General features: G+C 31.9%; 4 protein-coding genes across 5 annotated transcripts; 3 read left to right on the top strand and 1 right to left on the bottom strand.

The window, feature by feature from the left end:
• Positions 1-36,212: 36,212 nt before the first annotated feature.
• On the top strand, positions 36,213-39,247 carry LOC122593470 (pre-rRNA-processing protein esf2). The gene is made up of 8 exons (XM_043765884.1): positions 36,213-36,397; positions 37,220-37,464; positions 37,598-37,661; positions 37,788-37,855; positions 37,952-38,041; positions 38,218-38,348; positions 38,788-38,940; positions 39,033-39,247. Exons 2-8 carry the CDS (start codon positions 37,221-37,223, stop codon positions 39,051-39,053), a joined length of 771 nt encoding a protein of 256 aa, XP_043621819.1. The 5' UTR covers positions 36,213-36,397; position 37,220; the 3' UTR covers positions 39,054-39,247.
• A 1,126-nt stretch (positions 39,248-40,373) lies between these two features.
• Positions 40,374-44,674, bottom strand: LOC122593441 (ycf20-like protein). Its single transcript, XM_043765853.1, has 3 exons — positions 44,567-44,674; positions 43,367-43,574; positions 40,374-41,425 (listed from the first exon to the last, which is right to left on the bottom strand). Exons 2-3 carry the CDS (start codon positions 43,558-43,560, stop codon positions 41,032-41,034), a joined length of 588 nt encoding a protein of 195 aa, XP_043621788.1. The 5' UTR covers positions 43,561-43,574; positions 44,567-44,674; the 3' UTR covers positions 40,374-41,031.
• Positions 44,675-45,723: 1,049 nt separating this feature from the next.
• On the top strand, positions 45,724-50,487 carry LOC122593802 (DNA repair protein RAD51 homolog 3). 2 transcript variants are annotated; one of them, XM_043766252.1, is made up of 9 exons: positions 45,724-45,898; positions 47,344-47,442; positions 47,592-47,714; positions 47,792-47,825; positions 47,899-47,969; positions 48,070-48,296; positions 48,376-48,507; positions 48,696-48,762; positions 50,136-50,487. In XM_043766252.1, the coding sequence occupies exons 1-9, from the start codon at positions 45,787-45,789 to the stop codon at positions 50,309-50,311; spliced, it is 1,041 nt and encodes a 346-aa protein (XP_043622187.1). In that variant the 5' UTR covers positions 45,724-45,786; the 3' UTR covers positions 50,312-50,487. The 2 variants fall into 2 exon arrangements, with proteins under 2 accessions (XP_043622187.1, XP_043622188.1); XM_043766253.1 differs by having other exon boundaries at positions 47,359-47,442.
• A 5,731-nt stretch (positions 50,488-56,218) lies between these two features.
• Positions 56,219-60,361, top strand: LOC122593721 (transketolase, chloroplastic). Its single transcript, XM_043766168.1, has 7 exons — positions 56,219-56,803; positions 57,630-57,720; positions 57,805-57,910; positions 57,993-58,275; positions 58,359-58,507; positions 58,823-58,976; positions 59,067-60,361. Exons 1-7 carry the CDS (start codon positions 56,291-56,293, stop codon positions 60,024-60,026), a joined length of 2,256 nt encoding a protein of 751 aa, XP_043622103.1. The 5' UTR covers positions 56,219-56,290; the 3' UTR covers positions 60,027-60,361.
• The last annotated feature ends 587 nt before the right edge of the window (positions 60,362-60,948 follow it).

Consider the following 60,948-nt stretch of genomic DNA (forward strand, 5'->3'; position numbering starts at 1 on the left):
TTAATCCTGCAGCTCATCCAGCATATCCTCAAAGTTATGATTCTGAATGGTTTCCCCGACATTCTTGTGTCGGTCGGGTTGAGGATATTTCGGATGCACCACTAGCAGCTTCGAATCCATTTGAAGCCCAATCTCTCTATCGGGGTTTGATGGAATCGATTTTTGGATCACGAGGTCCACGACAGTAATTGGTACCTTCTGTTCATTTTTATTTTTGTTATTTCTTGTGTGATTATGTGACTATTTATTTGTTTTTGTGTTTTTGCATTTTCAATTCATAGGTAGATTTCAAATTTCTTGTTAATTTCTTGTTAATTTACTTTCTTGTATTATGGAATTGAATCAAAGAGACAAAATGTTCGAGTTATATTAGTTATACATATTTGTAAAATGAGATTTTCTTGTGATTGGATGAGTACATGTAAGTGGAGCTAGGTAGTGTAGGCTAGATTGCATGACATGATTGATTTATAAGCCGCTTGATAGAGTTGCTAGCAAGTAAAAATATAGAAATGTACAATTGAAGATAATATGCCAATTGTGAGTCATAATGCATGTATCACACTTATTTATCCGTTATATCCTTCAATTTCATGAGAGAAAAACGCCTCGTCGACGATTGATTTAGATTGTTAGCGTAGCATTATTTCTCGTGATCATCATATTGTGTGAATCATTATTGTACATTAGGTTAGAACTAGTATACTTACCGTGTCGAGACCTCTAGCTTGAATTATGTGCTTAAAATCATAAAACGATCATACAAATCACTCCATAGTTCACTTCACCTCGTCATGAAATCCGTTAATAGTTCAAAGTTGTGTTGTTTATGATGATGAATCGAAAGAAAGAACAAATTGAAGTCAAATTGAAATATCCGGTTGAAAAATCAAAGTATATGGTTAAAAGTCAAATTCAAGTTAATTATCCATGTAAGTTGATCCAAAAGAACCAAAAGTGAATTGTTCCAAAATCATTCTAGTAAATCGCCAATTGAGAATCATTACCGTGTTTCATTCCATCAATCTTGTATGAATACCGAAGTAATAGTTTGAGTTATGAGGTCTTGATTCGATTTGTGTACTAGCCTATGACTTTTAGTGTGCAATAATGAGTTGAGAGCTTCATATATATATATATATTGGCACATCTTTTGCTAATTCACTCAAATATGAACCGAGGGGAGTGCACATTGTGAGAGTGTGATGCATGTATTGTGACGAATTTGAGGTTTATTAGGTTTAATTGCACATTTATATATTTTTATTTGCTAGTTGTAAATCTTTTGATAGTTGTAAGTCTCATGAGTTGGTTGTGTTATGTAGTTTGGTTTGCATTGCTTAGTTTTGCCCAAGTGTACTTTGAAGGTTGCTTGAAAATTGAGTTTTACAAGTATGTATAGTTGATATAATTCTTATATGGTGTTTCTTTGATGATAGAAAGTATTATAGGATTGTAAATTAGCTTTGACACATGATGAATGTCTTTTCGGGACGAAAAGAGTTAAGTTGGGGAATGTGATAAACGCCTAGAATGCATGATTTTAAGATGTAAAATCAAGTTGTTTTGTGAAGCTTAATAGACGATTAGGGGTACCTTTATGTTTGTTAAGTGTTTCAGGCACTAGGTGATGAAATGGAGCTAATTGAATCAAGAAACGAGTCAAGGAACCAAGAAGCAAAAATCTGGAATTCTGAAATTACAAAGGGCGTAACTTACGCCAGACTTGGCAGTAGGTTACGCCAGTTGCAGACCAGAAACCCGATTTTTATGGTTTTAATTAACTTTCAGTTATATACCATTCAATTGACGACTTGGGAAGTTACCATTCATAATTTTCACTCACAATATCAGTTCCTAACATAGAGAAGGCCCCAAAATCATCATCAAATCACCAATTCATGAAGATGACAATTCAAATTGAAGATTCAATGATGAAGATGATAGGCTAGGTTTTCTTTTGATCATTCTCATGTGAACAATTATGTAAGCCATTCATGTTCAATCTTTCTCATACTCATATTGGATTAGATGTTTAATTCTCATTAGTCTTTTACATCTAATGTTGTTTGGATTGTTTGAATGATTACTTGTTTATGACTTTGAATGAAATTCATCTATCTTTTGATTTCAAATTATTGTTTATCATGGATTATTGAAAGAATCTCTCATGAACTTGTAATTTTACTTTAATGAATTAGAAGTCTAGTTGTGTCAATTCCCCGATTTCCATTATCGTGAATCATCATAACCAACTAATCTAGTTCTTGAATGCATTCAATCCAAACTTTATAACAAATCATGTCTATGTGATTTCCAATGAGTATAAGTTAGATTACATATTTGAAAACATAATTGGGAGCATAAGAATGGTCTATCTTGTTTAATTGAATTATTGTGTTAAGTTAATAATCATTTTCAGTTTTAACTAAATCAATCAACCAATCAATTTTAAGTTTATGACTAGTTTAATTAAATCTTGTAATTTGTTTAACACTTTCCCTTGATTCCCTGTTGATACGATACTCTACTTACCCGTACTAGTTATTGGTAATTAGTTCTTATTTTGATCAATTTAACGACATTGATCAAGTACGTGCAGAGTTTCACCATTATACGGTGAGGTATTCCCTGATGTCGAATACCGACTAACTGTTCTAATAAAGAATGATTATGCCGCATGTTATTTGAATTTAATCAACTGTTAAGCATTTAGGGATGAGTACGGTTATCGATTAACGTCTCTGTCGTACACTCACAGTCTTATACTCTTTACTATATCTAAAATTCTAAATAGTCAGCCTCAGGTAGCCCGTTATGTTATTTTTAGATGGATCAAATATAGAAAGCCCAACAAAGCCCAGCCTAAAACTTTTGGGATAGTTGGGCTGGAGGAAGCATCAATATTGAGATATTGAACTGAAATGTTAAGAAATCCAAAAAAATATATGTTAATTTATATACGGAGTATTGTCTTATATTATATCTCTAAGCTTTTTTTTACGTGTAATCTACCAAAAAAAATAAAACATGATTGATATGTTCTTGAAACGACATATGATGTAATCCTTGATCGACATGTGTCATTTTAATTTTTTTTATTTTATTAAATTAGTTTTTTTAATTGTATATAGATTTAATTTCCTTACTATACTTAGAGTTAAGCTCTAACTCTTGACTTATAGATACAAAACACATTATAACTTTATTTGATCAATCATTTCTCATTAATAAAATTGTCTCTTTTTCTTTCTCAATTCTTCAATTCCAATTACTTATACTACTAATAATAAGTTAACATGAAGACTTCAAATTTTTGATTTTACGATCCGAAATCACAAGGCTATTTGTCATCATCCACTATGCTTATAAGTTCCGATTATGACGTGATTGTAAAAATTAAAGGTAAGTCCAAAACTCTAACTAAATTCTTTATGATACAATATATATAGCTACTGTACATCATAAAATTTTTAGAATTAGTACAATATATATATATATAGTTGGCCGTTAAAAAAACAATATATATATATATATATATATATATATAACTCCATTTGTAAAATATATTTACTATTTTGTAAAACAAATGATTTTTCTTTTTTTCAATTTTTTATTTTTAAAAAACCTAAATTTCAACAAATTCTCAACCCACAAACTATATCTATCCAAAATATCCTTAAACTATTTTTTAACTTTATCTATTCAAATTACCTCTCTCATTTATTTACTAATTTCAATATTTTCACCTAATATACTTATAATGCTCTTAATAAAATTATATACAAAATACAGTTCTTAACCCTTAAAATAACTGCAATATTCGTGTTACATTAATTATTTGTACATTAATAATCACACTGTCACCACCACCCGTCCCTATTACCGTCGTCACGTTATGCGGGTACCCATCTTATATTAATACAAATATGTAAAGTGGTAGGAAAGATTAGCTATAGAAGTAAATAACCAGATGGTTAAATGTATATTGAGTTAAGGTGGTGTGCGTTTGGATTATTTCTTCTAGTCCTAGTTAGTTCGACTCTAGCCTAGAAGGTTTGTTAGGGAATGTATAATTTCGATTGGAGATAGATACAAACAACTGAAGAGGGTTTTGCTGTGAGAGTACGTACTGTCAAGTTCGACTCAGGGTTCAAGTAAAGAAAAATGTGGGTTAATTACCTTCATTCCATCTTTGGTTTGGGTTAGAATCATATCATTAGAAAGGTACGTTGCTTGAATTAGAGGTAATCTTACAATTATACAATTTCTACCAGTAATTGTACGTACGTACGTACGTAAGGGTTGTTATTGAATTGGTGCTAATTAAAAATCTCACAACTACGGTTATTTAATGTAAGTCTTAATTATTTATCGATGCATTATTGTATCGAAGTTTGGATTATTATGATTTAAGTCCTTGTCGATGTTGTAAATTAATAGCATTTCAATTCACCAAGAAATTAAGTTAAGATAATTGATTAAATCAGTGATCATGATTCTTTAATATACTATTATAATTAATTGATGATTGCAGATACACTATAAAGGCAAATGATACAAAAATATAATCTAGAATTATAACAAAAAAGAAAAGCCATCTAGCAAAACACTATAAAGGCAAATGATACAAAAATACAATCTAGAATTATAACAAAATACGTAAAAACTCGACCTAGATTCTTCCTGCAAGGATCGTAAAATAGATAAATCCATGCCAATTACGAATCAAGACATGAGAAAACCCACACTGACGGAGACTATACTCTCTGCAGTGTTTTTGATACAATCCTAATTAACCTGACCAAAAGGGAAATTAACTAATACAAAATTGGCTGATCCGAGATGTTCCACAAATTAAAGCCCACTGATACAAAGAAGAAAATCCCCAAGTTTAATTAAAGTAATGGCTTTCTTATCCACTAGTCTCACCCAATGTTATCACCGAAAGTTTATATACTAGTACTATCTAACTTCTAATTTTGTCTAGTTTTTACTGAAAACCAACACTACAAATGCATTTTTATTTTAAATATATAGGTACGATCCATCTAATAAAGGAGTAATAAATAGTAACTATATATGACGAACTACGACAAGAATAATGTGTATCTAACTATCTATATTGGATACCTTTATCCATGTAGAATGCATCATTAGAGGAATCACTCTTGATCTTTTTTTATTTATTTATTGACATTAATTAATTAATTAACATGCATCTTCCCTTCATTTTTGAGAGCTTTTCAATGCAGTACTCCTTGGCAACAACAAATCTTCGGTAAGACCATATGGCCATCAATCTAAGCGTATTATGACATTCTATGACGCCAACAACGGTACATATGACCGCAAAACCCACACGCGTGAACCATTTTGGCTCAAGAATAGAGAATGCTACATAAGGTGATAGGATCCCTGTGAATATGAAGATGATTTTGAAAATGACAACTTTCCAATAACTGTGTTGGGTATCAGAGAATACCCACAATGCTACAACAATATTTACCACTAGAGCTACTAAGGAAATTAACAAACACCTCTTAGTTTCTTGGGTAAATTCGGTGATCATTTGAGAAATCGTTTGCACTAGTACTCCGTCGACTGCTGCAAAGATGCCATATAGTACCAACCTAGAATGAACACGATCAATCATTTATTAGTCGCGTTTATAAATTGGATTTAAAAGCAAAGCAACTAATTGTATAACATAGTAACAAATTTTTTTAATTGAATGAAGAATGCAAAATTGATTGAAAGGTTATAATTAAGAAACAATATGAAGAGAAATAATATATATATATATATATATATATATATGATCATAGTTCCGAATTGAAGTTAACCTCTGATTGATGTTGGCATTAGTATTAGCATCCATGGATATTAAATTTGATTACAACAATCAATCCTAGTAATCTCGAATTTGTGCTTCATCTAATATATATATATATATATATATATATATATATATATATATATATATATATATATATATATATATAAGGCCAATAAAGGTCAGCTCAGCCGGTGCACTACCGGTTTTACTCAATATCTTGAGTTTAATCTTTAGGGATGACAAAACCTTGGGGTCTTTCCCTCTGAATACTTGTAATGGCTCATGGTCAACATTCTTGTTGTCTAGAGTACGTGCAAGGTTTCACCATTATACGGTGAGGTTTCTCCGATATCTTATATCGATTGAATATTCAATATATATATATGACAATAAAATAATACGTATGTCTTTTTCCTGGTTAGTTTTTATATAATGCAAACAGTAGCCTCCTTTCAATAAGACAACAACGTAGTCACTTTGTGAGAAGTACTAGGTGGTGCCCCATCCAAAATTTCTTTCCTTTTCGATTAATATATGAGCGTTTATATTTACACGTCCACGGATGGAGTGCATTATGCATGGCATGGATTTGGCAATTATCTTTTGATTGAAGTACTCCATAAAATTGATAATTATATATTATCTATATATATCACGGGGAAAAATTAAATTAGGGACTCCTTATTTTAGGGACTTTTAGGGACTCCTTCTACTTTCTTCTCCGGCCACCACCACCATCATCTCTGACCACCACCACCACCACCATGATCCTCCGGCGAGACTTACACATGTGTAAGTAACTTACACATGTTTTAAGTACAATTTTTTTGGTAGATCACCCATCACCGGTCACCCCCTATGACCTATCACCCTCTATGACCTATCACATTATGAGCTATCACCCTCAATGACCTATCACCCCCACCAACTTTGGTTTATGAATATCCTTAAGGACGAAGCCCGCTCCGAATAATAATTTTTATTCAGCCGGAGATGATCAGTGATGATTAGATCTGATGAAAATGGAAGGTCTAGATCGAGTTCCTAACAATCCCTAAAATAAGGAGTTCCTAATCTAACACACCCCTATCATACTATACAATTATTATAACATACTGAATAAATATGTGATGCATTGTTATGATAGATTACAGTCGAAGCTATAGGGTGACTGGTGTCCGGTTATGACATAATGTTTATAAAACTTTATATGTCTGGTATTATTTTTATGTATTTATTTAATTTTAACATAATTGTCAATCTCATATACTTTGTGTAATCTTATATTTTTATTTTATTTGTATGTTTGCTAGTATATCATGAAAACTATTCACACCCAAAAATAAAAATCTTTATCCCGCTATTGATAGATTGATTCATCTTATGGTACCAATTTTTTATAGGTCCCTCTTTTCATTTCTTACTTTTTAAAAGAGCTTATCAAATTAAGCATTTATCCGACTTTTTAACATCGTTCAAGTGAAGTTAAAGGCAAGTAACTTAGGTTACGGGTTCACTTAATGCATGTAGTGTAAAACGTGTTAAAATGCGTTGTATTCTTTAGTAATGGTATTGATAAAAATAAATATTTGATATCGGTTAATATCTATAACACTATATTTTTGAAAGATTTTTTTAAGCAATAAAACTTAAAGAGATGTATTTGTACAACTTAATGAAGAATATGAAAACTATCAAAAAATGTTAAAACTCCTAAAAGCTGTTTATAAAAAGAGAAAAAAAATTCAAAATTACTGAAAATCGTAACAATTTAGTTGTGTACTTTTACACAGATAATAAAAGCCTAATTTTACAAAATATTTATGCTACGGGGTCGTCACATGAATCATTATGGTTATCTTAGATTGTTTTTAGGAATTTACTTTGCCGACTATGACCTTAATAGTATGGTTAAGCATGCCATATATAAATTAATTTTAATGTTTATACAATTTAATAAGACAAACCATTTTTTTTTTTCCTTAAACTTTCTACTTTTGAAAAATCAAAAATACCATTTTATTTTATTTACTAATTTAAACCTCTCCGTCTAATATACTTATAATTAGATTATTAACCCGCGTAACACGTGGGAGAACATATTAAAAAAAACATATACATTAAAAGTGATAATAATGGATGCTAAGACATTGTTAATTTACAATTGATTTTTGTTATAAAAAGTGGTTTTGTTTGTTAAAATTATTTATTTGATGATTGAATATAAAGATAAACTTAGCTAATAAGATCGTTTCAACTAATAAAAGTCACAAAAAAAGATTAAAGTTATGGCTTTTCAAAAATAAACTTTTTTCTTAATATCTTGTATCTTGTATAATTAAAAAATAAGTATATATCTATTCATGCTTTAACACTTCTAGCCAAAAAGTACAACTATATATATAGACGTATTTTCAATTAAGCTCATTATAAAAGATATTTTCTGAAAACTTTTGATTGCTAAATAGTGATTATAAAGTCATAACTTTTTCGAATATTTAGATATAATTTTTTGTTGATTTTGATAAAAAAAAATTTGTATATTCATATTAAATATATAATCAAATAGCTATTGTTAAGTAAAAGAAGTTGTAAAACATCAACAATAAACATTAATAAAAATTTCTTCCTAAAACTCTTACTAATTGTATATGATATTAAGACATTTGGTTGTTAATAATAACTCGCCTACGTGGCGATCGAGTTACTATTTGTTCATGTCACACTTCGTATTACTATCTAGATATTGCGTATTTCATTCGGGGTTTTACTACGTGTTACTTGTTGGTTTCTTGCATATTTCTTTCCTTTCGGGTTTTAAATAATTATATTGAGATGTTTTATTTTTTTTTAATCACTATTCGAATGTTACCACATCTGATCCTCCTTGGGTATAACACTATTGTGTGATTATGACATTTGCTAATATCAATTGATAAGATTAAGAAACAAAACCAATGGGGTAAAACCCAGTGGTACCGTACCCCTAAAATGGGGGCTTGAGGGCTATACGGCCTGGGTTCGAATCTCGTCCCCAACCAAGTCTTCAGGGGTTTTCACAGGGCATGCGTATATGCGGTAAACGCGCATGGGTATCAATAAGTACATGGCCCCAAAGGGTGGCTATCCATCTACCCCCCCCCCCCCCTTTTTTAAAGATTAAGAAACAGATTAACGTTTACACTTGACATGTAGTTATGAAATTATTAAGAGAATTTGTTAAAAAAATTATATATAACTTGATTAGTTCATATATGAATAAATTTGTTCCACATATATCATTTACATTATTATGGATATCATGATAATGTTTGTAGTTTAAATTAAATAAGTATACAATGTTTGTAATAAATTTATCACTCATGTCTAAAGTCTTATAACATAAAACAACTATTTTTTAATTTTGTTGTTAAAAAAAATTAATTTTTTTATTTTAACTTAATTATAAAAGTTGTGATTTTTATGAAATATACTAAACATATGTTATATATAGATATTCAATTCATAACGTTTTTTTAACTAACAAAATTTTACATCAAATAATCCTACATTATATCATTATCAAGGATATCATCTTAGTCTTTACTTCAAAAGGTAAAAGTTTGAGTTAAGTACTTTTTTCGTCCCTGTGGTTTATCGTTTTATCACTTTTCGTCCTCGCCGTTAACTTTTGGCTAAAATCATCCTCGTGGTTTGCATTTCGTCCCTGCCGTCATAACTTTGTCGTTAACCCCCTCATATGCAAGTCACATGAGAGGCATTTTTTGTTATTTTATAATATACTTAGATTATTATTCTAACATAAATAACTCTAAAAGTTTTTACAAAGTGGAATAACCTCACATTGTCTCAATAAATGAATAAACCAAATAATCTTATTATGGATCCTATAATTAGCTAAAAAGAAATCTAAAAAAACATAAAGGCATATATTATCAAAAAATATATCTTTATACATAACTCCCTATGATTACTTGCGTATCATATATGACAAAAATATCGTTCTTGTAATTTGGATAGTTATACACAACCAATGAAATGGTAATGTGGTTGCCAAATTTAGTTTTTATGTTGTAATTGTTATCAAACTAACTACATTATTAGTTTTCAAATTATCCATTTTTTAACGGTTTTCAAAGATTACTAACGGATCATAGGTTAGAATTTAAATGTGCCATCAGCAGCCTATCCAATTATATTCCAATAGAAGAACACGTTAGGAGAAAACTCATAATTATAAGAAAAACTTTTTTAATGAGAATTGATCCCATGACCTTCTACTAACTTAATTATCAGTTTTCAAAATATTTTTCTTTAAAGCTTATTTAAAATCACTAATGGATCGTAGGCTATAATAGAATTGTGTCACAAGTAGCTCACCCAGTAATATTTCAATAGGATAACCACCTTAGGGGGAAACTTATAAACATAAGAAAAACCTTTTCTAATGAAAATTGAACTCACAACCTTCTTATAATTTCAATCATCTAAATAATTTTATAATAACAGATTTATAAATTATCTGCATATTACGTAGGTTAATAAACTAATTATATTTATTAAAAATATAAGATATATTATTTTGAGGTTATGAGTAAGGTTGAATTATCCTATAATTCTTAAACATCGACGTAACTTAATATTAAACGACTTTTATTAATAAGTTCGGGTTGAACCCAATTTAATTAGCTAGTGAAATATAAAAAATAAATTAAAACATAATTTAGCATATAACAAACCGTAAATATAATGTAGTTGATCGTTCATACTAACATAAAAAAAATGAAATAAAAGTTAAGTTAGAAATTCAGAACAAAAATAGTTTATTATATAAATTATAAACTAAGAAAATAATGATTTTTAAAAAGAGTACAAAAAAGAAAAGTAAAAACGTATATCTCTTTTTAAGTCCATATATTTTACTATGTTTTAATTTGGAATAAACATATGATGTATTAATTAGTAAGTTTATTGAAGGATAGTTTATTTTAATTAACTAGATTGGTGCTTGCGCAATGCAGTGGCGGTAACGGCGACGGTGATGGTGTGGCTATTAACGTAAAAGTAATTTCATTACGGTCGGAGAGATAGATATTGAATTTGTTTAAGGGGGAAGAGGGGGACGAATTTTGAGTTAAGGTTTTTGTTATGTGTGTTTGCGTGAGGGGGAGATAAATGTTGAATTTATTTAAGGGCATTTTAGTCACAGTTTATAAAATAAAAATAATGATATATTAAAATGGAGGGTAAATATGTCATTTCAATTTCTTAAAACTAAGGAGGGGGAGAGGGAGTTTGTTTTATAAATGAGTATAGATTAGTTATTAGTTATTATAATATATTTAGTAAAAATCTAAATATGAAAGATGATGTAAGAAAGTTATCTAAAGGTTACAATTCAATCTTGCTTTTCATCCAAGGGTTGTAGTTTTTTCAAAAAAAAATTTAAGGGGCTCTTTTATTATTACTGGGAGATACCCTTAATAAAATAATTTACAGTATAGATTCTGCAACGCTCAAAAAAACTATAATAACACCTTTAACATCAATTATTTTAATATTCACCATCATCGTCGCCTCCATCACTGTCCCCACCATCGCCCGAACATAAGTCTAGTATACAAAAAGACAACTGACCTAAACTCAATTGACCAATCACAACTCTCAATTTTTGAAAGTTAATTAAATTAACACATGTCTAAATTAATTTACACTTTTTGGTTTTCCATCACCAATTTACATTTTTAACCAACTTTAAAAATAATTTATACTTTATTACATAATGTTTATCTAATAACAAAATACAGAAAATTTTTGGGAGGATACATATTTATATTAATATTTTATTTCATATTATTAACTGTAATCAAATTAATTATAATATTGTTGTTATTAGTAATTGTAATCATACTATAATTAAAATAATCATTGTTGTTATTAGTAATTAAAATCAGATTATATTTATGATACATATTCTTTTGAAACCTAATCACAACACACAAAATTATTGAAAACCCCACGAACTAGCTGTTATTTTTATTGTTATTAACAATCATGACTAACGAGAATAAAACCCATGGAAGACATGGAGATGGCAAAACCCGTAAAAGACGACATTGGGTGTTACTTACTAAGCTTTTGAAGTTTACATTGTTTTAATCATGTTATTGAATGAAAAAAAAAAAAAATTATACGAGTAAATGAATGAAACCCGTAATAGCATCAAAACATAATACATTATACGAGTAAATGAATGATGAACATAACTATAATCATGTTCTTCGCATGTATTTAACTTTCAGATTTCGGACGATATATGTATTCGAGCAATCAAGATAAAATGTTAAAAATTTAAAATTAAATATATACAATTAATGAACAAAATTATAATTGGTTAAACATTCATATATAGTTTATTATATTTTGATTTTACAATTCTTATTATAAGATATTTGCAATAAGTATTAGCGAATCCATAAATGTAGGCATGAACTTGGCAAATTTATCTTTAACTAATCCAAGTCTAAGAAATTGTGGGGGAAATTTACAAGGGCCAATCACTCAATTTCGACACTTTCCAACATTGAAAAAACCACTTGAGAAACGTATAGTATTAGTGCAATTTCTTAGCGAAAATCCATGTTTGTATAGAAGATTTCAAACATAATTTATAAGTTAAAATGCGTAACCTTTTTATGAAGTTAGATCGAGTTTATAAATTGTTAATCTACATACTTCACGGTGAGTATTAATAAAAAAGTAATCATCTAATCATCTATGCTAGGATTATTATGAATACCAATGTAGCTTGAACTCGTATTTTTTTCTTTTCTTTTCTTTTCTTTTCTTTTTTTTAACGGTAGAAAGCTTGAACTCGTATTTAAAGTTAAAAATGTGGGTACGCTCCTTATGGATATCCAAATTATGTGGGTATTAAGTGAAGGAATTTCACCGGCTACAAAAACCTTACGAGGAGGTCATGAAGAAATTTTTACTTTTTTTTTTCTTAAGGATTATTTTGAAATAATAACTATGGGTGAATCCAGCAATAATAGTGTTGGAGTTCTAAAATAAAATTTAAAAAATGTAATTACTTGTATTCGAAAACTTTAGGCAAATTTGTGTGCCTTCAGTCAAGGCTTATCAGTTAGCACAAAGGTAAGCTACGTACAATTGTACAAATGTTTGCTATTAGCCTATTAGTATTGGACTATTGGTGTTTGGTAGTATACCCGTATAAGTGGTTTCCCACCTTAGTTAAGCCCGTTAAATTGAAATTGGCCCACCAGAGAGAATAATTTTGATCTTTTTTCTTTTTCTTTCTCTTATTATTATTATTATTATTATTATTATTATTATTGTTATTGTTATTTATTTATTTTTTATCTTGTGGTTATTGTACATTTCTAGTATGCTTTGAATCAGATTTGATTAAAATAGTAGATTAATGCCACAACTCCAAAAACACTCATTCATAAACCAGTCATTATGTATAAATAACATTAAAAAAATGTAACCAACGTTTATTATAAAAAACAATCCTAACTATTTTGGTAACGTTTATTATAAAAATGTAACTAACTGGGTTCGATCTTCATCCTTTGTAAAGGTTGGAGGGCCTTTTCTACCATTTAGGTAGAAACTGGAAGCAGCCTCTCTACTTAGGTAGAGGTAAGGTCTGCCTACATCTTAACCTCCCCCATACACCGTCGAGGTATTGGGGCTCAAAAACTGCGAAAGACGGCACTGAGCAGTTACTTAATCCTAACTATTTGATTGATTAGAACAGTAGGTTCAATGCCACAACTCCAAAATCACTCATTCATAAACCAGTTAGTGTACAGATAACATTAAGAAATATAACCAACATATATTATAAAAATCAATCCTAAAGATTTGAGACCAAAAGCAATTAGCAGTGACCATTATATAAGTTTCTTCAGTTTGAATCTGGTTAAAAGGACAAAATATATTTACGTTATCACCAACTTCAAATAAAATATTTTCCATGGTAACACCATAAATCTATTATATAAATAAAGAAAGATTGTGATGACCTAAGATTTTCAAAAAATTGTGTATTCTCATACATCTTTTCAATTAATTATGATATCATCATAATTTATTGATTTAAAATTTAAAATATCCTACCTTTTTTAAATATATCTCATTAATATAGATTTTTATTAAATGTTCATACTATTATATAAAATTTTAATCACCTTAATTTCCGTTATGGTGTCTTTTAGTATATGTTTTACTTTTTGTTTTTACCACCCGTATGTGTTTCAACATGTGTGTACAGCTACACAAGTTTTGTTTCCGTTTAGTTACATTATTTACATAATAACTTATCACAACTTTTTAATTTATTTAACGTTGTTATAATACATTTTAACATGATAACATATTTTAAAGTTACCTGGGTAGAATTCAATTTATTTATTTATAAATTAACCCGGGTTGAACCCGGAATGATTAGCTAGTAGTGTATTACAAAACAATACGCAATACAATAGATTAATTAGACTAAAGTGGTTCAACTAGACTATTTTCGCAATTGTTTCTAAATATTTCTCCCCACAACTTAAGATGTATATATAAAACGGTTCTAGCATATAAAATCTCATTTTTGTGAGAAAATCTAACTATTATGTTGTGTTTGGTATGTTAAAATAAAAAAGAAAAAAAATGAACGAAAAAAACCTTTTTTGGTTGACTCTACCCGAAAATAGAATTGAAAAGGCAGATATATGAATGATTTCCATTATTCTCATTTTCTACAAATCGTAAAAAATGAAAAAAAAAAAAAAATCATTTTGATGATGTTTATGTATCAATTTTAGTTATCAATTAAAATTTTATTTTTCTCATATTCATTTTTTACTTGTAATGAACTACGTCTTATCTTTACCATATTATAAAACATTTGTTTTCTCCAAATTTTTTCAACTTTTCAACAATGTACACCTATTAATGTAATGTACAATACATTTATATACATCTTAATTACTCATTTTTCACTCTCCTCAAATCTGAACCACTCATTTTACTTTCTCCTCCATAAATCATTTTATTCCTCTAATTCATTCAAAAAATTTGATCTTAAAAACCGTACATCGATAAATTATAAAAATTATATGGATGTTCTTAAAATTTGATGTTCTTTCATTAGAGATGTCATTCGATATACTTTCGACAATTTTTTTTAAATTTGATGGCGGAGCCCGTACGGCTAAAACATTTGACTATCACACTTTATGAGATATAACCTCCTATGACCTATCACACTCTATGACCTATCACCCCCACCATCTTACCGCCGCAACGCACGGATACTTTGTCTCGTCCCAAATAATCATTTTGTTTTCAATATTTCATGCTCTATTATATTTTAATTCTTTATATTTCTTTTTATTAAACATCTCTTGGACTACATAGTCGTTTTATTTTGGGTCAAATCATTCATATTAAAACATCAGGTCCCGCAACTCGTCATCTAACCCATCACTCGTCATCTATATTTGGTTTATACGGAGTAGCTTTAACAAACCAAACTTTTTTATTATTAAAAACAAGTTAGGCATTGGGGTGTTAGCCCAGTGGTCAGGAGGTTTTCCACAAAGTGGTTTTCTTTCTGGGGGGCCTTAGCAATGTTATACTCATCTAACACATGAGGAGCAAACCCTTTAGGGCATTGCCAGGAGATGAACCGGCGTGGACGCATCCGCGTGGGGGGTGTTATTCATTTATCCGTTACTGCCTTAAAAAAAAAAAAAAAAGTTAAATATGGATATATGTACAAGGAAATACAGGCTTTTCTGACATCAAATTAATGTATAAAGCGGTAGTAGCCATTTAATTACATTCGAAATTTTTTTAAGTAATAGATGCACGCAAAATGCAACTCGTATACTCGTATTTGTACACAGGTGTGTGCACGTTGTGCTACCTAAAGTCTGCACGGGGCACACAAGTTTAAAAAAAGTTGATATGTTTGCTGTCTCGACAACAAGCTAGGAAACTTAAAGCTTTTTTTTATTTTTTGGTAATTAATAGTACTTTGTATCTAAGTTATAAGGTTATTGGAGAACTGTTTTAAGTATTTAAATTTCAAAATATACATTATAATAATATATATATTAATTAATGAATTAACAAGAAGATTAATAAAGTCTTTCTTGATACTTAGTAACAAAAGACCATACACGAATGTCCAAATTTCAATCACATGTGATTATTATTATTTTTTTTTTATCAAAATATCAAACAATAATTGTATGACAATAATTCAGATTTTTTATTTTAACTTTTGAAATAAGATAACAATGGTAAAAAAAATGATATATTTTAAAAAAAAAAAAAACTAGTCTAATAATCTTTCGAACAACTTCATTGCATGACAAGTATAAAGTTCTCCCTCATAATGCAATTTTTGATCTTAAGAGGTGTAATCAAATTGTTAATTAAAAAGAATATTAGGTTGATTTTTATAAGAGAAATAATATATCTTTTTAAAAGTTCTTAGTATCATAACTATTAGATAAGTGTTTTCCACCACATTTTCTCTGATAATTTTATAAGTGTCACAATCTTATTTTTAAGAGTAGGAGGATTGATTAAATATCATTTTATAAATATGTAACATTTTCCTAATGCTAATGCAATACAACGAACCTATAATGATTAGTCATAAAGATTTAGATCAGACATAGGATTGACGTTGTCGGATGATGCAAGTCATAGACTTCACACTATTAAGCTTAACACGTCACTTGGTCGGTTAACCTATAAATATCCATTTCGAAGAGCAAAGTATGTTGGCTCGATCATTTGAAACCAATTGATATTATTTTTGGTTATCCAAGTAGAGAAATTAAGGATTGGAAATTTGGAATGAACTGAAAACCTACAATCATACAGTTGACATCAGATTATGCACGACCATTTGCTATGCTTGACCGATCCTAGACACGAACACGTTTTTGCTAATCAGAATCATGAGATAATAAGATCAAAATTCAAAACCACAATCTTCACGACAATAAAACTCTTCTTGATCAGATAACCTTTATTAGCTTTAATTCAATTTTGTGTCGTCCTTTCTAACGTTTAATAGTTGATTAATCTTTGTGCATCGCGTGACGACGCCTCGTACGTTTCAAGTTATCTCATAATCAATTTCAAAATTAATGACTACCAAGGTTAACAAACATTAGTGAAATATTCCATATATATATATATATATAGGTGGATGTGGGAAATCCGTAACCAAACTTTTGGACAGAATAATACGAGCAGTGTGTAAAGTTTAAATAGATTTAGAGTTAAGAAGTTTGTTATCATATTGTAATTGTAATTCCTACAATGTTAATTAGGTTTTTCATTCTAACTTCAATGGACATTCACTATTTTTTTTTTTTCGTAAGGAAAACAAGTGTGTATCATATATTAATATCCATCCTTAAAACTAAAACCAAATTGAAACAATAAAAATCAACACTTTTTTTTTTTTAATAAATACAATTTAGTCTTAAAATTACTTTAATTCCTAATTTAAAGTACATTAACTATAAATATATTTAATCAATATATTTTGATTTTCAATTAATTACATCTTTAAGCTAGCAATTATAAAAAGAAAAATTTATACATATACATGTATACTATGATCTTTAAACTTAATTCCATAAGATTTTTAAGTTGCACATAGCATTTTAATTAAATTGATACATCTTTGTCAATCATAATGTTATTGTCTTTCACTGAATACCTCAGTTGTTGGACACCCGGACATTTGATCAAGAGTTCTTAGGTTCGATACTCTCGGACGTAGGATTTACAAGGCTTTAGGTTTCCTGGGCCTTTCGTGGAGCATTTACCGGGTGGGGCGGGCGGGGGAGGGGATCGGGTAGGTCTACGGTATCCAGTCCGGATACCCGTGATCCGGCCCTTGCTGCTTAAAAAAAAAAAATCATAAAGTTATTATTATTATTATTGTTTTATTATAATAAATAAAAATGTAGATAAACATAGTAATGATCAATGCATGTTCTTCAAAGTTCAAAACACATTTCAAGAAAAATAGAAAAAAAATGTTTAAAAAAAAGATATCTCTTTTTTTTTTTTTTGAAATGTGAATTTCGCTTGAGAACTTCGTGTCGCGATTCGACAGCGGGAGGTTTAGCATACGTTGTCTTAATCGGGTCCGCGCTAGAGAGCTCACTCGAAGTAGAAATGCCTATTTCATATACCCGAAGGGGAGAAAACCCCCTACTAATCCGCCCGAAGGCACGACGATCAATAGGGGTAAACTCTGCCCCCTCAGACTTGAACCTAGGTATACCCAAGCCAAGCCTTCATATGAAGACTTCTTATGTACTTCCCAAGTCTTGAACCCAAGACCTCTTGTTTGTAAGACAAGTGCTCAACCACTTGAGCTAATTATATTAAACGTTTATTTTTAGGAAAATGTTAACTATAGTCAATATTATCGGATCCGGAAAAAAAAAAATTTGGTTATGCAAAATTTAATAATATTTTGGAAATTGCATTTTTTGTTCGGGCTATACGTACGATAACACCATATATGTCTCTTTTTAGACAAATAGTCAACCACTAACACTACAAGGTACGAAGGTATGTTATGTCTACTCAGGATACGCACTCGTTTTTTTTTAATGGGATGCACTACTATATATTACAAGCAGTAAAAATAATTTAAGTAATTATATATTAATAAAAAATTAACACTAAACTTTTTTTTTTCACTATAGTTATAAATGTGAAGAATTTCATATCTAAATTTAAGTATGAAACAACTTTATATATAATTTTTTTTTCATATAAACTATTTTCTAAATTTTATAATAGCATAATTATATACTACGAGTAGTAAACTTATGTGTGACAAGAACTTTTATTGCTGCGTCATTACTATCATATATTACTGACACCTTAATTTGATCTTTATTAGTGGACCGACAAAATGACAATTACATTGCTGAAAACAAAAATAATGAAAATGAAATAAAATACTATTTTCCACTCCCTGGGTGGATTGCAGTACTTGCAAAGTGACGAAGACTAGCGTTCCCAATTTTCCACTCCCCATAATAGAAGCTTCTTAAGTTACGTACATACATTGTCTTGATTCAAATACAATCACTAAATATGATTCTAACAACATATATATATACATACACTATCTCTTTTACCCCGCACGATGCGTGAAATATTATAAGTTATTGTTAGATTAGTGTTAATTTAAACCCTTTGACATAAACACACACAATAACTAATATTTTTTTAATTAGTTAAATGCCATTATTATCTATTTTGCAAACACATTAATAAAAACAAAACACTGTTAAATATGAATATAATAAATATATCAAATTATCAAAATGTTTTAGAGATACATACAAAAATGAGAAATAATTTTTACACATAAATATAATTTAGATAAAAACGGGAAAAAAAAATTAGATGATGCAAAATATACATAATTTAATAGAAGCAAATAAATAAAGCTACATATATTTATGAATGACTTTCTACTGAAACAAAAATATCCATAAATATTTTTGTAGCAAAAACACAATTGCATATCAACGAAAAACCCATTTACACCAAATAATACATAACATTTACGTTCTTCAATGTTTATGAAGCTAAATATGATATGAGGGGTCATCTTACAACTTATCAAACAAACAACCACCCCCATAAAAACCTTCAAACTAAAATACTAAATCCACAAGAATTTGAAATAGTAAACCTTCTTTTCTTGTAATTTTGCAACCCGAATTTACTCAAAATTCACTTAGAAGAAAATAAATAAATTATGAATCACGTAACAAAAGAGTTTTATATATGATATTAAAATATTAAAATTATTAAAAGAGCTCACATAAATATCAAAACATTAAATGGTCCTGTACGAAATTTTCGTTAGAAACTTTGGTAAACATTTTATTAAAGGAAATGATGACAAAGTTTATTGTTTTATGCATTAGTATACAAAATAAACTTTGTGCTAGTTGATCGATGGGAAACAATAATGTGCATGGAAAATCTTTTTTTAATATAATGAAAGAGTACTTGCCTTATAAAATTGAATCTAAATAATGAAATAAATATAGTTTCTTCTTTTTCACATATAAATATTGTGAAAAATTTATGGAGACGCTACATAACATAAATCTTACGTGGCAATTTTTTAGAATAACTTTGAGTTTGAAAAATGCTTTAGAAGGCTCGGTTTCCTACTGTTTTAATAGTTATATAGATATTGTAGCTAAATTAGCACCAATTTTAAATTAAGATCATTAGGACTAAATCTTAATCATTTATTTTTCTCTCTTTCCTCCAATCTCAACTACTCATTTTCCCTCCTCCTTTATCTCCGGCCACCACCTCCTCCTCCTCCTTCCTTCTTCTCCGACGAACCACCACCACCACCATCATCTCCGACCACCCCATCTCTTGGATTACCGCCCATCAAATCCATATGATTCACAATATGCGTCCGGTGACAAACCCTTTAGAACGGATGAGGGCAACGCCCGTACCGTATCCACCGGAAAACGAAACTGATTCTCGCCGGAAATGTCGCCGTCATCGCCGAAGATGTTGCCAGATTATGGAAAACGGAACTTGAGGAGGGAGGGAAGAGAGAAAAATGAATTGTTGAGATTTAGTCCTAATTGTCCTAATTTAAAGTTTGTCCTAAAATAACTCACCCCTAGTAAGAGCTAGCGCATATATCCCGTATGGTGTTGTCCAACCTCAGCTCGTGTCTGGCATCACTTAGTATCGGCCCTTTTCACGATGGCATGCGTTCGACGTACATCATCAGCTTAATTTGATCAAAGCGTCATTCAACCATAAATATATACTAGTACTTTATTTCCTCCCACAATGATCACATACATACACATTACAATATAGTGAAGTGATTAAGTAAGAACCAAAAGAATGGTGAGAATCATTAAAAAAAACATATCTAAGGGTTTAGCCCTTAGAGTTAAGAGTTACGCTCGTACCGTATCAAACTGTCACTATCTTTTGGCTCGCCGCCCATCAAATCCATACCATTTCTATATACGTCCGGTGATAAACCCTATATAACGGATGAGGGCAATGCCCGTATCGTATACATACATTTTCAACATGTAACCCATATGATCTTTTACACAAAACAAAATTTATTTATTTTTTTGGAATGAATTTTTATTAAAAGAAAATAAAAATCAAAAAGAAATATAAAGATTAAAAATTAAAAATTAAAAAACCACATCAAAAAAGAGAAAGAGAGAGGAAAAGTAATGATTCTCACGGTTCTCTCTAATGTTTTGATTATCACATTAACCCCTCACAAGTTGGGTTATGAGGCTATTAGGCACCCAAGTTGGGTGAAAAACCCTTCACATACTTTTTTTTAAAAGATAAAAAACATGGGGGCCCAAGTATTTATCTAAAATATTAAAAAATTATTCTTTTAGGGGTTTTTCACCTAGATTAGGTGCATAACAGTCTCATACTTACTTTTTCGATATATATATATATATATATATTTATATAGGATAACACTCCGGTGAGAACACTTTTAAAATAAGAACGGTGAGAACACTTAAAAACATCAGTTTGATGCATTAAAAGTCCATAAAACTAACATAGTGCTTAACTAATTATCATTATTTAAGGGTTTAACAACACATTGATCCGTCAAAATCAAAAAAATCACGTTTTTTGTTTTGTGCATCCATCTTGGATGCATATTATCAAAATGATGTATCCAACAAAAAACGTGATTTTTTCGATTTTGACGGATCAATGTGTTGTTAAACACTTAAATAATGATAATTAGTTGTATACTATGTCAGTTTTATGAACTTTTAATGCATCAAAATGTAGTTTTTAAGTGTTCTCATTTGTTCTCATTTTAATTTGGTTCTCATTTGATTGCCACCCTAGTAAATATAAGGCTGTCCGGCACCCAAGCTTAGGTGTGGAACCCCCACATACTAATTTTTTAATATTTGTTGAATTTTAATTAAATCACATGGCCCCCGTGATTTTTATGGATTAAAAAAACAATATGTGAGTGTTTTACACCTAAGCTTAGCTACCTAACAGTCTTATATTCCTATCCCTATATATATATATATACTAGTGGTCAGGCCCGTCCAATGGACGGGTAGTCTCAAAATATATTAATCAAAACTAAAAAATTGGATTTCAAATATATTAAATAGATATACTGAAATCAACTTGAAAATTTGCTAGCTGAATAGCCACTCCATCGGTCAAAATACTCCAAAAATTATCCGCCCAACGAAGAAACATACGAAAATTAACTCCATATAAATATTGATTTCAGTTTACCCTTTTTTTTCAACTTTAGTTAAATAAAAAATTTACAGTTTCTTATATTTTAAAAGTGTAAGCTATATATGTAAAAGTATAATTAAATATAAATTAGGTTAAAGTGTAAATTGGTGATGGAAAAATCAAAAAGTGTAAGTTAATTATTTTAAATTGGGTTAAAGTGTAAATTGGTAATGGGAAACTAAAAAGTGTAAATTAATTGTTTTAGATTGGGGGAAACCAAAAAGTGTAAATTAATTTAAATTAATATTAAAAAAAATAGAGGATTAATAAGGGGGAAGGATTAGACTTAAGGAGATGGATTAGGGGTGCCAAGTGTACCCCAACCCCCTCTTTTAATTATATTATATATATATATAGAGAGAGAGAGAGTAGTAATGGATGTTTTTTGTTCATTCTAATAGCGATCAGAAAAGTGATAACAGTACGTACTTATATCATATATATGTCGAGCTATCATATATATACTTGATACTCGATCTTAAAACGATTTGCGATATTTTATTATATATGAAATTATGAATTGAACTAACCTCATTACATTTACAGAGCATGTCTATGTAACTATATTGCTAACTAGACCATTAATATTTAATTATAATTAAAGAGTTGATATTAGTATCACATATTTTAATAGATCTATTACAATTATGGACGGAGCTACAATGGGGGCAGTGTGGGCAACTACCCCCAGTCCAATTTTGATACAATGTAATTTTTTTTAAAGGTATATTTGTATGTATTTTTTTTTCAAAAATATAAACAAATAGAGACTACATACAAATGTCTTCTTTGTCGTCATAAGCCTCTTCTTTGAAAGTATATCACTGGAAACATTAATTTTGAGATAAATCTTTCTATTGGTAAAGTAAAAATCTTGAATTATTTTGATTATTAATAGATTAGAAAAAGAAAGGTTGAAAAAAAAGGGTTTTCTTTGTTTTGGTAAACGTATAATACATTAATAATATAGTGTATTTGTAAATGTTATTTTCTTTTCAAATGATAATATAGTAATCATAATAGTATAATGTAGAGAAGATATGTAGAAGCTTGTTTATGTCATTGATTTCGATGAACTTACCCTTATTTTGTTTAAAAAACGCAACTCCTTCGTCATAACATGTTCCAAAATTTCAAAGACTGATGTTAAAGATAGTCGTTTCCATAGACTGCACTTACCTCAGTGAAATTCGACCATCTCAACACCGACTGTTGATAATTTGACCAAACCCAACGTTAACCAAATTCTTTAGGAGCTTATTTTTTTTAGGGATAAGTATCCTGGAATGTAACAAACTTTGGACGAATGTTTATAGTAGGAAATAACTAAAGTTCTGTATATTGTATGCAAACAACTTTAAAAAATGTTTATTGTATGTAAGAAAACATACCTGACAACTATATAGAGGTGACACTTGTCTGGTTTTAATTGGTTGAATACATTTTCTTACATACAATAAACATTATTTTCGAGTTATTTACATACAATACACACAACTTTAGTTATTTCCTACTATAGACATTCGTTCAAAGTTTCTTACATTACAAGATACTTATCTTTTTTTTTATAGCTAGAGCCTTTTTTGAAAGTAATTTTTTTTTGAGATAACTTTGATTAATATAATAAACGACTGTTAAAATTGCCCCCTTACCAAAAACATTCTAGCTCCGTCCCTGATTACAATTATGCATAACGAGCATGCATGGTACCCGTGCAATGCGGCGATGACGGTGGTGGTGACATTTATTGGTGTAAGTAAAAGTATTTGATTTAAAGGGGTTAGTAGAGATATTTTCTAATATAATGGACTAATGGTGTAATTTAATATTAAGGGTTGATGATGATTTAATTTATTAAGGGTATTTTGGTCAATTCGCATGTCCCATTTATGTAAACTTTCAACATAGGAGTTATAATTTTTATATAGTAGTATAGATGTACGTAATTTACTTATACAACTTGTTGTAATACTTATACATAAAGTGTGATAAATATATCAAAACCCATCCTTTCTTTTAATTAAATTTAGTTCAAAAATAAATCTGAATGATTCAAATAACTTTCACTTGCTATCTCTATATTCCATGCACGCTAGTAACATTGTCATAGTGGATGTGAATGTATACTTAATGATCTATATTTCTATTTCTATACTATTATATAAAAAAAGTTATACACTTTTATCGAAACGTTAAAAAAATATAGATGTCAATTTATCATTTTACTTTTAATGAATTAATTTACACAATCAATTCTTTATCTTTATTTACACCACCATTTTATATCAATTACCTTTACATCAATCACTACTATATATCACTCGCCGCCATCACCATCGATCGTCGCCACCACCACATCACTGCCGCATTGGGAGGCGATCTTCCTAAATATTTTCGCCACCACTTTTACATCAGTTACGTACATTTACATCAACCTAGATACACCACTTGACACCGCCGCCATTAACAATTATCGCCGTCATCATCCCACGTCGCCGACACCAGCAGACCACTGTCGCGTCTATCACCGCTGTATTACTGTGAGTACGGGCTACTAATATAAGTATGTATTAATTTATGTTTATAAAGTATTAGCATGAAATGTAATGCGCGCGCGCATATATATATATATATATCCTTGTTTGTAATGAGAGTTGCCTATGGATGTTGCTGTCTAAATCAAATCCATGCAATACATAGCAACGACATGGACTATTGTTCATAGTTTTTGGCGGTATAGTACTCAATAGTCAATACTATATTCATTAATCATCGATCTGTCTTTGGAATATTTATAGATCTACTACTTGACTTTTCTAATTTGTGACCAACCATATGCTTCCTCTTGGAATTAATTAGTGTAAGGTTAGGTTAGTGAAAAGAGACCCACAGACAAAAGCTAAGGGGATGCATATATGGTCGTTCTTGCTAATAGCACGTACAAATACAATATCTAGCTCACTTTAGTAAAACAAAAAATAAGATCACACACCTTTCTTTAAAATATTATACAAACCAATGAACGTGTGTAATTGATAAAGTTAATAGACAAGTCAAGATCTTACACATATAATACGGGGTGATCTAATTAGTGTAAGTAATTAACGTTTTGTCTCAGTTCTACAAGAGGTTAATCAGCTAAAAAACAAGTTACATATACAAATCTAGAACTTTTAACAACTGTATCTCATTATCTCAAATTAATAGATATATAGATACGCTTATTCTTGATCTCTCGATCCTTAACTAACAGGAAATACCACCCGCATTGGGAGATGGGGGAAAGGAAAAAATTTGAGAAAACTGTTTGAACTGGCCACATGAGAAAAAATCTGGTCAGAGTACTGTCACATTTGAGTCAAAAACTAGTTTGCCATTTTCGGGTAATCTGAATATAGCGAGAAAGCCTCCTCCATTTACATGCACTAAAAAAAAAGAAGCATTCAGAGACTGAAAAAACAGTCGTTGATAAGTCAGTTACTACTGCTTAGTCGTAGAAAGTACCAACCAATATAAAATGAGAAATCAGTCTCTAAAGACCTGTTTTTTTTTTTTGTAGTGAGATAAGAACTATTAGTTTGGCCAGTCATCACTGGCTTTCTTTTCCAAATCAAAAATCTGACCAATTATTGAACGAGTTAACAATATTATTATAAATAATATTGAAATTATTCACTTTATTGGTTAACGTGAACATATTATCTAATTTGTCACTTTTTATGTGTGTAAAGTTATATTAAACTAAAAATGTGTATAAATTTATCTACATTAAATTAAAAGTATAAAATTTTAAAAATCCACAATTTTAATTGTGGACTTTCATATTTTAATGTCACGCTATTTTTGTCCACACTAACTTGAATGCGAGATGCCAGCGGAATGATCGGCCGGACAGAGGCTAGGGCTACTTCCTTCCCACCGCATCCTTCCTTGTGTGTCGGAGATATAAATCGAGTGCACCGGAAAAGAAAGTATGTATCCATTTGAATTTTCTTATATCATGATCGAGGGAAACCAAATTTTAGATTCAAATCCAAGAATAAGTCACAAATTCTCGACAAATAGTTAATGGTTCCCTTTTGTCATAAATCAGCTTTTTTAAGCAATATGATATGTGGTGTGGAAAAATATGGTGTGAGAAATTAAATACAGACGTTCACATCTAATTATAAAATTGTGGATTATTAAAATTTTACATTTTTTGGTGTGAATAAATTTTATTTTAATATAGTTTTACACACATAAAATAAAGCGTGACAAACTTTTATAGTAATATTATTTATAGTAATAATATATAGCAATATTATTCATAGTAGTGACTCCAGCCTCCAGGTTGCATGGTTATATCTTTTAATTTTGAGCCCTTTTCCTCATGATTTTTTGCTTGTTCATTGTAAATTATCAGTTTCTCGCATGCTATACCGGATCAGTGATAGACAGTAGTGCCGGCATATATAGTTTTCGTTTTCATCATTTCTTTTTTTTTTTTTTTGGTGATGCATTTAAAAAAATTAAGTAGCTATATATATATGTAAATATGTAAATAATATATATAACTACGTATAAGCGTATTCATGAGTTACTTTTTCTCTCTTTACAACTAATTGTATAAAGCTACGTACCATGTTGTTTGTATACGTCAAACATAAATCGAAAGTTATGAATTTCTACTCCCACCGACATGTGTGTGCGCGAACGCGTTTAAAGTTTATAGAATAGTTACGTACGTATGCAGCCCGATAGGTTGCTTGCTGCAAAGTATGCTCTCTGCTTGATTTATTTTCCGGTTTACTCTCTGCATGTAGCTAGGTTTTCATTTATTTATATTATTTACTTGCAATTAACTGTGTAAAAGTACGGAGTTCGGCATGTTTTTTTATGTTCGTATATAACAGAATAGTTAGGACGCTAGTAACACTCAATACCGTCTTTCATGAGTTTTGACTTTTGAGTGTCAATGCCGTTTATGATGGTGTATCAGGGACGTTGAGAAGTCGACAATTTTAACTCTACTTAATGTAAAGAGTTTGTTTACATTGCATGTTTCACTTAAAAGGGAAAAGGACATCCGACCTTGCTAGAAGATGAGGATCAAACCCTTCATCTCTATCACAGAGAAACGAGTCTTAACCATTTGATCTAGCATAATACTGGTTTATGTTTTTGTATACAACGAATCATGCCTCTATACCCAACAAACAAAGAAAGGATGTCTCTGGGGGCATCTGAGAATGATTCGAGCAGTATGAATTGAAGGAAAACTCGGAGGTACGTATAAAATTATTGCTATACTTTTCTCATATTTTGAATTTTAGATTATTTTTTTTGTTTATGTTTATGATTAAATTAGTTATATTAACTATATCTGTTCAATTCGTTTGTTTTTCTGTTTCTACAACTAATTATATCAACTTTGTTTAGATACGTTTTTGTAACATCTCAGTTTGAAAAGGTATTATTTAAATGGTGGATAAAGTGTTAGTAATTAAGTACCAACACAATGATTTTTTTTTATTAATGCTAAAAATGATTTAATGTAATAATTCATAATGTTGCTAATGTGATACCTGCACATTGAAATTTTAGAATAATAGATTAAAGACTCATATATATTAGTATTTTCATAGATTCTCAATTTAGTAGATCAAAAAATTTCATTTGTTTACTTGCTTTCTTTCGTGTTTCCAAATTTTTTTCTAAAAAATTCAAAACCTATATATATAAAAGCACAGTGGGGCTGTGGGGATATTTTATATGTTTTGAAATTTGAACAGATGATTCTATATTTCTATTGGATGTCTTTTTATTCCTGATATATCGGAGATTTAAAGGTTGCGCAGTGGCCCATCAGGCCCAGTGGGCTTGGAGAGAGCCTCTATGAAATATTGTAAAAGAATTTTTGGGTTCTACACTTCTACTGTTCTACACTTCTACATGTAAATAGAATAAGTGTCAGGGTAAAATCGAAACTTCCTCTCTCAGTAAGAGCAGACGAGCAGCGGTATAGTACTATAGTTGTTAGAATGAAAAAATAACATCAATACCAATTTTTTTTTTAAATATATCAATTTACCTAAATTTTTTTAGATTTTCACAAAATACCCCTAAAAATCACAATAATTTAGAAAATTGCAATGAGATTGTTAAAATCGCAATAAAATTATTAAAATCGCATAATGATGATGAAAATCGCATAAAGAACATTGAAAATCGCATAAAGAATTTTAAAAATCTCATAAACAATATTGAAAATTGCATAATGATTTTCAGAATCGCATAAAGAAGTTGATAATCACCTAAAGAACTTAAAATCTCATAAAGAACTTCAGATGTTACAAAATCTTTACGAGATTTATGAAATCTTTATGCGATTATATTAAATCTTTATGCAATTTTGTTAAATCTATATGCGATTTTGGGAATTTCATTGCGATTTTATATAATCGCGTTGCGATTTTGGGAACTTCATTGCGATTTTTGAAATTTATTGCAATTTTGTTTGGTATTTTATGAAAATGCTAAAAAACTTTGGTAAATTTATATATTTTTTTAAAAAGTTAGATATTAAGGTTATTTTCTCTTGTTGAATTGATCTTAATACTATTCTATTTGTAAGTAAAACATACATAAATAACCAGCTCGGTTAAAAAAAAGTCACTGAATGGATAGAAAAAAATTTGTATAGATTAAATTGAAACAATTAATTTTTTGTTTATTAAATAAATATATAAATAAAATTGATTGAATAAATAAATTAAATATATGAAACGTAATTCAAACATAACTTAATGGAAAAAAAACATACAAATAATATTTGAAAAAAAAAACAAATAATATTACCGAAAATTTGTTGGTTTGATTCATATATTCGGATAGTCTAGATGCTATTAAGCATGTTCTCAAATAAATATGTTTCATAGAATACACAACGTAGCCTATATATGTATTAGGGATAAGTGTCTAGGAATGTAATGAATTATGCACGAATGTTTATGTTGTGTAATGAACTACTTGGATGTTTATTGTATGTAATGAACTTTCAAATTCAGGTTATTGGATGTATCTGACCAATCAAAAACTTACAAGTGGCAGCTTACATGGTTGCCACATATACCCGGTTGCATCCAATAAATAAGATTTAAAAGTTCATTACATATAATAAACATCTAAGTAGTTCATTACATAACATAAACATTCCTACATAGTTCATTACATTATCAGGTACTTAGGTGTATGTATTATATGATATGAACAAGTATACATAGATATTGTATAGATGACTTAAAATAAGAACACAATGTGAAAACTTAAAATTTATTTTCATGCATTAAAAGTTCATAAAATTAATGTAGTGTATAATTAATTATTGTTATTTAAGTGTTTAACAATGCATTGATCCGTCAAAATCAAAAAAATCTTGTTTTTTATTTTTTATTTTGTGCATTAATCTTGGATGCATATTTATCCAAATGGATGCATACATATCAATTAAACTTATCTTGATATTTTTTTAATTGGGGAATGATCACAATAATACACAATATATAATGGTTTATTTTACCAAATTGTGTTTAATTAACATGGTTTATCAAAAGCTTGTGTTTAATTCACATGGTTTATTTTTAAGCTTAATTAACATGGTTTGTTTTTTCGTTTATATACTTATCTTGATATTTTTAATGGGGGAATGATCAATTCTCTTAATTCATAAGCTTAAAAATCTTCATGATTCATAAAATGACTACACATGGATATTCAAAGGGGTGAGATTAAGAAAGAGATAAATGGAATCCACTTATTACATTTATATGGATTTAGGAGGATTTTTAGGCTAATGCTTATGAGAATTAATCATTTTATAATAATCTTATGGAAAATCATTAATCCTCCTAAAGATTAACATAAAAATCCTCTTAAGGAACCTTAAAACATGACAAGTGTTACCCACTAGTTTTTTTTCTTAATCTTTGCCACATGTCTCAATCTAATACTTAGGAGGATTTTTAGGCTATTGTTTTAGGAGTATTTATCATTTCCCTAATCTTATCTATAACCTCTTATAAAGCATATCAACTTCTCCTATTTTAGGAAATTCAATACTTTTTAATACTCAAGATAACCTTATTTCTTAATCCTAATTCCCATCTAAATGGCTAAATCTATACTTCTACACTACTTGATAAATAAAATAACACTCTCTTTAAAAGTTATGAAGGAATTTTTAAAATACCATTAGTGATTAAATTACAATATCAGTCATTTATCTAAAATATCTCCAATAACCTTTTACATCAATTATCTTTATAACAATTATTTACACCACTCGGTGCCGCATTCATTACTAACAGTCGCCCCACTACCACACCATTGCCGCCACAACCACTGTCGTATTGCGTGAGTACCATGCTAGTTATTATATAGAGATAATCGTGATAATAGCCAAATTTCATTGCGATCGTACCAAAATAGCCAAGTTTTTTTGAATTATCGCAAAATAGCCATATAAATCGCAATATTTATGGAAAATCGCATAAAGAGTCAAAAATCGCATAAAGATTCTGGCAAAATCGCAATAAGAAGCTCACAATCGTCGGAAAATCGCAATGCGACTCTCAGAATCGCAATGCGATCGAGCAAGATCGCTATGCGATTTTAAGATCGCTATGAGATTCTGAAGGTTCGCAATGCGATTGTTTTGATTATTGCGATTCTGTGTATTTTTTTTCCCGACTTTTGAATGTGTGTGTTGTTGAGAACGTAATAAGGAAGAAAGGAAACTGTTTGTTTTACAAAAAACCAAAGGTGCTTTGTCAAGTTTAAGGAAGAAAGGAAGCTGAGAACGTGATATTGTTTTGTCAAGTTTGTTTTAAGGAAGCTGATAACGTAATGTCAAGTTTGTTTTAAGGAAGCTGATAACGTAATTTTTGTTTTAACAAAAAGATGGGGCTGTTCAATTTTAAGGAAGCAAGAAGCAAAGGTGCTAATCATATTTATATATATGTATATTTTTAAAGCAAGAAGCTAAGTGGTAAGTGCTAATCAAGATATAATGTGTATATATATATATTTTTAAAGTTTCCCTCCAAATAGATTTAAACCATTTGAATAGTTTAATTAAACTTTACTTATAAACACACTCATATTTTCATCATCTTTCAATGTGGGACAAACATAATACAAACATACATCTTTTTGTAATAAAAAAACTAAATGCAATAGTTGAAAGAATTTGCAATAAGTTGTCGACTTCCAAATTTGTTTATAGGAAGTTATAATCTTGGAGTTATATGATTTGTTATCAGGTAATTCCTCTCACAAATGCATATAACAACGTGATCAATACATATGAAAACATACATTAAGTTCATGCTACTAATAGTTTATACATACTAGTTTATTGCATAGTCCATGAATACAAAGCTTCAAATAGATAAGAAACATACTACTAATAATCCCCTAAGTTAACAGTCCCGAAAGGAGATAGGTGTGAAGTCGACGTTGATTTCCCTTTTGATTTTGATCTTGATGAAGAACCATACTCTCTCGGTGTAGGAAAAGATGTTTGTGATGGCATGGGTGCACCACAAGTCAGCCTTGTATGACCACGTTCCTTACAACGACTGCATGTTATTGCCTTCCTCTCTTCACCCTTGGACAGTATATGATCACGGTTTTTGGGTCGGCCAGGTAGTCTTTTGTCCATGACTGGTGGCAGAACTGTTTGTAAGTCATCTGGTATCTCCCATTCAGAAGGATGTGGTATGGGATAGACAATCTCGGCATAAGTCTGTCGATATACTTCTGAAGTGTAGCAGTCTATAGCGTATATAGTTGAATCATCTTGGTTTAGATGAAGAGCAACTTTTATAACATGGCCACATGGAAAACCAGAAATTTGCCATTTCCCACAAGTACACGTCTTTGCATCAAGATCGACAAGCCCATTCAACTTATGATCTATAACTTGAAACAATGTGTTTGAACATGGTTCAACTCTCCATGATGTTGACTTCACAACACGTTTTGCAATCTTTTTTTCAGTCCATGGTGTAACACGATGTTCCAATGTTTCTGTACATATAATGAAGTAACTTAGATAGAATATATTATCATTTATAAACAATAATAATAAGCAAGATTGGTAAACAAATAATACCTGCAACATTTCTTTTCCTATAGTACCACTCTTGAAGAGATGCACGGAAAAACTCCATTAACATGGTAATGGGTAATTTTCTTGAATGACGACTTAGAGAGTTGATTGATTATGCACTATTAGATGTCATGAAACCATACCTTGCTCCAAGTGCGTGTACTCTTGACCATCTTTCAAACCCAACCTCTTCTAGTGTTTGAGCACATTGAGGCACAACACGTCGCAAACGATTTATATGCCCATTAAAATCCACTTCTCGATAAGCTTTCACCGCTTTCCAGTATGTCCATGAATGATGTTTTATATTGGCAGACCTTGCTTTTAGATTTCTAAGCAAATGAACAACACATAGCCCGTGAAAAGCATCTGGAAAACACCTTCTAATAGTTGTATCAATTGAGTTTGCCCTGTCAGAAATGATTGTCAAATTGCTAACATTACCTATGCAATTTCTAAGATGCCCCATAAACCATGTCCATGATTCAGAGGTTTCAGACTTTCCAACTCCGTAAGCTATTGGTAGTATCCCATTATTAGCATCCATGCCTACTGCTAATAAGTTTGTTCCAAGATATCGGCCTTTTAGATGTGCCCCATCAACTATAATAACTGGCCGCAAGAAAGAAACAAATGAACGTATCTACAAATTAAGAAGAATGAGAATAAATTAAAGATGTGATAAATGCTTAGAGTAAATAAATAGTTTGAAAAGGTAATTTGATTACCGCAGCACCAATGGCGATAAATAACAACTCAAAACATCCATCTCTATCTGTTTTGATATGAGTTACCGACCCGGGGTTTTTCAGCTTTAAATTATGACAATATGCTGGCAGTTGGGCAAACGAATCTTCTGGTGACCCCCTCAACAATTCCAAGGCATAACACTTGGCTCTCCAAGCTTGAGAATATGAGATATTAATCTTGAACCGGGCATTCATGTCGGTCATAATCTCATGACCCCTATATACCCTTCCTTTCACAAACATCAACTCAGCCAAAAATCCACCCAACACCTTTTTGTTTGCCTGTCTATGGTGAGGGTAAAGTTGGGTTCTTGAACAAGTATGATGATCATTGAAAGTCCTTTCACAAACATCAATTCAGCCAAAAATCCCCTATATACATTTCACAACCCGTTACCCTCTTCGCAATCATACGCCATGTACAATTCTTATCCTGTCTACACTTTGTTTCAAAACGATCTTTGGTTGATCTATCAACAATTAGCTGATAGCCATCTTCCACACACTTTGTATACAAAGCTATCTTCAAATCTTCCTTTGTATCAAAACAATCATCCTTCTTTACACGAAGAAATTTTGTGTAACAATCAATAGGTATCTTTACCAACTCTTCTTTTTCTGGTATTGGAAGTAATTCTGGCATATTCCAGTTATACTCTCGTGGCTCTTTCTTCTTCTTCTTGTCACATACAATTTTCTCTTCTTGTTGTTGTTCTTCTTCTTCATTATATGAATTAATGAATGGATGTTCAACAGTTTCTTTCACCATATCTTCTCCTTCATCTTCCCCCCCTTCTTCTTCCTCTCCTTCATTTTTTCCCTCTTCTTTTTCTTCTTCTTCTTCTTCTTCTTCTATTTTACTTTTACCCCAAACTAAATCTGAGTTATCGTCAAAATCAGAGTATTGACTAAGATCAAAAGTATCAAAATGACTTTGAACCTCTGCTGTTTTACTTTCACCCCAAGCTTGATTCGAGTTATCTTCAAAATCAGGATATTGTGTAACATCATCAAAGGATTCTATTTGGAAACTTGCGTTTGGGTCTATATATTGGTTGACATTTGGATTATAAGGGAAATCTTGTGGGTTTTGAGAGTGTTGGATATATTGTAGGTTTTGATGATAATATGGTGGAACAAAACTTTGTTGGTGATGAAACTGTAGGTAATTATCTTGTTGTACATTTTGATCACCAAAAACAACATACAATGCAACGTTGTCTGTTGAAACGCTAATATAAGTCACAAATTGATCAACATCTTCATTGTCATTTAACAAATAAACTTTTCCCTCTTTCAAATAAGATAGTTTAAACCCACTTTCAGGATCTGTACTCAACTTTTTTGCAACACGTAAAACTAACCCTTTATAAGTTAACTTTTTAAATGATAATTTTAATGAAACATTCATAGGTGATGGTAAATACTGTAAACAACCATTTACATTTTCCCATGATCCTCCGAAACATAAATCTACCCAAATAGTCACGACATTGGATGATGCCATTAAGAAAGACTAGACTAAAAACAACCATAATTTAGACTAAATAACAAATTAATTAGTTGTACAACGTCAAGTAAATAAAAAACATACCTTTATTTTGGAATTGAGAGAGAAAAAGGGGGGGGGGGATGTTGAATATATTTAGCTAATTATGTTAGAAATTATAACAGATTCAATCAAGTGATATACTAGGTACTTTTTGTACCTAAATGTTCAGAAAATCTTGAGAAAAATCTTGAGAAAAATCTTGAAAAAATCTTATCTTTTTATAGATAAAATCGCATAAAAGCTTATCTTTTTATGGATAAAATCGCAACAAAACACAGAAAATCGCAATACGATTGTCAAAATCTTGCGATATTGCATTTTGATTGTTTTTGTTTATGGATATTGCGATTATATTTAATAAAGTAGTATATTTTTAGACAAAGTAAAGATTTTGACTATACTTCCAACTCGATACACATTACAACACATTTTAAGGTGTATTCAATCATCGCTTATACCAAGTTATACTAGTATACTACTACAAAACTACATAAAGCGACATATAACGATGATATTCTTTTTTTTGTTTTCTCGTCGGCTGATGCAGCAGTACATGTGCCAAGTATTAGGCACTAGTACTAGATTTAACTTAGTTAACCAAGTCGGTACATTTGAACCAGTTAGCCAAGCCAACCTAATTGGACCAATCAATTAAACATTATATGCACACCATGGAGCCAAAAAAAAAAGGTGTTTGAAAAGGTGATGAAGTCTCTTAAGTGTCCATATATGATTGTTATTAGCTATGTTTATAGGGTGTGTTTTGTCCCACATTGAAGCAAGATGAAAATAATAGTGTGTTTATAAGTAGTAGTTGATTAAAGTATTCAAAGGTTTAAAATGTATATGGAGGGAAACTTTAAATATTATGTTATATATATACATATCTTAATAAAGCACTTAGCATTTTGAAACTTAGCACTTTGAAGCACTTTGCATCCTTAGAAAAATCTAAATACCTGTTTAATTATTGTTAATTGGTCGCACTTTGACTTACAATATAAAACTATAACTCTACATGATGTGTCCAAGTATAATAAACATTTTACTTCATTTTAAAACCGATATGCAGTGTCCAAGTGTAACTCTAACAACAATAGCATTGAAAAGGAAAAAAAAATAAAATTAACAATCGCAATATCCTTCAAAATCGCATAGCGATCCTTCTTCTCGCATAGCGATCTTCCTTATTGCATAGCAAACTTGAAAATCGTATTGCGATTCTTCCAACTCGCATTGCGATCTTGCGATTCTTGATAATCTTATTGCGATTTTGTGCCTCTTTATGCGATTTTCCATAAATATTGCGATTTATATGGTTATTTTGTGATAATCCGAAAAAACTTGGCTATTTTGGTACAATCGCAACGAAATTTGGCTATTATCGCAATTTTCTCTATTATATAAAGGGAAATGATATTCGTACCATGAGTTTTGATGCGTATCACAACGTACAAGTTTTACAGCTGACGGTACAAACCAACTAAAAAAACATACATGAATAAAATAAGTTATGCCAAACACTCTCCTTGTTTGAGAAAAACACAACACACATACATCTCTCCTAAAACCCATATCCGGCCACCGCCGCTTTAAACCACCACCAAGGCAGCCACCGGCAACCGCCAAGTCAGCCATCCTTCTACGACCTCCACCAAGCCAGGCATCGTCCGACCACTACGGTTCTCTTTTGCTAACGCCAACCACTTGTAAGTTCTCTTTTCCAATTTTTTTTTAGATTGTAAATTTTATTTTCGTTTTTTATTTCAATATTTGATTCTAGATACTAGTATGTGTTGGGTGATTCTAGATTTGATATATATATATATATTTTTGTTAGTTGATTAATGGTGATTTTGGAAGAAGACATAAGACATTTTATGTCTGAAAAAACAAACACAACCTTCGTGCGCCTTCTTACTTGATTAATATAGGAATTGCTAAACAAGCCAAAATAAATAGACTGTAAAATAAAGAGAGAAAAAAAAAGACTCCTACTTGAACATGGGTATTTCCCACACGAACTCTCGTGTGTTTGCGCAAGCAAAAGGGAACTGTAGAATATGATGGTTCAAATAAAGTTTATGAAAATATATTCACACTTTGATGGATTTTGAGTTGTACTGCTCGCTTTAAATCTATTAATGGATTATATATCTCTTCACACTCGTCGTCAATTTTATGAACATGATTGTTTGCTGCAAGTTCTATGAGCTTGTATTTGGATTTTTTTTTTTTTTTTTTGCCACCGATATGTGCCTTTTCTTGGCTAGTTTTTTATAATCAGAATCCAGATGACAGTCTGTTATAAGAGGGTGTTTGGAAGTGCATATTATCAAGTGCTCATAAATAAGTGTGTTTTTTGTCCTTTAACTAACCTAAAACGCACCTGATAGCCAAGCACTTTAAACTGCATTTTGGCTTTCAAAAATGCAATAAGTTATACACACTTAAAATAAGTTTCCTTCTGCCCTCGTAGTTATTATGATTAATGTCACTGAGTTTTTATTCAATGTTTTCTGTTTTTGAAGAATGGCCGAGGAAGAACTAGTGATTAGAGAGGATCCTGCAGAGGAACAACTTGATGCAGAATTGGAACGTTTGAAGGCTGAAAAGAAAGAGAAAAGGAAAAGACGTTTATTGGAGGAAGCTGCCAAGGCTGCTAAGCGTGGGGTCTGCTACTTGAGCCGAATTCCTCCACGCATGGATCCTTTAAAGCTTCGTCAAATTCTATCCCAATATGGAGAGCTTGAGAGAATTTATCTTACACCAGAAGGTTACCACTAATTTTGCTTTTGTTTTTAGTTGATGAGCACTACTTATTGACAAAACAAACCTTCCTACAAAAATGGTGATTTGTTTTTATTGTTAACACTGGATGTTTATATTCTTGTGAAATATTTTTACAGATCCTGCTGCTCATATTCACCGTAAAAAAGCAGGTGGTTTCCGTGGACAAGGTTTCACAGAAGGGTAAGTTTAATTTAAAATAAAACTGATGGGAAAGGTGCTGGATGATCCAGTGTTTTGAATGATATAGATGGCTATGGATGAGCGCAAGTTTACCTTTTAATGTTTTATTTACACTTGTGTGTGTAGATGGGTTGAATTCACCAACAAGAACGTTGCGAAAAGGGTTGCTTCAATGTTAAATGGTGAACAAATAGGTTAGTTTGTAAGTAATCTTATGTTATACTATATATTATTTCAACTATTGTTGGATAATTGCTAATTATATAGTTTTGCATTCCTTGCATGTTTAGGTGGAAGGAAGAAGTCATCATTCTATTATGACCTTTGGAACATTAAATACTTGAGTAAATTCAAATGGGATCATCTCACAGAAGAGATTGGTATGAACTTCATTCAATCATTCAGCAAATTTTCAACAGTCACTTAATTCTTAATATGAAATAGTAAAAACAATGTGCAAATATTGTTGAACAGCATGCATCACGCTTTATTTCTCATTTATTAAATTGGAATTTAATTTGTCTTCATAATATTAACTTGATTGCTTGTAATTCAGCATATAAGAATGCTACGAGAGAGCAAAAACTAGCACTGGAACTATCAACAGCTAAAAAGGAGCGTGATTTCTATCTTGCAAAAGTTGACCAGTCTCGTGCTTTAAGCTCTATAGATGAACGGCTGAAGAAGGTATGTCCTTGATCTTATGTTACTAGTTTACTCTTTTTTCTTTTTAATATACAGAGATTAAGAGGTTTTGTTCGCTTAGACCTGTTCCCTCTTATCAATCTTTTTTTGTCATCCGTTATCCCTTTGACCTGTTAGAGATTATAACTTACCTGAATCGACCCATTCATAAATTAAGGGGTCGAACTATCCATCTATGGAAAATAGTTCGGGTCAGGAAGTATTAGTCCAGAGGAGCCTCTTCATACTGGAGACCATTGATCATTGGAATTTCTGTCCGGTTTTAAAATAGACTTTGTCTGTTTCTTTACAATTCCAAAGATGAGAACCCTGGATTCAAATTGAGATTTCTGTGATTTATTCTGATTTACAAGAATTCTTGAAATTAGTAATGCTCATTCATACAAAAAGCCTAACAATCATGTTACTTTGGCTTTTGCAGAAGCGCAAGACCCAAGAAGTGAATGGATCAACAGCAGATATTCCAGGAGATCATCAGGCGGCAAAAGTTATGCGCATGTTCCGTCAAACAAAACCAGTCAGAGATGGTGGTGAAAAGCAAAAGCAGGGGCTCTCAAAGGACCTTTTGGCTGGGGTTAGTGTTTGTATTCATTGTAGGCAGGCTTTGCTATTCCTTATTTGATATCAAGCTTGTCGGTTAACATCTATTTATATTTCCCTGTGTAGGTTTTTGGTGGTTCTCCATGAAGTTACTCGCGAGGGTTGTAAAGTGGTATTAGAGGATAGTTCTTTAGTTCATTCAAGCTCTTGTACGCAAAGCAATTTTGAACCTCTGATTGACAAAATTTTGTAATATCTTTTCTCTTTGTTTGAACATTGAGATTATGTCCTAATAGATGCAATCGGCTTGTTATCTATATATGGGTTGATTTGTTTTTGAAGGTTTTAGAGACAAAATGTTTAGTAATAATTCCCTTTCTGGTTTTAGTTGAGGTTAGTTTCCTTGATATATTTTATTTGCATATGTCATCCCTGAACTCTGATCATTTCAGATTTTGACTCTGGATGGAGATCCAAATCTAGGAATCTAGTTTAGTTTCTTTTCTTCTTCTTCTTTTTTTTTTTTATCTTTGTTTTGTCCCTTTTTATTTTATGACTATATGAATATACGATATAAGGGGATCACCAACTAGTCAACTACTGCTGTTATTGCTGGCAAAATGCGTGGGTAGGGTATTGAGAATTGGAACATGTTTGGGTCAAAACGGGTCTGATCGATATTGACCCTAAACAGTTATTTATTCTAATTATCTTTAAAAAACGACTATCATTATATGGTTAAGAAATAACTAGTCTTATGCCCGCACAATACGGTGGTGGCGGCGGCAGTGGAGACAACATTTAGGACGGTGGTGGGGTGGCAGTGGGGACGGTAATGGGGACGACGATTTTGGTGAATTTAAAATTAATTGATTTTAAATGTGATATTGTAGTTATTTTAAGTGTTGAGAGATTTATACCGTTAATTATTTCATTAGGGGTATTATAGATATATTATATAGAGATTTTTATATTAGGGAATAAAGTAGAATGATATTTTTGGTTTTTTCGCAAAAAGTTTAAGGATAAAAAGGGTTAGATTTGTTTTATTAAGTAATGTAGATATGGATGATAGTCCTAAAGAATCTCTTTATGATAATGTACGGACTTTCAGGTATTTGACCAATTCAACTCTAAATTATACTCGTATATTATGTCTCTTTGGTTGACATTTCAACTTTTCAAGTGTAGGATATTGAGGTATCAATGTATCATGTTTCAAGTACCGCTCGGTTAGAACAATGAATTATTCATGAGCATTGTTTCTACTGCGTCCATTCTGAAGGTATGCGCTGCGGTGTGCCTATTTTTCAAGTTCATCTTCTCGTTAAAAGCATGGATATTGGAAGTCAGTGAAGAATATGCCAAGCTTGGATGTTCATTACAATCTTGAAAAGGAAATAACCCATTCCTTTTGAACGACTATACATTTTGCATACATTTGAACGCACACAACTGGGTCAAAAATTGTCAACTCTAACCAATTCATATGTATATGGGTCAAAACTTGTCGCCTCTAGAAACATCACAAGTTGAAACTACTTATGAAAGAAGCTGTACAGGACTACATGGAATATTCAATTGAATCATCAAAACTTAGGAACTAGTATCTGCTTTCTATCTGTGTACAAAATATATCCTACAAACAAATTGGCGGTGTGTAGGCACTTCATTATACTTCATCTGCATTTCGTCTATAACTCAAGCCTCTGATCAAGCAAAATCTAGCAACATGGCCGGGCCAAATCCAAAATTGAGACTGAGGGTTTGCACTGCCTCTCAGTATCTTTGATTTCTGTCTTGCCTTTCTTTATGCCAAATCATGGTTTTATCTTGGCAACCCCACCTCAAAAAAATAACTTGTACATCATCTTGAAGGATCCAAAGAGAGAACACTAATCGCATATTTCACTAGCAGAATCAAGTTAGCAAGATTTCTTGAACCATGAGATACTCTAATGTGTCAAGTACAACATTTTCATGAAATCCACTCCAAACGAATTGATTAGGATCACATCCAAGAATTTCCATCAATATTAAACACCACGGCCATAATATTATCCCTGTACTTGGAGGGCAGAAAATGCCGTTGTTACCAACGGAATTGTTGAGAAACAAGACATCTCTAATACTTGAAAGAATCCAGAAAAAGACCCATACAAAGGCCAGCTTTCCAATAATTGAACATGGTAATCACGTTTCTTACCTTCCCAAATAAAGGAAGTGATCCTGTGTACATAAGGGCCCCAATCCCCTCCACCACAACCACAGCCAAAGCAGCAGAAAGAATATCCCAGTCACCAGTTTGCCCTATTACAGTAGCAAATGCCGTTGAACAATAGAAACCCGTCAAGAAAAATAGCAGTTTCATGGGAAGATCCTTTCTCAAGTCTTTAATTCGTGCATTTATTCTAACTTGAAAGGCTCTAATGGTCCTTATGAGTCTAGTTCCGTTGCTGTTATTATTTGTGGATGATGCACTGCCTTCTGCGTTGCTTCTTATATGCCATGTCATCTTCCTATGCAGCAAATAACCATCATCAAATAAGAGGACTTTAAAATTCCCTTAATAGATGAGACTTGGAACACTTGACTGATCATATGATTTAAGAAAAATGGTCTTGGATTAAGTTTAAATTACCAAAATTTTATTAGTTGCAATGTCAGTGAGAAAGATGGAGTACGACTTTAGCTAGCACTTTTACCCGATCCGAGTCACAACACAACATCGACATTTATTCGAAGCGCATATATTACACAAATTACCTATATATATATATATATATATATATATAGGATAGAGATCAAATGAGAAGGTACCTTAAGGAGAGAAGGGTGAGAAGGTTCATTTTTAATTTTTTTTAACTTGTTTTTTAAACTTTTTTCTTTTTTTTTTCACTTTTTTCATTCTCTCTTTAATTAACTTATTCAATATAAAAAATTTATAAAAATATATTTTTTTTCCAAAGGGCGTAGCCCGTAAGCTATAGGCGAAGCCTCTCGGCTTATGGCGGAGCCATAATAGCTAAAGGCGAAGCCCGTTAGGTAGATCATCCCATCATCGATCACCCCCTATGACCTATCACTCCCACCAGCTACCCCTTATTAATATCCATAAGGGCGAAACCCGTATTGTATCCTTAAAAGTATAACTCACTAACTCGGGTTAGAAATTTTTTATTTTTATTTATTTTTTAAATTTTTTTTATGGATTGAATTAATTAAAAAAAGAATATAAAAAGTGAAAAAAAGAAAAAAGAATCTAAAAAAAAATAATTATAACCTTCTCTCCTTAAGAACCTTCTCTCTGGATCTCTACCCTATATATATATAGGGTGACAATCAAATGAGAACCAAATTAAAATGATAACACTTAAAAACTACATTTTGATGCATTAAAAGTCCATAAAACTGACACAGTGCACAACTAATTATCATTATTTAAATGTTTAACAACACATTGATCCGTCAAAATCGAAAAAATCACGTTTTTTGTTGGATGCATCATTTTGATGAATATGCATCCAAGATGGATGCACAAAACAAAAAACGTGATTTTTTCGATTTTGACGGATCAATGTGTTGTTAAACACTTAAATAATGATAATTAGTTAAGCACTATGTTAGTTTTATGGACTTTTAATGCATCAAAATGATGTTTTTAAGTGTTCTCACCGTTCTTATTTTAAAAGTGTTCTCACCGGAGTGAATATATATATATATATACTGGTATATTTCTCAAAATCTACTTTGTTCATCCGAAAAGAAATACAACATTCAACAAAACTCAGAGTTAAGAGATAGTGTTTGACTACACCCCTCACAACTGTTTTTTTTTCTTTTCTGAATGACGGATATCCCCACAAGTCCACCCCCCCCCCCGACATTGCCCTTCTTCACTCACGCGATATTGCTGGAAGACGATCATGCCTTTTTCATGAAAACCTGGCTGGCTCTGGCAACCCTAAACGGGAATTAGGGTTCGAACCTATGACTTGGATTAGTCAGAATGGTAGACTGAAAAATAAATTCTTTCCATTCTAAGATTAAGATTTCACCCTCCCCCCCCCCCCCCCCCCCCCCCCCCCCCCCCCCCCCCCCCACACACACACACATCTGTACCAAGCAGAACTAGAATACAGAACCTTTTGGTTGTCAGGGCAACTCGAACCTTTAGGCCTAAAGCCCTTTGGTGCGTACTGCATATCCCTCACTAGTATACAACCAAAATCAACTACATCAGCAAATTAGTGGTAAGTCAAGAAGTTATCCTAGATTAAGTTGTATATAATCTTAAACCACATATGCTTCAATGTATCCTTTGCTCAAATTGGTTATAAGTGAATGTTCTGACAGTGATCTAAAGCAGTGTGTTTCAGCAGTAAGTTGACGACAAATGTATATACTAGTCTACACAATGCAATTAACACAGTCCATCGACAAAGAAGATTTTTACTCACTTCAGGTCCTTGATGAAGAGTGGCTGTGTCAAATGGAAGATCCAAAACCGAGTATACAATGTCTTCCTGTAAGAGGGTGAATTTCTTAAAAGGTCGGATGAAAAATGGACAGATGAAACATTTGATTGTAAATATCCAGTGGTACAAAGCTTATCAAGGTAGCCAGATGATGGCATTAGAGTTGCCGGCACCATGCAAGAACCTGCAACTGTATTCTGATACAACTTAAATACAATAGAGAATGGTACCAACTGACATTTGGCACCAAGACGGGTGTAAACAATATACCATTGGTAGTCAGTACATTCAAATTATAAAAGGTCTAGAAAGTGTTAACATTTTTCTATTTTATTATCGTAGCGTAACAGACCAACAATTAAGGCGGAAAACATAAAGGGGAGTTTATTCTTTCAATTATTTAACTCTTCTCACTTTGTTTCAAGTTACAACCACCTCTCCAGAACTACCAGCTGAGTTGCGTATGGCTTGATGCGCTGGCCTTTTTGGCCCAGCGTAAATATGTTATCTAAACCTAAAGTCTCCAATCTATTATATACCATGACGCCTATTTTTGTTCCATCTACAACGACTATAGAGTTATTGGCAATACTAACCACCACCAAGGTGGGCTAGTGCAAATGTCATAGTCAGAGATCTCAAGTTTGAAAATCCTAGGCAAACATCAAGGGGATAAGTAGGGAAAGGGTTTGGAAACGGTTGCAGGTATATCGCTGCGTACATTTGAGTTAAAGACCCGCCCTCCCCAGGTAACTTGAAGAGAGAAAACCTCTTTGGTTTACCTGTTTATGCATAGTAGAAATGTCATTGATCCAATCTCTATGGATTATTGCAATGAATGGGTCACGAAGGAAACTAGTGATTTTGTCGATGGTGAGGTACGTACAAATGGGGTATTACAAATGTAATAGGAGCCAATTAACAAGACAAGACACTATAAAATGCATCATTAAACTTCAATTACAAAACTCCAATTTGGTGAATTAGGCTAAACATGTCTGTATGGGTGAATATATAATTCCTGAAAGGCTAATAAGTAAGTATCCACACAGTTACTGGAACTTACAGCCTATTAGTATAACTTGATGATGAGTCCACCTCAAATAATAATTTAACTAATAACAATTATTACATACGATTACATATATATAGAAATGATGGATGGAGAAAGAAGATTGGTACCTGAAGATGGTGAATGAATCTAGTAGTCCAGTCAGGGATAAGATGATGAAGTATAGGAGGGGATACCTACTGGGAAAGACGGGAATCCGGATCCTGTGGGTGTGTGTGTTTTTGGACAAATTAACGACTGGATCCACAATAATAAATCTTTCTCATTTACTATTTTAGATTTTACATTTTTCATAATTTAATTTTATAGAGACTTTAGTGTTACAAACAAATTATAAAACAAAAATTTACAAACTTGGGTTCTTACACGAATAGATTTTTTAAAGTTTTAAAAAATAATCTTTCGGTCGCTTCAATTTTAACTTGTACGTATTTTACTTTCAACTTTGACCGTAAATTTTTTTTTTTATGTTAACATTTTATATAAAATATATGAACAGATTAAAGTTTAAACCTACTTTTCATTGATATAACCTGTTATTAACCATAAATAAAGATATTTATAATCAAAATTAAATAAAATAAAAAATTAACAAATCAAAAATAAACATTTAATAATATAAGATGGAATGAGCACATGTTAAAAAATAAATGTAATTTTTGTTATTGATAGATAATAGTTTGATATTGAAATAATAAATCAATTAGAAAATAAAATAAATAGAGAAGTGAGAATTATTGTTATTGTCACATAAGATTTATTTAAAAACTATTTTTATAATATAACTTTTTACTATTATTATTATAAAGATAAAAATCTGCATCCTTTTGAAAAGGTTATTAAGTATTATTTAAAAAGTATTCTTTTATTTGTTGTTTTTTTAATGTTAGATTAGTTATCTGATTGTTAGCATGAGTAATAAAATAAATTTAAAAAATGGAAAATGACTAATTCTTTTTAATAAAATAGTTTAAAAATTCTCTTAACACTCTAAGAAGGTGATATGTGATATCCATTAATTCTCTTTTCTAATTTTGCTCATTGATTTTTCCATATGGTACCACCGATAGTTAAGAGGATTTTTAGAATATTTTATTAAGAAAATTAAATAATTGTTTAACCATACTAGATGCTAAACGCGTAACACCAATGAAAGATTTAATTAGTCATGTAAATGATAGATCTAAGTTTTATGATTTCCAAGGAATAAAATTATTTAAAAAAAAAATAAAAAACTCATTGTAAAAGCCAGTCCACAAAATGTCAAAAATCATCTTCTTCAAAAACTTAAAACAAAGGTGATTGGATTGGCGGGAAAATTGAGAGAAAAATGGAGGTGGTGAAATTGCCGTTAGCAGCATCGCAGAAAGGGAAATTAATATCTGCAGGCTACACTTCCATTGCTTCCCTTTCTTCTATCCCCCCTTCTCAGCTTTCCAGAGGTCTACTTTTTTCACTTTATCCTCTTTTTTTTTTTCTTCCTTTTTTATAAAAAAAAAGATTTTGCTCACCAACTGTTTGATAAAATGTCTACTTAACTATCATCACTTTTTTTTTCATTATTAATATTATCGTTATTGTTATTATAAATGTTATTGTGTTATTTGAACTAAGGTTTTGTGTTACAGCTTACAAGTGTTTATTGATAGAGTTAACAGTGTAGGCGGGTGTAAACAAGGTTTTTGTAAGGTGCTTATTTGTCGCCAAAAGTTGTATCATTTTTTTTACACAAATGATGTGGGAGTCTCTTGAGAATAAAGAAGTTACTACATTGATGTGTGAATGTGATTATACACACATGTAACTGTAATCCCTAGACAAAGTCTTTACCCATTACTCTTATAGGGTTAGAATCAAGTGCTAGTTTAATTTTCTTTTAGCTTACAGTATTTTCTTGAGTAGTTTCTTTTGATGGTAATAACAATTAAGGGTTGGTTATAAAAGCTCTATTATCATGCACGGGTCACGGGCTATATCTGATTAGCATGTGTTCTAAGGCAGTGATAACTGATATACCCCATTAGAGATTTTCTTTTTCGTCAACGTTACTACGTTAGTAATAAGGGGGCCTAAATTTCCCTTTCGGCCCTTGTGTTTAGTCTTTTTACCAGGGTTTCAAAAATTAATAACTATGGCATATATGGCATACATAATTTAGAAGAAAGAAGTTCTTATTCGTTACTTTTATTGAGAATAAGCAACAAAAATTAGTCCTTTTTACAAGAAATAACATAAAAGGTTTATTTTCCTAATTTGTTATTCAAACTTATCATAACAAATATCCTGTAACAATTACATCTCATAGTCATTCAGTTTATGTGTGCTCTGCATACCAGTCACTTGGACATTGCTGTCCATATTTTGATCGTGACTGATGTATATGTATATGCAAGATGACATGGAATAAGGGTTCCAGAGAACCTGTCGTCTGTACAAACAACTTAATAAGGCTCTATTGTGATAACCAAAATATATTGAATTTGACTAACATTTTGTTCAAGATTGCATTCTTCAGATTTCAAAGGATTCTCTTATTCATCTAATTCACATCTGATAGCATCATAGTTGGCCTCTATTCCATCGAACCGTTATGTGAAAGTCAAATTGACTATATACATTGCAAGTTGGGCATGATCTTTAGTTATGCATTAACTTGAGTCTTGAGGAGAAGTGAAATTTAGCATGTATATTCTAGTTTTGGACTGTATATCCTAATTTAGCATGTACATCCTAGTTTTGGACACCCAGGGCCCATTGGAGCCATCTTTAACGTACAATATATTGCCAGAGCACCTCTTTCTGTGGTTGTTGCAAACTTGCAATATATTGTATGTTACTTCCAGCATAACAATTTCCTTCATTTTTTTTGTTGCATACATTGAAACAGAACTGAAAATCTCAGAAACGGAGGCACTTGAAATTCTAAAGAATGTATCAGATGGTACAAGGTTGGAGAGCACCAGTAGCAGTCTTACTATTGTCAATGGTATGCCCTCTTAGTTAGATTCTTTATAGTTAATCACTATATATATTGCTCTACACAAAGATTCAGCAGAATAAATTGTGAAACCTCTACCTTTAATGCACTAAACTGTATGATTGTGAATTTGTGATTGTGGTAACCATTTCGTGTAGGCGCCCAGAGTGCCTGGGATATGCTGCAGGAAGAAGAAACCCTGATGCGTATTACTACATCATGTGCTGATTTGGATAACATTTTGGGTGGAGGAATAAGCTGCAAAGAAGTGACTGAAATTGGTTCGTTATTTCAGATACTTTTTTAGTCAATTTTGATTCTTTTAATGATCTGTGGTTTTTGTTCGCTTCCTGATTAGGTGGAGTTCCAGGCATCGGTAAAACACAACTCGGGTATAAGTTAGCAGTTGTCTTTTGTCGGTCATGTTGTTTGCGTTTCTTATCGTGTTGCTAACACGAGATACAGAATTCAACTTGCAGTAAATGTTCAGATCCCGTATGATTATGGTGGACTTGGAGGCAAGGCCATTTACATAGGTAAGTTTCCAGTCCGTTGTGTATCTACCTTTTAACACTTACCATAAGTCTGTTTTTATGTCGTTTTATGAAAGCCTAACATTGTGTCTTCTGATCTTAGATACCGAAGGTAGCTTCATGGTTGAACGTGCTTTACAAATTGCAGAAGCTTGTGGTGATGACATGGTAGAATACAGTCGTTTGTATCACAAGGGATCTCAAGCATGTGAAGTTAAGATGCAGCCCAAAGATTTTCTTGAGAATATATTTTACTTTCGTGTATGCAGTTATACCGAGCAAATTGCTCTCATCAATTACTTAGAGAAGTTCATCACAGAGCATAAAGATGTATATACCAGTACTCTTTTAGGAGACTTCTTCACATATGTTATGGCCCTTAATACAATTGTCTATGTTATATTTACAGGTTAAGGTGGTTATAATTGATAGCATCACATTTCACTTCCGTCAAGATTTTGATGACATGGCTCTCAGGACAAGAGTACTTGGTGGAATGGCCTTGAAGTTGATGAAACTTGCCACAAAATTTGGAGTTGCGGTAAGATAATGTCCCATATCACTTCTCTTATAAGATCCCTGGGATGTTTTAGTAAGTCATTCCTAAATCTTAATTAATCGCAGTTCCATTCCTTTGTGGTTATTCTGAGCCGGTAGTATTCATTTAAAGCTATAGTCCTGTAATCCTATGTAGATGGTGTATTTATTTTGATTCTTTCTTTTGTGCAGATTGTTCTCTTAAATCAAGTGACCACCAAGTACTCAGACGGCTCATTCCATTTAGCCCTTGCACTCGGTAACTTGTTAAACTAAGGGATAATGACCTGTGAGTGTAGCTAACTAAGCCAAAATGTCTATGTAATGTAACCATCTTTAAAGCCGTCTATGCAATGCAACGAAAAACGTATTTGTGTCTATGTGATGTATGTAACCGGCTAATCTATAGGTTACCGGTCACCAATTTTTTTCCTTTTATTTTTATAATATGTGGTTTGCTGAGGTGGAGCTTTGACCCAATATGTATTACCCGAAATCATATCTATATCTCTGGTATTCCATTCATCCTTCCATTCCACAATATGTACTACTCGAAATCTATAAACCCTAATAACACCTTCACAATCCCAACCCGATTCCACCTTCACATTCTCACAAAATCATATATATATATATATATACACACACACATATATCAGAATGACAATAAAGCTGAGAGATGAGAGTGAGGTGGTGGTGTGTGGTGGTGCAAGTGATTACCGATAGTAGTGGTGGTTCGTGGTGGTGCCTCGTGAAGAGACAAAACAATTGCTGCTGTTGCTTCTTGTTTTATAAACCTCGCAGCCGCCAACAAAAATTGTCGCTGGAATTACGGTGGGGGAGATCTATAGGTGTGTATGTATAGATCTAAATGTATATAAATCGGAGTATGTATAGATGTATATGTATATATATTAATAGGAATATGTATAGGTCTATGGCCAAATTTTTCTTACGGTGATGATGGGGCTGCTGCTCTTCCACCGCCACCCTTGTTGCCGTTGACCGGAATTTTTCATCGGTGCCACACTGCCACCACAATAGTAATCAAAATTCATTGGTAATCTTGTCTACGATAATCAAGTTAGGGGTTGTGATGAACACAAAGTTCTGAGCTTACTATTTCTTCCTCACCACCAAACTCATATCAACAACATGCTCTTCCTTCCCCACCACTACTCAAGGTCTCACGTTTAATCTGTCAAAAATTCGAAATATGCCTTGAGTTTGTTGATTTATATCTAGTTTGTGGTTGTTTGGTGATCGGGGAACTAATGGTTGTTTGGGGGAAAATGGATGTATGTGAATATGTCATTGTGTTTTAAGATAATATAAAATCTGGGTCAAAGCTCCACCTCAGCAATGGTGATGGGTAACCTATAGATTAGCCGGTTACATGCATCACATACACACAAATACGTTTTTCGTTGCATTGCATAGACGACTTAAAGATGGTTACATTACATAGACATTTTGGCTTAGCTAGCTACACTCACAGGTCATTATCCGTTAAACTAATTCCAAATGTCAAATCTTTTCTCATGGAAAACATGAAATACTTTGTTTTCCCTCTGATTGCACAATTTAGCACATTTGTTATATGGGCTGTTCACACTTATTTGATATTTACAGGTGATAGTTGGTCGCATGCCTCCACAAACCGGATCATTTTGCATTGGAATGGCAATGAACGCTATGCATACATTGACAAGTCACCCTCTCTCCGATCAGCATCTGCACCTTATTCTGTGACAGCCAAGGGAATCAGGAACTCAACTTCAGACAACAAAAGAGTTAAAAACATGTAAGTTAATGGCATACTTGGATAGAGTAACATGTCTTGTTCTGCAAATTTTTTGTATATGATATTATTATAAGCTAAAACCATGTTTTTTTTTAAAGTCCATTACTAGTTGTCCAGGTTAATAAGTGTACTCACAATATCTATTTAACTAATTAACATTAACGATATTAACATTTTGTATTCTGTATTGTCTTGTAAGAAGATTGCAGGACCAAATTATGAACTGTTACAACTTACAAATAACCAAACATAGTGCACTTAAGGGAACTAGTAAATATGATAATCTTAATTACGCATATATTCTTAAGCCAGGCTTTAAGAGTGAAAATAAAGTGTGATCTTATAATTATTGTTAAAACCAGTGTTGTTATTATTATGATTTATTTGGTGGAGGTTTGGTAGTGGTAGGTGGTGATGAAAGCCTGAGAGGTTGGTGAAAAAAAGCAATGTTTGACTACTTATCGAAAGAGCATAGTTTCCATGATTTCTTTATGTTTATAAATTACAGATCTAATAGTTTCAGTTGCTCCAAGAATACCACATACCATTTTAATATACGAGTATCTATATTAAAGTTTAAGTAGTTATGCCTTTGGTGAGTTTTAATGTAGAAGAAGCAACAACAACAACAACAGTACTCAATTCCTGTGTAGGGTATGGGGAGGTAAGCTGTAGACAGTCAATGTCTCTACCCTAAGGTAGAGAGACTGCTTCCATAAGGACCTCCGGCCACAAGGATGTAAGAGTCAGGAAGTTTAAAGTGTTTAGATACCATACTTGTCCGCCGAGAGTGTGAGTTAGTCTGGCTACCTTGGAGGGCAACAAACATGCGACCTAACAATACCTTAGCACATGTTTGAGCATACATATACATAAATAAACATAATAAACGAATTCACCTACAAGAAACTCAAATAAGTGGTAAGAAAACAACCAAGATAAAATTACATACAAATAGGAATTGACTGAGACTATAGGGCCCGATGGGCCCAAGAAAGATAGCGATATCTAATTAGTTTACGGAACAAAGAAACTTAGGTCGCCTAGCTAACCTAATCCTAAACCTCTCACAGAATTCTCAAAACCACTAAACTAAACCTAGATATCTAGTCTTCTAGGTTATGTCCTTCGACAGACAAAGCATCATGTAGAAGATTCATCTTTAATGGTAGGATTTTCACATCCTAATTGGTTTTGTTGGGGCTGCCGGCTGCCTCATTAACATAGTTTCAGTTGTTTCAAGTCTTCAAACTATTAGGTCGCGTTTGTTTCACAGAATTTGATGGAATCTGATAGAATTGGAATTCAATTCCATTCCTTAGTGCGTTTAGTTGTTCAAAGAAGGAGGAATCTCATTCTGTATGACTGTAAACATTCCATCATTTGATGGAATCTCCATTCCTTAGGGATAGAGGAAGGAATTTGATTCCTTCCGTCACTTGAATTCTCAAAAAATCAAGAACATTCCGTCAAATTCCATTCCTTCAAATTCCAATTCCTTCGAAAGATTCCATTCCTTCCAAAAACATTCTGTGAACCAAACGCGCCCTTAGTGCCCTAAGTGGGACGCCCAATTTGGTCAGGATTAACATAAATAGTGTCCGAATCCTTAGCATTTTACATTTTTACTAGCTTTTTCATTGAAATTTAGAAATTTATAATAATACTTATGAATCTTAACTCAAGTGAAAGTAACTTTAGTTAGTTAAAGAGGCACTTTCTGTTTATCAATATCCTTTCTTTTTGGAATATTGTCATGTAAATTCTATACCGCAATTTTATACAATTTTGGTATGTCTTTTTAATCCATGGAACATGTTCCTGACTGATATTTTGTTACATGTTAACCGGGCTTAACCCAAACGACATAAACATTGCATTGCTGCTATATGGTAGTAGGATTCACAAATGCTTTGAGCCTTTGATAGTCTAGAAATAAATTCGTTAGACAGATATAAAGCTATATGTATGTATATGATGATGATTGTATAATTTTGTATTTGTGACCCAATTTCCGTTCTCAAGAGACATGTTTATAAAACGTCTTTACATGGCATGCAAAACACAAGGTCATTGGCTAATTGCTGATGTAAATATGTGGCCGTCACTTAGTTATTTATTAGATTTTAGATCTGTATCAAATACATAGGTTTTACAACATCATCAATATAAAAATTAGTATATAAAACAAAAAAAAAAAATACTTATACGTTCAATGCAAAATTATATATATATATATTAAAAACAAAGTCTCGTAATCCATGCAAAGAATAGTAACTTTGTGTTTTTTATTTTATTTTATTTTGGTGGGGTCCATATATTCATTTTTTTTATACTATTATTTTTTACCTTTTTCTATTAAAACGGTTAAATTTTTATCACCACAAGTTTATGTAACTTTATTCATTGTTTTTTATACTATTATTTTTTACCTTTTTCTATTAAAACGGTTAAATTTTTATCACCACAAATTTATGTAACTTTTTCAAACCTTTTTATTTTATTTTATTTCTTTTAAAGTTATTTTACACCAAAAGCTTTGCTATTTTATAATTTTACATTAAGGATTTCATTTAAACTGTATGGGTTTCATTTTCACACAAAAGTAATTTTTACCCTTTTTTAAAAAATGGTTAAGTTTTTTTCACTGTAAATTTATTTAACGTTTTTTATTTTTATTTTCTTTTAAAATCATTGTATATGAAAAGATTTAATCTCTTACAATTTTATAGTAAGAATTTCATTTTAAACTGTACCGGTTTTACTTTCACAAAAAAGTTTTAATATTCCTTTTTTCACATGGGCATGCCACCTTCATTTATTTTTACCATTTGTTTTTTTTTAACCATCAGATGAATACTACATGTTCCCTTTAAAAAAATTGTGTCTTTTAACTCCCGGCTCATGAACCCATAATTATTTGTAAAACATAAACTCATCGTATAATATTAAATATATTTTTATTGTCATTTTTTTCTATTATTGTTTTTAATATTATACCAATCTTCTAAAAACGTCGTTATCGGTATTAATATAGTTATCGTTCGCTTGATCACTGGATGATGAAACAAAGTAACAGTAATATTAATGATCCATACAATTTGAGGGTTAATTAATTCTTTCACAAATTTAGTCATTGTCTTAGTTATAAATCTTAGATATTATCATCTTAGTATGATCAAACTATTCCTTGTTTTTATCGACATACCTTGTAATTTATAACAGTTTAAGGACGATTACTTCATGTTGTTAATAATTTAATGTGTCATATTATATGCTTTCATATAATCGCAGCCATGAGCAATGACAATATTACCCCGACAAAACTTATTTTTATATGTCAAATTGTTTCCATCTGTCTTGTATAATAATAGATTATAACATATGATATATAATCGATCATTATAAATGGTCAACCATCAGATATTAGAGTACTTATGAGAAATAAAAATAAAAAGTTAACAACTCATCTATGCTCTCTTAAAACTATTTTCCCTCACCACATTTTTAACTTACAATTATCCTAACAAATAAAACGCTTAAAACGTATAATCTATCAAAAATATCTTTACTACTTTATAAAAATTATCATACTCTCTCTCTCATATTAATTTTCAACACTTTCTCTCATAAAATGTCCCATGCGAATTAATTAATTTGCACTCTTTTATTCATTAATTTAAACATCTCCACTTAAAATACCTATAATATTCTTAATAAAATAATTAACATTTTACAACATAAACTCATCAACTCCTAAAATCACTACACTACCCCATTTACAGTAATTATTTTTACAATAAACCACAACGTCACCACCTGTCGCACCACTACCACTACCAACCGCCGCCGCCACCACCACACCGTTCCACCATCACACCGCCGCCGCATTGCATGGGTAAAATGTTAGTCTTTAATAAACTAATTTAAAATATCTATCTTTTACGGAGTAACTTTTAAAATAACCACATTGTTCTTTTTTACATTAATTATATTTACATAACTACATCAATAACTTACACTACTCACCACCACCACTAGGCACCGCTACAATCACATCGCCGCCGTTATCACCATCATCAACGTATCGCGCAGAATGTATCTAGTTTCAGGCTTCCAACTAAAAGGTATATAAATAAAGTGTTAAGTATGAATTTTCGGTAAAATAGAAGGTGTTTTAGAGTTTTTTATTTCTTTAAGAACTTAATATATATGAAAATTATTTCTCTCTTGCAATTCACATAATAAACTTTTTTCCACAATAATTCTTTTGATTTTTGTTGTCACGCATTGCACAGACAATACTGAGTAATTGTTAGTCCGTATTGCTAAGGAAGTTTTTGAATAGAATTAGAAAATATACACATGCATTTCCTTGTAAAATAATTTATCATTTTATGATATTTCACCAAAACCAGTCAATAAATACACGCTATCACCTACTTCGTCAAACAAAGCCAATAATTAAAAAGTACCTAAATAGAACGCATAAACATAAATAAAGGAAAAGCACTATGATTGTTGCGCATTTGATTGTTACGGTTTTAAAAGTCATGCTAATTGGTTTGGTATTTGGTAGCTCTAAGATGTGCTACTAATTACGAGTAAGACTTTGATGATTAAAAGGAAACCTGATCAATTTTATTTATTTTATCCTATGATAGGGTATCTTCTAAATCCACTATGTGGGTCTCGGAGGTGAGTTTTTCCTAAGGTATCGGGTTCGATTATTGGGTTTCTTATCTCAACGTATTTTCTATGAGGAGGGGTTGAAAGTCCAGCAAATCGCTGGTTAATATTGTCTCCAACACGTCTGAATCGAAACTAACTCCATAAAACAAAATTTTACTTAAGATACCCAAAACGTGGGAAAAAATAATTTAGACACGAACATACCATTTATCATTAAAAAAAATACTCGTAAAACAATATTTTTAATAAATTTTATATTTAAACTGTAAAAATTATATTATTCATTCTATTTTAACAGACGTATTTGTTTAAAGATGGATTTTGTAGCAAAAATGTTAAATTTAAAATTATTAATAAAAGTAGAGCACTTTGTTACTTTTGTACATGATGCACGCCCTATCATATAAAGGATTCGAGATTTATAACATTTTCCTTATTAATATTATTATCAATAACTTTGTTTACGATTATTTTTGTCAAGGGTGGCAATGGTAGGTGATTAAGGGAGTTCGGGGTAAAAGTATATAGTACTAGTTACAGTAATAGTTTCATTTTTTAAAAATGGCTATAATTAAAGTTAGACCATCCTTTTGTGTGATTTTAGTATGACTTTTTTTCCTTTTATCTATCCAAACACCGAAGAATCTATAGCCAAAAACCTAAATTATGTTTTGATATATTCACGTAATTAACAACCTTACCTTGACATTTCTAAAGGTTTCAAGGTTACCATGGAGCATAACTTATGCATGTTAAAAATAGTCCATATGGTACATGTCCCTGAACTCCAAATCAAGCCAAATACTTCTCTTAAAAACTTGAACCGAAGTCAATCAAATTAAAAAATTCTTGAGCTTACATAGGGTGATAGAAACACATTTTACTCATAAGTCATGATATAGTAAGTTAGTAATTTCTTATTTTTAGGTATATAGCATTAAACCACAAATAACAAAATGGCATATACCTTTAATAGTCCTAAACAATTTTATAAGTTTCTAACACAACATCAAAACAATCCAAATATCCAAAAACCAACTTGGCAATTGAAGGCAAAACATACATTTCCTACCCTCACTCAATGGCTAAGATCATTTTACCAACTTCATCCAAGGGTCCATCTCATCCTTATTCACCTCAACCACCCCTCTCCAATCTCTCAATATTTCAATCCAAAATTTCCAAAAAAAATATACATAAACTTTTTAAATAAAGCCCCTTTCATTTCTCTCTATAATAACAAGAATCTCCCAAACCATAGTTTCTCCCTCAAAATTAAAAAAACAGAGCCATGGCTTCTTCTACTTCCCTCACTCTGTCTCAAGCCGCCTTAGTCCGCCGCCATGGCTCCACCACCACCGCCGCTGCAACCCAGCAACCAACTTCCATTTCAACTCTATCTATGCCCACTTTCTCCGGCCTAAAGTCTTCCACCACATCATCCTCACGCGCCGCTACACGTTCACAAATACCATCCACTCGTGGTCGCGTGGTACCCACGCGCCTCCGTGTGATCACCAACGCCGCCGTGGAAACGATAGAGAAGACCGAAACTGCTTTGGTTGACAAGTCAGTGAACACTATCAGGTTCTTGGCTATTGATGCTGTTGAAAAAGCTAATTCGGGTCATCCGGGTCTGCCCATGGGCTGTGCACCAATGGGTCATATCTTGTATGATGAGGTTATGAGATATAACCCGAAAAACCCATATTGGTTTAACAGAGATCGCTTTGTTTTGTCCGCCGGACATGGGTGTATGTTACAGTATGCTCTGCTTCATCTTGCTGGTTATGATTCTGTCCTTGTAAGTCTCTTTTCTATTTTTGTATGATCATTTGTTAGTTTTTTAGTGCTAATTAATGCTTAATTTGTGTGTTTGTTAATCTGGGTATTTGATTAAGTTCAAAAAGTTTGGGTCTTTATGCTCTAAATGTGAATATTTAAATTCTTGATTTCTGTTATGCTTTGGATGATCTCTATGTGTGTTTCTTTTATATAAAGTTTGCATTTCTATGTGAATTAGTATGAAAAGATTGCATTGAAATGGAAAATCTATAGTCTTGATGGTTGTAATTCTTTACTAGTTATGTTTATCAAGTGTCGATTATCTCTAGGTGCTTCAAAATTTCGTTTTATATTTTGATGTGACACTTGTATTAAAACGTTTGTATTTTTATGGGATATTTAAGATCTTGATCATTCTTATGCTTGCAATATTTAAGTAGATTGAGTCCGTTTCTAGATCTGGTTTTTGGCAACAAATATTAGATTTTTGGAGACATGCCACTTGTTTGGGATCTAGTGTGGAAAAGATTTGTTTTTTGTGTCTTTTGGTATGTTGAAAGAAGGGGGTCATTTTGGTCTTGCATTTCTATCACAAATAAGTAACTTTACTACAAGTGTAACAAAGTTGACTTTTATGCCCAATTCTTAGGTTCTTTAGTGCTTGATCAAATGTTAAAAAAGGACCTTTTAAGTTTTGATTTTGCAAGATCTTTAGATCTTGATAATTGATTGATCTTTGAATCGGTTCTTCAAGTCAAAACAGTGGTCCTTTTGTCTTTAATGACTGATTAACTTTATATTGTTTGTGCTATTGTGTGATACTAATATGTCATGTCCTAAATCAGGAAGAGGACTTGAAGCAATTTCGTCAATGGGGAAGCAAAACTCCTGGCCATCCTGAGAACTTCGAAACTCCTGGGATCGAAGTCACCACTGGTTAGTATTTGTATATATATGTATAAATACTGAGTTCTTAAGGGATTTGATCATGCTTCTAAACGATTATCTGGATATTATCAGGTCCTCTTGGTCAAGGAATTGCCAATGCTGTTGGTCTTGCTGTTGCTGAGAAGCATTTAGCTGCACGTTATAACAAACCTGATGCTGAGATTGTTGACCACTACACGTAAGAATTCAACTTTCAGTTGGTGATTTACAAGTCCAATGATTTTGAGAGAGTATTAATGTGTTTTCCGTTGTCTTTTCAGATACTGTATTCTTGGTGATGGTTGTCAAATGGAAGGGATTGCAAATGAAGCTTGTTCACTTGCTGGCCATTGGGGACTCGGAAAGTTGATTGCTTTCTATGATGACAACCACATCTCTATTGATGGTGACACTGAGATCGCATTCACCGAGAATGTTGACAAACGTTTTGAGGCTCTTGGGTGGCATATCATATGGGTGAAGAACGGTAACACCGGTTATGATGAGATCCGTGCTGCCATCAAAGAAGCTAAATCTGTGACTGATAAGCCTACTTTGATTAAGGTTAGTAATTATAAGATGATGCAATCGCTGTAAGAAATTTGGTGTATTGTTGGAGTTTCCTGAGATTTTATGCTAACTTGCAGGTGACAACAACAATCGGTTTTGGATCACCAAACAAGGCTAACTCATACAGTGTCCATGGAGCAGCTTTGGGAGCAAAAGAAGTAGATGCAACCAGACAAAACCTTGGATGGCCTTATGAGCCATTCCATGTTCCAGAGGATGTAAAGAAGTAAGCAAAAGATTCTCAAGTTTCTGTTTTTTTCTTCTTAGATCAATCTTACAGGTGGCAAATGGGCAGGACGGGTACCGGGTCAAAACAGGTGGTTTTCTTGAAGCGCCGAGATGGTTTGGGTTGACATGGAATTTGGTTTTGATCTAGTTCTTTGAAGTTAATTATAATTAATGTAGCCGTTTCACATGTTAGAAATGAAACACAGTTACACATACCAATTCAAGCCATTCATCTGTATATGAATTGAAATTTCTATCTCTAATCAATCTGAAGTGCTGAACTAGGGTTTATTAATATTGATTTCTTTGGCAGGCACTGGAGCCGCCATACCCCCGAGGGTGCAGCTCTTGAAGCCGAATGGAATGCTAAATTCGCAGAGTATGAGAAGAAGTATGCGGCAGAAGCTGCGGAGTTGAAGTCTATTGCTGATGGTGTATTACCCGCTGGATGGGAGAAGGCTCTTCCTGTGAGTATTTTGAAACTGATTATAATGAACAATTAATATTTGGAAAATATGTGCTTTCCGTAACATTCGATATATTTTTTGTTTATGTAGACATACACCCCAGAAACTCCTGGTGATGCCACAAGAAATCTTTCACAGACAATGCTTAACGCATTGGCACCGGTTCTCCCCGGTCTTGTTGGTGGAAGTGCTGATCTTGCTTCATCAAACATGACCCTAATGAAAATGTTCGGTGATTTCCAAAAAGCCACCCCTGAAGAACGCAACATCCGGTTTGGTGTCCGTGAACACGGTATGGGAGCCATATGCAACGGGATTGCGCTTCACAGCCCCGGGTTCGTCCCTTACTGTGCAACATTCTTTGTCTTCACTGATTACATGAGAGGTGCAATGAGAATCTCGGCTTTATCGGAAGCTGGAGTCATCTATGTCATGACCCATGACTCCATTGGTCTAGGAGAAGATGGGCCAACCCATCAACCTATTGAACATTTAGCTAGTTTCCGAGCCATGCCCAATATCTTAATGTTCCGTCCAGCTGATGGAAATGAGACAGCCGGAGCTTACAAGGTTGCAGTTGAAAGCAGAAAACGACCCTCAATTCTTGCTCTTTCTAGGCAAAAACTTCCCAACCTGGCTGGAACTTCAATTGAAGGAACCGCAAAAGGTGGGTACACGATATCTGACAACTCAACAGGTAACAAGCCCGATGTTATCTTGGTTGGTACCGGTTCCGAGCTTGAAATTGCAGCTAAAGCTGCTGATGAACTCAGAAAGGAAGGGAAAACAGTTCGTGTCGTGTCCTTTGTTTCATGGGAGCTTTTTGATGAACAATCTGATGAATACAAGGAAAGTGTACTTCCATCAGCTGTAACAGCCCGTGTTAGCATTGAAGCTGGATCGACTTTTGGATGGGGAAAAATTGTCGGAAGCAAAGGCAAGGCCATCGGGATTGACAAATGGGGTTCCAGTGCACCAGCAGGAAAGATTTACAAAGAGTACGGTATAACTGCTGAAGCTGTGATTGCAGCAGCTAAAGAAGTTCTTTAGATTGGTGTAAACCCGACATCTTTTTCTGGGCTAAGGGAACTTACAAAAGCACAACTGTTAGTTTTCGGTGTCTTGTTTCATAATGCTCGGATAAACAATAAAGGTCGGTTTTTTAGTCTTTGATGCTTTTCATCGGAACACCTTACCTGCAAATTAGACGAAGATAAGAAGAGACTGTTTACATGTTGAAGGATTAAATCTCACGAATTTGTACCAAAATTGAAACATATTTTTCTCCCAAGTTTTGTGATTCTATATGTTTGATTATCATTGAGGTGTTCTTTTGAGTAATGTACAATTTTTAAACCGCATAATTACAAGTTATCTTTACATAATTGCTCTCCTTTTTTTGACATTCTACTTTTTTCGCCCTTGAACTCGACATACTCAATAAGTTTTTAATGTTGTTAATTGTTATGTAGTACACAATGAAAAAACAACTTATAATGTATGAGAGATAAGTTATCATCACATTGTTCTGTGTAAAATGGTATAGCATATCTATAGCAGACCCTTTTCAATTTATAAGGAAAACATGTAATACTGATTGTACTATTTGTGAGAAAAAGAAGTTAGTTTTCCTTCCTTGTCTTGAAATTCAATGGACTAGTTAGTTTTTAGGATACAGTTTTCAGGAATGGATTGGGTGATGAATGTAAGCCATAGAAAATGGGTAAGGTTATCTAATCTTGTTAAATTTGTGTCGCATATTAAAAGTACTTCATCCATACAAGTACCTAGATATTTTTCCAGACAATTGAATACATAACATTCGATTATGAATGTCATATTACTAAAACTGTAAAAGCATGACATCCACATCAGTTTCATGACGATTTTCTTTCGACGTCAAAGAACTAGACACCTAGTCGACTACCTAATATCTACACCAATCGTATCAAATGCAATGTTAGCTTGCAAT

Source organism: Erigeron canadensis, chromosome 3 (genome assembly GCF_010389155.1).
Source record: "Erigeron canadensis isolate Cc75 chromosome 3, C_canadensis_v1, whole genome shotgun sequence".
In the NCBI taxonomy this organism is placed as follows: Eukaryota; Viridiplantae; Streptophyta; class Magnoliopsida; order Asterales; family Asteraceae; genus Erigeron; species Erigeron canadensis.

Bases quoted from the DNA above. Each gene is read 5' to 3' on its own strand.
- LOC122593470 (XM_043765884.1), top strand. From the start codon at position 37,221: ATGGCCGAGGAAGAACTAGTGATTAGAGAGGATCCTGCAGAGGAACAA. The intron at 37,856-37,951 runs GTTAGTTTGTAA...TTGCATGTTTAG, and splicing joins GTTAAATGGTGAACAAATAG to GTGGAAGGAAGAAGTCATCA. The intron at 38,042-38,217 runs GTATGAACTTCA...CTTGTAATTCAG, and splicing joins TCATCTCACAGAAGAGATTG to CATATAAGAATGCTACGAGA.
- LOC122593441 (XM_043765853.1), bottom strand. From the start codon at position 43,560: ATGGTGCCGGCAACTCTAATGCCATCATCTGGCTACCTTGATAAGCTT. The intron at 41,426-43,366 runs GTGAGTAAAAAT...TTTGCTGCATAG, and splicing joins CTCTTCATCAAGGACCTGAA to GAAGATGACATGGCATATAA.
- LOC122593802 (XM_043766252.1), top strand. From the start codon at position 45,787: ATGGAGGTGGTGAAATTGCCGTTAGCAGCATCGCAGAAAGGGAAATTA. The intron at 45,899-47,343 runs GTCTACTTTTTT...ACATTGAAACAG, and splicing joins CCCTTCTCAGCTTTCCAGAG to AACTGAAAATCTCAGAAACG. The intron at 48,508-48,695 runs GTAAGATAATGT...TCTTTTGTGCAG, and splicing joins CCACAAAATTTGGAGTTGCG to ATTGTTCTCTTAAATCAAGT.
- LOC122593721 (XM_043766168.1), top strand. From the start codon at position 56,291: ATGGCTTCTTCTACTTCCCTCACTCTGTCTCAAGCCGCCTTAGTCCGC. The intron at 58,276-58,358 runs GTTAGTAATTAT...GCTAACTTGCAG, and splicing joins ATAAGCCTACTTTGATTAAG to GTGACAACAACAATCGGTTT. The intron at 58,977-59,066 runs GTGAGTATTTTG...TTGTTTATGTAG, and splicing joins GATGGGAGAAGGCTCTTCCT to ACATACACCCCAGAAACTCC.